The sequence below is a fragment of the Bufo gargarizans genome, unplaced genomic scaffold (assembly GCF_014858855.1).
Source record: "Bufo gargarizans isolate SCDJY-AF-19 unplaced genomic scaffold, ASM1485885v1 fragScaff_scaffold_549_pilon, whole genome shotgun sequence".
NCBI lineage: Eukaryota > Metazoa > Chordata > Amphibia > Anura > Bufonidae > Bufo > Bufo gargarizans.
The window spans coordinates 240644-312732 of NW_025334136.1; the positions used below are offsets into that span (position 1 = coordinate 240644).

The window sequence follows — 72089 nt, forward strand, 5'->3', positions numbered from 1 at the left end:
GAGGGCCGATGCATGTACTGTGGTCTCGGTGGGCATTTTCGGTTGGCATGTCCGAACCGTCCGGGAAACGCTCGCACCTGAGATCCTGTCGGGGGCAGATCTTGGGTGGAGTCTCCTCGTCCCCGGTTTCCCGTGTTGACAAACCACTGATCACTGTTGTCCTCTCCTGGGTCGGGGGCTCGGTGACGACCCAGGCATTGGTGGACTCTGGTGCTGGTGGTTTGTTCATTGATAGTGTGTTCGCTGCCGCCAATTCCATTCCTCTGCAGCCTCGAGGTTCCCCACTGGCTCTTGAGGCGATAGACGGCAGACCCCTTCTGCCGCCACACGTGACTCATGAGACCCTTCCAGTGGGGATAGCCATTGGTGCCGTTCACAGAGAGTCGGTCTGTCTCCAGGTGATTTCGTCTCCACACTACTCGGTGGTCTTGGGGTACCCCTGGCTCCAGAAGCATAATCCGACTTTCGATTGGAGATCGGCCGAGATCCTCTCGTGGTCACCGCAGTGTGGGGCTAGTTGCATCCATGGGCCTGTCAAGTTGCTGTGTACTTCCTCGGACTCTCTGTTGCCTCCTGAATACGAAGAGTACCGGGATGTATTCGATAAGGTGCGCGCGGTTGCCCTACCTCCGCACCGCCCATACGATTGTGCCATAGAGTTACAATCTGGTGCCGTTCCTCCTCGTGGCAAAGTCTATCCACTGTCGGTAGCGGAGAATGAGGCCATGGAGGAGTACGTGAGGGAGGCGCTTTCACGCGGACACATTCGCAAATCCTCGTCCCCGGCAGGGGCTGGATTTTTCTTTGTGAAAAAGAAGGGCGGTGAGTTGAGGCCTTGCATCGATTACAGGGGTCTCAATCGCATCACGATCAAGAACGCTTACCCGATACCCTTGATTTCCGAGCTGTTCGATCGCCTCAAAGGGTCCACGGTCTTTACCAAACTCGACCTGAGGGCGGCATATAACCTGGTAAGGATCAAGGCGGGCGATGAGTGGAAGACCGCGTTTAACACCAGGACCGGTCATTATGAATCCTTGGTTATGCCCTTTGGGTTGTGCAATGCGCCCGCAGTCTTCCAGGAATTCATCAACGATGTTTTCCGTGACCTGTTGCAGCAGTGTGTGGTGGTCTATTTGGATGACATCTTGGTATATTCTGAATCCATGGAGGCCCACATTATGGATGTCAGACGAGTGTTGCAACGGTTACGAGAGAACAGGCTGTTCGGTAAGCTTGAGAAATGCGAATTTCACCGATCCCAGGTAACCTTCTTAGGTTACATCATTTCCGCTGAGGGGTTCTCCATGGATCCTGAGAAGGTTTCGGCTGTCTTACAGTGGCCCCAGCCCAGTGGTCTCCGTGCCCTGCAGCGCTTTTTGGGCTTCGCCAATTATTATCGGAAGTTCATCAGGGACTTTTCTATGCTAGCCAAGCCTCTCACGGATCTGACCAGGAAGGGCAGTAATTTCCAGGTCTGGCCGCTCGAGGCCATCCGAGCTTTTGAGGCTCTAAAGTCCGCCTTTGTGTCGGCTCCGATTCTGTCGCATCCCAACCCTGGGTTGCCCTTTGTCTTCGAGGTGGACGCGTCTGAGACGGGAGTAGGCGCCCTTCTGTCTCAGCGTAGAACACCAGAGGGTCCTCTGCTTCCTTGTGGGTTTTACTCCCGGAAACTGTCTTCCGCGGAGTGCAACTATCAGATTGGTGACAGGGAGTTATTGGCCATCGTGCAGGCCCTTAAAGAATGGAGGCACTTGCTCGAGGGTTCGGTGGTTCCGGTTCTCATCCTGACGGACCACAAGAATCTGACCTACCTTTCTGAGGCCAAGAGATTGACACCACGTCAGGCCAGATGGGCTCTGTTCTTGTCACGTTTTAATTACGTGGTCTCCTACCTACCCGGTTCCAAGAACATCAGAGCGGATGCCTTATCACGGCAGTACTCCGAGCTGTCCGGGGAGGAGTCGATTCCGACTTCGGTCATACCTCCGAATCAGATCCTGGCCGCCATTCGCACCAGCCTGACCTCTCCCCTGGGTGAGCAGATTTTGGCAGCTCAATCTGGTGCTCCCTCTGGGAGACCCAACGGCAGGTGTTTTGTGCCTGAGGAGTTGCGCACTCGGTTGTTGCGAACCTACCATAACTCCAAGGCCGCGGGGCATCCTGGAAAGAATCAGCTGTCCTGGGCTGTTTCACGTCTGTTCTGGTGGCCTTCTCTACGTTCCGACATCGCCGCATATGTAGCGGCATGCTCCGTTTGTGCCCAGAGTAAGTCCCCTCGGCACCTTCCGTTGGGCCTTTTGCAACCCATAGCCACCGGGGAGCGCCCATGGTCACACCTGGGGATGGATTTCATTGTGGACCTCCCTGCATCCCGAGGCCATACGGTCATTCTCATGATTGTGGATCGGTTTTCCAAAATGTGCCACTGTGTTCCTCTCAAGAAGTTACCCTCTGCACAAGAGTTGGCCACGATTTTCGCCAGGGAGGTCTTCCGGTTGCACGGTTTGCCCAAGGAGATTGTGTCGGATCGGGGGAGTCAGTTTGTGTCCAGGTTCTGGCGCGCCTTTTGCTCCCAGTTGGGGATTCATCTCTCTTTCTCCTCGGCCTACCACCCTCAGTCCAATGGGGCTGCAGAACGATCCAATCAGGCCTTGGAGCAATTCCTTCGTTGCTATGTCTCCGATCACCAAGACAATTGGGTTGACCTCCTGCCTTGGGCTGAGTTTGCCAGGAACACGGCGGTGAACTCTTCCTCTGGGACGTCTCCCTTCATGGCCAATTATGGGTTCCAACCTGCCGTGTTACCGGAGGTATTCTCTCCCCAGGATATTCCGGCTGTGGAGGATCACCTTTCCGTCCTACGTGCTTCTTGGGTACAGATCCAGAGGTCCCTTGAGGTCTCTGCGCAGCGCCAGAGACTCCAGGCTGATCGCAGACGAGCGCCCGCTCCTTCCTACCAGGTCGGAGACCGTGTATGGTTGTCCACCCGCAACCTCAACCTTCGAGTGCCCACTCCCAAGCTGGCGCCTCGCTTTGTTGGTCCCTTCCGAGTGCTTCGCAGGGTAAACCCGGTAGCCTATGCCCTTGCGCTTCCTCCTGGCATGCGGATCTCCAACGTGTTTCATGTCTCCCTGTTGAAGCCATTGGTGTGTAATCGTTTCACTTCCTCGGTTCCTCGGCCCCGTCCGGTCCAAGTGGGCAATCGTGAGGAATATGAGGTGAGCAATATCCTGGACTCACGCCTGGTCCGCGGTCGGTTGCAGTTTTTGGTCCATTGGCGTGGTTATGGTCCAGAGGAGCGTTCCTGGGTTCCCTCCGCAGATGTCCATGCTCCTGCTTTGCTCCGAGCCTTCCACGCACGCTTCCCTCAGAAACCGTTCCTTACTCCGCGGAGGAGGGGCCCTTGAGGGGGAGGTACTGTCATGGTCTTACCTTCTTACTGTTCTCCTTCGTTTGACATGTGCTGGCGGCCATCTTGGTTTCTGGGTTTCTTGTAGCCTCCCACCCTGCGGCTTCTCCTTCCCACTGGGAGGAGCTGGATGCCTAGCTCATATATATAGGAGGTCTGTGGCTTCAGTTCCTTGCTTGGTCCTCCTGTGTTCACATGCTTCTAAGACTGTTGCTGCTTCTGGTTCCTGATCCTGGCCTCGTCTGACTACCCCGTTGGTTCCTGATCCTGGCTTCATCTGACTACCCTGCTGGTTCCTGATCCAGGCTTCGTCTGACTACCCTTCTGGTTCCTGACCTCTGTCTACGCAAGACCCTGCTTCGGTTTAGCCATCCGTTTGGACTTTTGCTTACAAAAGACAATTTTGGAATAATGGTCACCTTTAATATTTAACTTTTATTATTAAAAATAAAATAAATGCCCTAAAGTGAGGTGCAGAATTGGAAGGAGCAGGGTGGAACCACCCTACTCTTGGTGAGTATACTGTGACTCTAGGGAGGGAGGGAGGAAGGGAGGGAGGGATGCTGGGTCTCAGCCCCTAGTAGCGCCCTATTAAAGGAGCCCTGTTCCCGTTCACCACCACCTCCTAACCAAAACCCTCAGTTCTCCCTAAGCAGTGCTCTGACTGCCCAGCTTCGTCCTGACAGGGAGCAAGTGAGGGGGGAGGTAGTCCCTAGAAGTCGTTATGGTACACCACCTGCGATACGCCACCAGGTCCCTGGAGGCGATCGCTAGTCGTACACTAGACCTGTGAGGATAGTGTCCTGAAAAACAATATATGTGTGGGTGTCAGGGTAGAACACCCCACATATGTATTCGTTGATGATGCTGAGAAGCTCAATAACCATGGGTGGCCCGACGCGTTTCCCTGTTGTGTTACAGTTCGTCAGGGGCCCCAAGAATGGATATAAGCAACAATAGGGGTGACTTGTCCACCAGTTGGGACAGTTCACCAAATCACACTTAAATTGTAAACAGCACGGTTATTAACAGCTGATATGTATCATTACTATTTCAAGCAACCCCCATAGTGTGGCATTATAACGAGCCGCAGTCACAGATGGGGGTGAAGAGAGGTACTTAGCTCGTCAGAAGTCACCGGTCAGTGGACCTGTCCCTGCGATGCAGACTGGTTCCTGTTCTTGCACAGTCTGTGTGCTGGGTCCTGCGTGTGGCAGTGCAGCAAGAGACGCCGGCTCAGCTGCACCATTTGAACCATCGGCGTCATCTAAGCTCCGCCCATTATGCCGTCATGTGACCCATCATGTGACCACAGCGTCATGGTCACATGGGGCGTCACATGATCGCAGGTCCTGCGACCATAGTGAAATGAAGCAACATAACCAACAGGTCATTTAGATATGCAAGTGTGCTTATTGTATATAAAGCACAATCACTGACCCACTGTATATGGACCTCATGGGGTAACCAGGATTCGGTCCCCATGAGTATAAGACGGAGAAGTTCGGTCTGGATGCCCTAGAGGGATAGGGAAGTCCCTACCATTTAATGAATGAAATTCCATATTCATTCAGATGATTAGTGCGCCGCTGTGAACCACAAGTCAATTGGCGCAGCGTCACTTTTAAGAGTATTTTGGCCGGAAGAGAAGTAATAAACAAATGTCCATATACTGTAATTACCCAAAAGTGGATCAGAGTAACGTCCCTGCAGTATGTGACAAATTTTCCAGAGTGTCCATTAGTGATAGTGTATGCCCCTAATGATGAGCAGAACCATTCAGATTAGGAATGGGTCTGCGCTGGAGATAGTCAAAGTTGGGAATGGGTCTGCGCAGGAGATAGGAGATACACTCAGATGAAACAGCTGAATGACAGCTGCTCATTCAGACCCTGTGGGTGAACAGTTTTTAATTGAAAGATCCACCAGGTCTCTCTTTGTAGGATCTTTTGGTCCCAATTGCCTCCCCTGTTAGGGGGTGGGACAGCCTCAATACCCATAAAACGGACTTCTGAGTAATCCCCGCCATGGACCGAGGTCACATGGCGTGCCAAGGGGGTATCCTTGTGATGACGTAGGTCCCCCAGGTGTTCTCCTATCCTCCTGCGCAGCTCCCGCTTGGTTTTCCCAATATATTCAAGGCCGCATATACATTGTGCACGATATATCACACCTCTACTCCGACAGTTAATGAACTGCTTAATGGTGTGGGTGTGATTGGTCACATGACCAGTAAAACTGTGTCCCTTTTGCTTACAGCTTGATTTTCAATAAAGCCTTCTTATTTCCACTTATCTCTTGTTGTACGTCTGGTTCATGGTTCCATGACACTGGCACATGATTGAGGGCTCTTATTACTGGCACATGATTGGGGGGCATCTATGGGGGCACATTATACTGGCACATTATTGGCGGCAATTCTTAATGGCACATTATTGGTGCATCTAAGGGGCATCTACTGAGGGTACAAAGAAGGGGTATATTATATGGGGGGCTCTGTACAGTAGCTTTTTATACTGGGACACATTATGGTGGGTACTATGGGGAAGGGGGAGATGAGTACTATAGGGTCATCTACGGGGGCACTGAGAAGGGGTATTGTATACTTGCAAATTTTGGGGGACACTTAGGGCATCTACAAAGGCATTTTATACTGGTACATTATGGGGGCACTATGGGGACATTAGCTCAACTGGCGGCATTAGAAGGTGGTATGTTTTGCACATTGCAAGGACAATTATTTCTACTTGGGGGCATTATGGTGGGCTTTATTACTCCTCCATGGTATGACCCCCTAGTAGCAGAACCAGCCTCTCCCTGCTCTGCTATCCCTCTGCCCCTTCTCCATATCTTTATTATGAAATCTTACTCATTAGTATAAAACACATCATCAGCCCTGCTGAGCCCCGGCCAAAGTGTTGAAGTGGTGTCCGAGATCCCCAAGGGCCAAGTAACTGTAAGTTTTCATGTAGAATATGTTTGTTATACAGATATACCTCTACACTGTGCCACACAATATACAGTATACCTCTACACTGTGCCACACAATGTACAGTATACTGCTACACTGTGCCACACAATATACAGTTTACTGCTACACTTTGCCACACAATATACAGTATACCTCTACACTGTGCCCCACAATATACAGTATACCGCTACACTGTGCCACACAATATACAGTATACCTCTACACTGTGCCACACAATATACAGTATACCGCTACACTGTGCCCCACAATATACAGTATACCTCTACACTGTGCCCCACAATATACAGTATACCTCTACACTGTGCCCCACAATATACAGTATACACTACACTGTGCCCCACAATATACAGTATACCTCTACACTGTGCCACACAATATACAGTATACCTCTACACTGTGCCCCACAATATACAGTATACCTCTACACTGTGCCCCACAATATACAGTATACCGCTACACTTTGCCACACAATATACAGTATACCTCTACACTGTTTCCCACAATATACAGTATACCGCTACACTGTGCCACACAATATACAGTATACCTCTACACTGTGCCACACAATATACAGTATACACTACACTGTGCCCCACAATATACAGTATACCTCTACACTGTGCCACACAATATACAGTATACCTCTACACTGTGCCCCACAATATACAGTATACCTCTACACTGTGCCCCACAATATATAGTATACCTCTACACTGTGCCCCACAATATATAGTATACCTCTACACTATGCCCCACAATATACAGTATACCTCTACACTGTGCCCCACAATATACAGTATACCTCTACACTGTGCCACACAATATACAGTATACCTCTACACTGTGCCCCACAATATACAGTATACCTCTACACTGTGCCCCACAATATACAGTATACCTCTACACTGTGCCCCACAATATACAGTATACCGCTACACTGTGCCCCACAATATACAGTATACCGCTACACTGTGCCCCACAATATACAGTACACCTCTACACTGTGTAGTCTGTTCTAGAAGCACCATTGTTTTGTGGCGGCAGACAGAAAATAATCTGGAAGTGCCCCTCCCGAGACCAGGCTCTGGATCCGCCACTGAGATATCCGCAATCAGTGTAAGGATCCATTCAGACGTCCGTTGAATGGTCTGGATACGTTCCGCAATTATCCTGAACATGTGCGGACCCATTGACTTTCAATAGGGCCGCACTTTCATTCTGCGGCTCTGCAAAAAAATTGAACATGTCCTATTCTTGTCCACAATAGCAGATAAGAATAGGCATTTTCTATTATAGTGCCGGCCATGTGCACATGATCGGTGTCAGTGTTTTGCGAATCCGCAAGACACTTACGAACGCGTGAATATGCAGTATGTTGCCCTGCAGGGTATTGCGATGTGAGGTCACGGATAATGGGCAAACGAGGGTTACTCACAGTTTTTTAGGGAGACCCTGGGCAGGCGTAGAGCAGTGATGGAGAGGCTGGCACAGAGGTCCTCTGGGGCACACTCTATCTTTAGGGACCAGGCCTGATGGTGGATGAGGTGCCCTGGATGTTGCAGGTGTTTAATGTGCCTAGGGCAAGGTCCCTTTAAGATTTGTGACGCAAGTTCCTGAGACGGTGTCACACCGATTTATAGTAATAAGAAGTGAGGAACACAGTGTTGTGGTGAACCAAACTTTCTTTACTGGAAACAGTCCAACTTTATACAGTCCTTTTGTAAATTCAGATCTATATAGAAGGTTCACTTTACAAGCATGCTTTCACATCAATGGCAGGTATAATGTTCCTTGCAAGATACTCAGAGGGTAACCACAACACTCACAGATCAGGCTGTACCTTCACCTCAGAAATACTGTACACTGTTCCTAAGAACTCCTGTCTGTTCTTATCCCAAGGCCCGGATGCCCTAATGCTGGCTATTATCCTTGGTAACAATCTTCCTCCGGTATATATCCCTTGCTTTAGGTTAATAGTACCTCTGCCCTTCAGCTTACCTCAGTAGCCGGTATAATAACATAGAAGCCAAGGATACGCTAGAAACCTTCATTATGTCAGAACCAGAGGATTTAAAAGCTCATTCCCGTCCCTTTCAAACATATTCTGCCCATATCCCCTGAGGACGCAAGGTTAGCTGCAAAACATGTCTGGGGCAGTGATTGAAGTTATTTTAGACAGTCGGGTCACCTCTTACTAGTAATGCACTTGAATGGATCTTATATAGCACAGGGAGAAAGCAACAGTGAGTTGCAGCATGGATCTGACGCCGCTCACCACGACCCTGACACTACTTTATTAGGGCTCATGCACACGACTGTATCTACAGTACAGACCAAAAGTTTGGACACGCCTTCTCATTCAAAGAGTTTTCTTTATTTTCATGACTATGAAAATTGTAGATTCACACTGAAGGCATCAAAACTATGAATTAACACATGTGGAATTATATACTTATCAAAAAAGTATAAAACAACTGAAAATATGTCATATTCTAGGTTCTTCAAAGTAGCCACCTTTTGCTTTGATTACTGCTTTGCACACTCTTGGCATTCTCTTAATGAGCTTCAAGAGGTAGTCACCTGAAATGGTCTTCCAACAGTCTTGAAGGAGTTCCCAGAGATGCTTAGCACTTGTTGGCCCTTTTGCCTTCACTCTGTGGTCCAGCTCACCCCAAACCATCTCGATTGGGTTCAGGTCTGGTGACTGTGGAGGCCAGGTCATCTGGCGCAGCACCCCATCACTCTCCTTCATGGTCAAATAGCCCTTACACAGCCTGGAGGTGTGTTTGGGGTCATTGTCCTGTTGAAAAATAAATGATGGTCCAACTAAACGCAAACCGGATGGAATAGCATGCCTCTGCAAGATGCTGTGGTAGCCATGCTGGTTCAGTATGCCTTCAATTTTAAATGAATAGCCAACAGTGTTACCAGCAAAGCACCCCACACCATCACACCTCCTCCTCCATGCTTCACGGTGGGAACCAGGCATGTAGAGTCCATCCGTTCACCTTTTCTGCGTCACACAAAGACACAGTGGTTGGAACCAAAGATCTCAAATTTGGACTCATCAGACCAAAGGTCCACTACTGTCCATTCCTTGTGTTCTTTAGCCCAAACAAGTCTCTTCTGCTTGTTGCCTGTCCTTAGCAGTGGTTTCCTAGCAGATATTCTACCATGAAGGCCTGATTCACACAGTCTCCTCTTAGCAGTTGTTCTAGAGATGTGTCTGCTGCTAGAACTCTGGGTGGCATTGACCTGGTCTCTAATCTGAGCTGCTGTTAACCTGCGATTTCTGAGGCTGGTGACTCGGATGAACTTATCCTCCGCAGCAGAGGTGACTCTTGGTCTTCCTTTCCTGGGGCGGTCCGCATGTGAGCCAGTTTCTTTGTAGCGCTTGATGGTTTTTGTGACTGCACTTGGGGACACTTTCATAGTTTTCCAAATTTTTCGGACTGACTGACCTTCATTTCTTAAAGTAATGATGGCCACTCATTTTTCTTTACTTAGCTGCTTTTTTCTTGCCATAATACAAATTCTAACAGTCTATTCAGTAGGACTATCAGCTGTGTATCCACCTGACTTCTCCACAACGCAACTGATGGTCCCAATCCCATTTATAAGGCAAGAAATCCCACTTATTAAACCTGACAGGACACACCTGTGAAGTGAAGACCATTTCAGGTGACTACCTCTTGAAGCTCATCAAGAGAATGCCAAGAGTGTGCAAAGCAGTAATCAAAGCAAAAGGTGGCTACTTTGAAGAACCTAGAATATGACATATTTTCAGTTGTTTCACACTTTTTTGTTATGTATATAATTCCACATGTGTTAATTCATAGTTCTGATGCCTTCAGTGTGAATCTACAATTTTCATAGTCATGAAAATAAAGAAAACTCTTTGATTGAGAAGTTGTGTCCAAACTTTTGGTCTGTACTGTATTTTGCAGTCCGCAGAAAAAACGAATCCGCAAAAAAATACAGATGACATCCGTGTGCATTTCGTATTTTGTGAAACGGAACAGCTGGCCCTTCATAGAACTGTACTATCCTTGTCCATAATGCGGACAATAATAGGACATGTTCTATTTTTTTGCGGAACACAAATACAGACTTACGGAAGCGGAATCCTCACGGAGTAACTTCCTTTTTTTTTGTGGACTCATTGAAGTGAATGGTTCCGCATACAGTCCGCAAAAAAAACCTGAACGGACATGGAAAGAAAATACGTTTGTGTGCATGAGGCCTTACACTGTGAGGTTAACAGTGTTATCAATATACAACAGAAACAAAGTAACAAAGTGAAACAGCTGATGATTTTAAATGCTTTTATTTAGTCAGTAGAAGCATAAAATACAGACAAACAATAAAAGTTAAGTTTTAAAGCACAGCTAATAGCACGTGTAATAATAGGGCTTCTTTGGTCTTATGGACCATCTGTAAATAATAAAACATCCTGTATTATACTCCAGAGCTGCACTCACTATTCTGCTGGTGCAGTCACTGTGTACATACATTACTTATCCTGTACTGATCCTGAGTTACATCCTGTATTATACTCCAGAGCTGCACTCACTATTCTGCTGGTGCAGTCACTGTGTACATACATTACTTATCCTGTACTGATCCTGAGTTACATCCTGTATTATACTCCAGAGCTGCACTCACTATTCTGCTGGTGCAGTCACTGTGTACATACATTACTTATCCTGTACTGATCCCGAGTTACATCCTGTATTATACTCCAGAGCTGCACTCACTATTCTGCTGGTGCAGTCACTGTGTACATACATTACTTATCCTGTACTGATCCTGAGTTACAGCCGGTATTATACTCCAGAGCTGCACTCACTATTCTGCTGGTGCAGTCACTGTGTACATACATTACTTATCCTGTACTGATCCTGAGATACATCCTGTATTATACCCCAGAGCTGCACTCACTATTCTGCTGGTGCAGTCACTGTGTACATACATTACTTATCCTGTACTGATCCTGAGTTACATCCTGTATTATACTCCAGAGCTGCACTCACTATTCTGCTGGTGCAGTCACTGTGTACATACATTACTTATCCTGTACTGATCCTGAGTTACATCCTGTATTATACTCCAGAGCTGCACTCACTATTCTGCTGGTGCAGTCACTGTGTACATACATTACTTATCCTGTACTGATCCTGAGTTACATCCTGTATTATACTCCAGAGCTGCACTCACTATTCTGCTGGTGCAGTCACTGTGTACATACATTACTTATCCTGTACTGATCCTGAGTTACATCCTGTATTATACTCCAGAGCTGCACTCACTATTCTGCTGGTGCAGTCACTGTGTACATACATTACTTATCCTGTACTGATCCTGAGTTACAGCCTGTATTATACTCCAGAGCTGCACTCACTATTCTGCTGGTGCAGTCGCTGTGTACATACATTACTTATCCTGTACTGATCCTGAGTTACATCCTGTATTATACTCCAGAGCTGCACTCACTATTCTGCTGGTGCAGTCACTGTGCACATACATTACTTATCCTGTACTGATCCTGAGTTACATCCTGTATTATACCCCAGAGCTGCACTCACTATTCTGCTGGTGCAGTCGCTGTGTACATACATTACTTATCCTGTACTGATCCTGAGTTACATCCTGTATTATACTCCAGAGCTGCACTCACTATTCTGCTGGTGCAGTCGCTGCGTACATACATTACTTATCCTGTACTGATCCTGAGTTACATCCTGTATTATACCCCAGAGCTGCACTCACTATTCTGCTGGTGCAGTCACTGTGTACATACATTACTTATCCTGTACTGATCCTGAGTTACATGCTGTATTATACTCCAGAGCTGCACTCACTATTCTGCTGGTGCAGTCACTGTGTACATACATTACTTATATAATTCTCTGCTCTCAGTCCTCTTCCCGCTCTTCGGCTCAGTATTTTGCTGCTCACTTTGCTGTTAATCTGTCAATTGATTTTAGTAATCTCTTTGTTTACGCTGCAGGTATGTTTGGTTATGGAGGATTGCTCTGTGTGTTATATACACTGTGTATATGATGTTTATGTTCTGGGCTGTGTACAAGAGACGGGAGACTTATTATATAACCCATTGATGTTTATTTTACTGTGTGTAATAAGAAGGTCTCATATCCTTTCTGCCATCCCTGTCTTAGAGGGGTTGTGCCGGGAAAAATATTCTATATTTTTCAAACCATCAGCCGGATACTATACTTTTGTAATTACAATGATTTAACCAGTTACTATAGCCTGTGAGCTATTCTATAAAATGTACCTGTATAGACCCACCTGCTGTTTGTTCTTTTCCTTATTCCTTGTCCACCTCATGGAGGTGGTCGCACACGCCCAGTTCAGATCTTCAAATGCTACCAGCAATATATTCTGTTACAAACTGTGTCAGTTACAGCTGCAGCAGAAAGGACACACCCATTGATGTACCAGCCTGAAGAAAATCTAGCAGAACAATTGGAGCAATGAAATTGTCGATGACGCCTTAGGAGAGCATATTACATGCAATACCGTGCTGTGATTTTACGCCGTCACATTAGTGCATTAATAGTATCGTGGAGCACATGCAGCACATTCACACTTTGTTATCGTTTTGCAAAACTGTAGCATAAAAGTAATCCTGGGACTGATAGTACGGTAAGTCACACTGCAGTAGTGAAAGCAGGAGATGGTCAGGACTATTTTGCAGCTTCAGATTCCATTCAGTTACAGCATGCAGAGATCTAGCATACAATGAAGACACAATGTATGTTTATAGACAGTAACAGTTGCAGAACTTTTGCATTTTGCAATGGTTATTGTTTGAAATAAAAATGGAAAGCCCCTTTAAGAAGACCCATCAGCAGAATCCAAAATGTAAATGGCCTATAAATTGTTAATCTATTAACCTAGCAGAGCAAATGAAGGAACCGCTCTTATGTCTTGTGTTTTGTCGTATGATTTAGTTTTCTCCTTGAGATGATGAGAACCGTTATAGGAGGCCATTGTTGTTCAGTATGTGTCACCTTTGAGCAGCTTTGACATGGCTTCTCTCAATTTTCTTCAGTAACATAAAGGCAATGCTTCTGTTGTGCTGTGAGTTTCTGCTGTGATAGGGGAAGGAAGGGCTGCCTATTTTGCCTGATGATATTTCTATAAATGTACCATTATTTGAATTGTTGCTTCTTTTTGTGTGATATTTTGTGTTATCTGTGGTTTCCTCGCTTCCCTGATGTCATAAAATGGGACATCTCATGAAATGAAGGGGCGTTACCCTATCCAACCTTAGCATAGTGTATCAAAATCATATCGACCGGGCTAAACTTTTGGCATCGCAATCTGCTATTTGCATTGGTTTTGATGCTCATATGAGCACTGCACCCTCTCCGGTCTTCACTTCGGTCTGCTTTGGGTACTTTCACACTTGCGTTGTTTTATTCCGGCAGGCAGTTCCATTGCCTGCCTGATCAGGCAAACTGTATGCAAACGCATGTCATTTTTTCTGACTGATCAGGCATTTTTCAGACTGATCAGTCAGAAAAATGCATTGCAATACCGGATCCGTTTTTCCGGTGTAATCAGGTAAAACGGATCCGGTATTTATTTTGTTCTAATTTTTAAAGGTCTGCGCATGCTCAGACCAGAAGGACGGATCCGTCATTCCGGTATTTTGAATGCCGGATCCGGCACTAATACTTTCCTATGGAAAAAAATGCCGGATCCGGCATTCAGGCAAGTCTTCAGTTTTTTTCGCCGGAGATAAAACCGTAGCATGCTGTGGTTTTCTCTTTTGCTTGATCAGTCAAAATGACTGAACTGAAGACATCCTGATGCATCCTGAACGGATCGCTCTCCATTCAGAATGCATTGGGATATGCCTGATCAGTTCTTTTCCACTATAGAGCCCTAGGACGGAACTCTATGCCGGAAGAAAAAAAAAAAAACGCTAATGTGAAAGTAGCCTTTACCGGTGCTCTGACCATTTAGTAGTGGCAGCTCAGGATACTGTAGCTTCACTCGATAGTCAAAGCCTCTTCCTACTGCTTGCTTTTGGGTGGGGATGCTGAGAGTTGGGCTCCTACTCATCTAATAATGATTGCAAGTTCCAGATTAAGGCCATCCATCGGCTGATTCCGTAAAACCCCTTTGACACAAAAAAAACTGTTAAAAAAATGGAAATTGATACTAAATGCAGAATCCAAAAACATCAGAATCCCCTTCGATTGCACTCCTGGGAGCATCACAGAAATAAGATAATAATGCACTTAGTAAAGTAAATGCAAGCATTATATATGGACAAAGTCCTCACTCTGAGGAGCAGAAGCAGAACAAATAGGAGTTGTGGGTTTTGGGTGGAGTTTGCCCTCAAACATTTGCTTTTCTGGCCACAAAACTGCACTACGAGGTGTTATACTATCAGATTTGCATTATGTAGCTGCAACATCTAATAGAAGAGCTATTCAATTAAAGGGGTCCTCTCATGAAGACTACTACTGTCCACATGTCCTATTAGGGTCTATGGATCTCTTCATGGGGGTTCCCTCACTGGGAATCCTCTCTTTGGGCCAAAATGGAGATAACTGGTATAAGAGTGTCTCCCTGTAGGAGTGTAGCTATAGGTACTGCAGAGATTGGGCAAGAGCGCTTGTGCTTGAGGGGGTCCATAGACCCTTCTACCATATAAGTTGACGATACATGGTAGGTGGTAGTAAAAGTCCTCCTGTCAGTCCTCCTCTGCTCCTACTCTATGGTAATGCTACGTGTAATGTAATGTTGTCCTGCAGGGTTAACGTCATCTCCTGAGGATAACAGTTTGGCGTTGAGGGTTAACCTCATAAATCATCCCTTTAATTCATTAACTGACTTCACTGAGCCTCCTCCAGCCCTTTACGGCGGGAAAATGCTCATATCTGCCATTATAGAGGACAGTGGGGCCAAATCTACGTATTTTGAAATATTTTGAAATAATGTCTATATTGTGATAGAAAAGAACACCAGGAGGACAGCTGATGGTTAATTATTTCATTTATTGTCCATCAGGGTAGATCTGTCAACATTAGATGAAATCTTCCTGGATATTGAATGGTTTGGCAGAGCTACTTGAATATTGGATGGTTTGGCAGAGCTTCTTGGATATTGGATGGTTTTGTGGAGCTTCTTGGATATTGGATTATTTGGTGGAGCTACTTGAATATTGGATGGTTTGGTGGAGCTTCTTGAATATTGGATGGTTTGCTGGAGCTTCTTGGATATTGGATTATTTGGTGGAGATTCATAGATATTGGATTGTTTAAATTGAACTTTATGGATATTGAATGCTTTGGTAGAGCATTTTGGAGTTTGAATGCTCTGGTGGAGAATCTTGGATACTGGATGGTTTAGAGGGGTTTCTTGAATATTGGATGGTTTGGTGGAGCTTCTTGAATATTTCAAGGTTTGGTGATGCTTCATAGATATTGGATTGTTTGGTGGAGCTTCTTGGATATTGCATGGTTTGGTGGAGTTTCTTGATACTGGATACTTTGGTGGAGCTTCATGGATATTGGTTGTTTTGTTGGAGCTTCTTGATATGGGATGGCTTGATGGAGCTTTAACATTGTGCAGAGTAGCATTGGCTGCTCACTATTTGGGGAGCAGAGTGAACAGACAAGGTAGACACAAGACGGTGTCATGGTCTTTAATCTTACTTTTCGGGAATAGTAGATCTTCAGCTGTTTTTTCCAAGTTAGAAGCTTCTTCTCTCTGTGAAAAAAATAAAATAAAAAATTATATATGTATATATCAAAACATCAGTTTACAACAAGATATTAAACATAACACGTCTAGAGAAGATCTTCTGTTAGGTGACAACCTCTCAAGACTTTTATCATTCCATGTACTATATGGTAATGGGGCTAGAATTAGAGTTGGGACCATCCCTGGGACCAGTGTCAAGTAGAATACAGTGGTCCCTCAAAATACCATGGCTTCAGGATGCAATATTTTCAGCTTACAATGATCTTTCACTCCACATACAATACCTGTCACAACTATGTGTTTGGTCGTGACTCTTTGTGTCGCATGGAGTTGTCAGCGGTCTGCTTGTTGTCTACCGCAGGTGAGGGCAGTTAGTATGTTGCCTCACGTGTGGTTGCCGCTGGCAACATGATGTTGTTGGCAGTGTAGCAGCCTGAGCTGGTTGCCAGGCTGCTCGCTGTCAAGGCATGCGGTTGCATCTGGCAGCGTGTGTTTGAATGTGTTCACTTGCTATGTTTGGTTTGCACGGGATTTAGTTGTGTGCATATTCCCCTTTAAGTGACACTTACCTTGTCTGGTGTTGGAAGGGTTAACTCATTCCTAGTATGTGTGTGTGGGTGTGGCTACTTTGGCTATTTAACTTCTGCTGGATGCCTGTAGCTGAGGGGTACTCCAGCCATGCTTTATGCTGGAGTCATCCTCCTGGTCTTATATGCCATCTATCCAGTGAGGGCCACCCTTGTGGTCATAAAATATATGTGCTGATGTTAAGAAGATGTTTTTTTGCTCTCTATGTTGTTTGTTGCAGCTATGGGTGTCCTGGATACCTGTGTGATTTGTGTGTGTGCTGTGTCCTTAATGTTTGTGTGGCCATCAGTACTTGTGCATGGGTTTCAGTCAGCGTGTCTGTGGGAGGTAGGTGTGGTACTGGTTTAACTCACCTGCCATATCCATATGCTGTATATGTTTCCCCTCTCCTTGCTCCTTGGCCAGTGAGACTCCTGTTCGTCCGTGTCTAGGAGGAACAGGTCGTCTTACCCTACTCCTAGTCCAGGGATTTCCTGAGGGCTAATAGGGACCCTAGGTTCCGGAGTATAAGCCCTCCTACCATCTGGGTTGGCTCATACGGTTAGGAGTCAGGGTCAGAATTAGGGACGCGCTAGGTGACCTGCTCCCTGATCCTGTCGTCCTGGCCTAGCAGCTACCCTTATCCTATTGACATCGCACGGTTGAAGGTTTCCCCTACTCTCATCCGTGACAATACCACAGTCTCAGACCCAAGCAATCACCATGGCCACTTCTCTGGTAAAACAACTGTATTAGGTGTCTAGTAGCTCCTCTTTACAGTACATTGCGGTATTACGTGTCCTGTCCTCTGTCTGCACCAGGATGAGCGGCTCCTTTGGCACCAGGTGAGGACGGCTCCATGTTATGTTTCGGGTACACTGTGTACTAGAAGAGGCTCCTGTCCTCATCATAGATGGTGATTCACAGGTTCAGCATCTACAGTCGTGGCCAAAAGTTTTGAGAATGACACAAATATTAGTTTGCTGCTAAACTGCTTTTAGATCTTTGTTTCCGTTGTTTCTGTGATGTAGTGAAATATAATTACACGCACTTCATACATTTCAAAGGCTTTTATCGACAATTACATGACATTTATGCAAAGAGTCAGTATTTGCAGTGTTGGCCCTTCTTTTTCAGGACCTCTGCAATCCGACTGCGCATGCTCTCAATCAACTTCTGGGCCAATTCCTGACTGATAGCAACCCATTCTTTCATAATCACTTCTTGGAGTGTGTTAGAATTAGTGGGTTTTTGTTTGTCCACCTGCCTCTTGAGGTTTGACCACAAGTTCTCAATGGGATTAAGATCTGGGGAGTTTCCAGGCCATGGACCAAAAATGTCAACGTTTTGGTCCCCGAGCCACTTAGTTATCATTTTTGCCTTATGGCGCGGTGCTCCATCGTGCTGGAAAATGCCTTGTTCTTCACCAAGCTGTTGTTGGATTGTTGGAAGAAGTTGCTGTTGGAGGGTGTTTTGGTTCCATTCTTTATTCATGGCCGTGTTTTGGGGCAAAATTGTGAGTGAGCCCACTCCCTTGGATGAGAAGCAACCCCACACATGAATGGTCTCAGGATGCTTTACTGTTGGCATGACACAGGACTGAAGGTAGCGCTCACCTTTTCTTCTCCGGACAAGCCTTTTTCCTGATGCCCCAAACAATCGGAAAGAGGCTTCATCGGAGAATATGACTTTGCCCCAGTCCTCAGCAGTCCATTCACCATATTTTCTGCAGAAGATCAATCTGTCCCTGATGTCTTTTTTGGAGAGAAGTGGCTTCTTTGCTGCCCTTCTTGACACCAGGCCATCTTCCAAAAGTCTTCGCCTCACTGTGCGTGCAGATGCGCTCACACCTGCCTGCTGCCATTCCTGAGCAAGCTCTGCACTGGTGGCACTACGATCCCGCAGCTAATTCCTCTTTAGGAGATGATCCTGGCGCTTGCTGGACTTTCTTGGACACCCTGAAGCCTTCTTAACAAGAATTTAACCTCTTTCCTTGAAGTTCTTGATGATCCTATAAATTGTTGATTGAGGTGCAATCTTAGTAGCCACAATATCCTTCCCTGTGAAGCCATTTTTATGCAACGCAATGATGGCTGCACGCGTTTCTTTGATATAATGATATAATGATCTCCAGCCTTGTGCTCGTCAACATTCTCACCTGAGTTAACAAGACGATTACTGAAATGATCTCAGCAGGTCCTTTAATGACAGCAATGAAATGCAGTGGAAAGTTTTTTTTGGGATTAAGTTAATTTTCATGGCAAAGAAGGACTATGCAATTCATCTGATCAATCTTCATAACATTCTGGAGTATATGCAAATTGCTATTATAAAAACTTAAGCAGCAACTTTTCCAATTTCCAATATTTATGTAATTCTCAAAACTGACTGTTATATATGAGGACTTATATGTCTTAGTTATCTGCTTATTTTTCTTAAATCTTAATCCCTTCCCGACACATGACGTACTATTGCTATTGCGTTCCCGCAATTTGACATAATAGTACATCATGGTGATCGGGCGGGCAACGGAGCGTTGCGCGCCCGATCACTGCAGGGGCCCGGCAGTCCCTGGTAGCCAGGGCCCTGCTGTATCCGCCAGCATTGCTGTACAAGCCAATTCCGGCGGATTAACCGCTTCTATGCCGTGGTCCGCACTGACCACAACATAGAAGGGGTTTGTGTCGGGTGAGGGAATGCATCAAGTCCCCGTGCTGCTGTGGCAGGGACTCGATGTGCCAGAAGGTAGCCCGATGCCATGCACAGGCTGCCAAATGCCTTGCACGGCATCGGGACCTGCCTTCTTTGGGTGCCCAGGAGATCCAGCCTCAGGCCTGTCTCCTAGGCAACCTGTCCAGCCTCAGGCCCATCTCCTAGGCAACTTGTTAGTGTATGATTCACTGTAGTACACTAACAGGCAATGCATTACAATACAGATTGTAATGCTTTGCAGAGGGGATCAGACCCCCAAAAGTGAATGTCATAAATAAAGTAAAGAAAAAAAGTAAAAAAAAAGTGTTTTTAATAAAATGTATAAAGTTTTTAAGTAAAAAAAGAAAAAAAAGCTCCTTTCCACTTATTTTATAATAAAAAAACTGAAAAAAAAGAAAACCCCCCCACACATATTAGGTATCACCGCATCCGTAATGACGGCTCTATAAATATATCACATGATCCACCTTGTCTGATAAACACCATAAGAAAAAATAAAAATGGTGTAAAAAAATGCAATTTTTGTCAACTTACATCACAAAAAGTGCAACACCAAGTGCTCATAAAGGCGTATGTCCCACAAAATGGTATCAATGAAACCGTCTCCTCATCCCACAAAAAATGAGCTCCTACCTAAGACAATCGCCCCACCCAAAAAAAAACTATAGCTCTCAGAACATGAAGACACTAAAACATAATTGTTTTGTTTCAAAACTGCTATTATTGTGCTAAAGTGAAATACATTAATAAAATATATACATATTAGGTATCACCACACCCGTAACAACCAGCTCCATAAATATATCACATGTCCTAACCCCTCAGGTGAACACCGTAAAAAAAAAACATGTAAAAAAAGAAGTTATTTTTGTCACCTTACATCACAAAACTTGCAACAGTAAAGGATCAAAAAGGCATATGCCCCCCAAAATACTACTAATCAAATCATAACCTCATCCCGCAAAAAATGAGACCCTAGCTAAGACAATCGGTCAAAAAATAAAAAAGTTATCACTCTTAGACATTGGAGACACTAAAATATGATTTTTTTTGCTTCAAAACTGCTATTATTGTGTTAAAGTGAAATAAATAAAAAAAGTTGACATATTAGGTATCGCCGCGTCTGTAACAACCTGCTCTATAAAAATATCACATGACCTAACCCCTCAGGTGAACACCGTAAAAAATAAAAATAAAAACTGTAAAAAATAAAAAAAATTGTCATCTTACATCACAAAAATTGCCACACCAAGCGATCAAAAATGCATATACCCCCCAAATAGTACTAACCAAACCGTCACCTCATCCCGCAAAAATGAGACCTTACCTAAGACAATCGGTCAACAAATAAAAAAGCTATGGCTCTTAGACTATGAATACACTAAAACATCATTATTTCGGTTTCAAAAATGCTATTATTGTGTAAAACTTAAATAAATGAGAAAAAGTAGACATATTAGGTATTGCCATGTCTGTAATGATCTCCTCTATAAAAAAAAAGTCGCATGAACTAATCCCTCAGGCAAACGCTGTAAAAATAAATAAGAACTGCGCCAAAACAACCAATGTTTTAATTATAAAGTGCAATAATGAATGATCAAAAAACCATATGTACCCAAAAATGGTACCAATAAAAATGTCAACTCTTCCTGCAAAAAAAGAGCCCCTGCACAAGACGATCAGCAGAAAAAAAAATAAAGAATAGGGCGTTCAGAAAATGTAGATACAAAAACATAATTTTTGTTTTCAAAAATGCTTTATTATGTAAAACTGAAACAAACAAACATAGAAAGTAGACATATTTGATATCATTGCTTTCGTAACAACCTGCTCTATAACAATAGCGCATGATCTAACCTGTCAGATGAATGTTGTTAAAAAAAAAAAAGTCTGCCAAAACATCCATTTTTTGGTTACCTTGCCTCACAAAAAACGTAATATAGAGCAATTAAAAATCATATGTACCCCAAAATAGTACCAATAAAAGTGGCTCCTTATCCCGTAGTTTCCAAAATGTTGTCACTTTTTTGAGTTTCTACTTTAAGGATGCATCAGGGGGGCTTCAAATGGGACATGGCATCTAAAAACTACTTCAGCTAAATCTGTGTCATGACAGGTAGGTAAACAGGGTAACAACCAAACACGGGAAAACAAACTGAACAAACGACTATGCCCAAAAGCTAGGGAGAAAGGGTCACCTCCTAGTGAGCCCTAAAAGCTTTCCCTAAGCTGCTGTGCCCATGTGCATACCCTTAGGCTGGATATGCACATGCCCTCGTGCCTAAACCTGAACTCCCTGGGCAAACCCTAAGTAGCAGGGAAAAGGGAAGAGGCAACCTGCTTCTTCAAACCAGGAAGAAGCATGCATCTCCTTAGAGGCCTAGTTAAAACACACAAAGGGAAATGAAGGAGAGGACTTATCTTGAGCAGAGCTGGAGCAGACGATCCATCACAAATCAAGAGCTCCCAGGAAAAGAACTATAACCCGCACGGGCCACTGGGGGAAGGAGGGATAAATAGCCTCACTAACAATGAAACCCAGTACACCTGAGGGAAGGTAGATCCAGCTCAAAGCCAAATCAAAACAAACCAAGAAGTCAGACATGTGCAGCCAGTCTGACAGATCTCCGCACATTCACAGGGCAAGGCGTGACAATCTGCCTTCCAAAAACCATATGGCGTTTCTTTCCTTCTGCGCCCTGCCGTGTGGCCATACAGCAGTTTACAATAACATATGAGGTGTTTCTGTAAACTGCAGAATCAGGGTAATAAAGATTAAGTTTTGTTTGGCAATTTTTTTTTTTTTGAACAATAATTTTTATTGAAGGATTTTATAACAAATAGGTTACATAATGAATGAATAGCAATCACATGTACATATTAAAAAGAAGTAGAATTAAAGCAAATATGTAGTTGTTAAGGAGTTACAAGTTTTTTTCACAGCATTCGGAAGCACTTATTAAACTTTGTAAAGGTAGAACGGTTGGACGGGTACATATAAAAGGAGAGAAATTAAGTACTTGTATAGGCTGCAAATAATAAAAAAATAAAATAAATGAGGCAAGCATTACAATCTAATGGAAGCACTCGGAGGTAGATTACATTTTTTGTGGTTCAACCAAACCTCCCATCTCTTTAGAAATGATGTCTTCATATTCTTAGAAGATGCCCATAAACCTTCATAAAAGCAGCTATTATCTAGAGATCTGCAAATCCTATTGATATTAGGGAGATTCCCAGATTTCCAACAAGCAGCAATTTTTAAGCGAGTTATGAATATTAGGTGGCTAGCTATAGACCTAAAGTGACAAGGGAAGTCTATCAAACCGACAGACAACAGAGCCATCTTAGATGAAGGTTCAATAGGATAGCAAGCTAACGATGAAATGGATTTAAATATTGAATCCCATAAAACTTTAACACTCGGGCAATCCCACCACAAATGCAGAAAACTACCCGGAACTTGACCACATCTCCAACACTCCGGAGAGATTTCGGGAAAGATTTTATTTAAATATGTAGGGGTTCTATACCATCTATAAAGTATTTTCCTTGCCCCTTCTAAATGGTCAGAACATTTAGACAACTTGGATACAGAGGTGAAGGCTTCAGTCCATTCTGAGTCCGAGAGGACAGAACCCAGGTCAGAGTTCCAGAGGTCCAAGGTATGTTGTAAGGGGTTAATGCATGACTCTTTCAATAGAAGGTAACCCTTAGTAATGCCTTTGTCCAAGTTTTGGGACATGTGAATCCATTGTAGAAATGTTTGGGTATTGGTATTATGTGTAAAAATTCTTGGAGATTTTAGTAAGTGTCTTAACCTTAGATATTTATAAAAATCTGAATTGGGAATATCAAAATCCTTATGCAGTTGGGCAAACTCTGCAAACACATCGTCCTTCCATAGTTGTTTGACTTCAGTAATGCCTAACTCCGGCCAATTATTTAGTCGGATGTCTGGAATAGCTAGTTCACAAACCTTCAGAGGCATTGAAGAAAGGGAGGTAGTAATTAATTTATCTATTCTAGCAACGGAGTACCAGGTGTTTAGTATTGCAGTCAAAGTTGATAATGGAGAGTTATTTTTGATACCAAAAGCCGCTGAAGCGGAAAGGCGCATGTTTATGTTGTAGGAGCCCATAATATTTTTTTCTAATGATACCCATTTTTTTGTGGTGTCATCTTTGATCAAATATCTCAATTGATCAAGTATAGGTGAGGCATGGTAGTGTTTAATAGAAGGTACATTAAGGCCTCCTGTTTTAAGTGGTTTGTTAAGGATGAGTGTTTTCACTCTGGGTTTAAATTTACCCCAGATGTGGCGGTTAATTAATGATTGGAGCTTAGTTATATATCCAGAGGGAATGGAAATAGGGATATTACGAAACATGTAGATAATTTTGGGGAGAATAACCATTTTCAGTGCAGCAATTCCTCCTAGCCATGAAAGGGAATCCATCCTTAGGTTATTTAAGGAATCATTAATTTTATCATATAAGGGCCAAAAATTAAAGGGGTTGTCCAGGTTCAGAGCTGAACCTGGACAACCCTCCATTTTCACCCCGGCAGCCCCCCTCACATGAGCATCGGAGCAGTTCATGCTCCGATGCTCTCCTTTGCCCTGCGCTAAATTGCACAGGGCAAAGGCATTTTTCTGAGTTCCGGTGACGTACCGGGCTCTCCATGGGGCTGACAGGAACCCTGGTGACGTCACCGGCACTGATAGGCGGGATTTGGCTCTGCCCTAGCCAGTAAAACGGCTAGGGCAGAGCTAAAGCCCGCCCCTCAGAGCCGGTGACGTCACCGAACACACTGCTGGGCGGAAGTTACCGCCCGGCAGTGTGTTATTGAAAACACAAGAGCCCGTGCCCTGCGCGATCTGTCAAGGACTCGTTTGCCCAGGGAAATTTAAATGAGCTGGAAATTAGACGCTTGGTAGCCGGGGATAAGCCTAAGTCCAATATTTGAGATTTATTTATATTTACTTTATAGAAGGAAGCTCTACCAAACATGGAAATAATATCATTAATAGCAGATAATGCCGTAGTTGGATTAGATGTAATAATTAAGACATCGTCTGCGAAGAGACCTATGCGATGATCTACATCCCCTACTGTTATCCCTTTAATAAGCGGAGAGGATCTAATGTGCTCTGCGAAAGGTTCCATTGCGAGAGCAAATATCAAGGGTGACATAGGGCAACCTTGTCTGGTTCCATTGTTAATATTAAATGAAGCAGAAAGAAAACTGGACGAATATATAGAGGCACTGGGATTAGAATATAAAGACATAACTGCAGATAGGTAGAAATCCCCAAACCCAAACTTTTTCAAGGTTGCGTAAATATAATCCCAGTGTATTCTATCAAATGCCTTCTCTGCATCCAATGATAGAAGCAGAGAAGGTGTTCGGGTAGAATATGCCACATCCAATAGATCTATAAACCTTCTAGTACCATCTGACGATTGCCTATTAGAAACAAAACCTATCTGATCATTAAAAATTAAAGAAGGTAGAATGTTGGATAGCCTTTTTGCCAATATTTTTGCAAAAATCTTTATATCAGAATTTAAAAGTGATATGGGTCTGAAATTAGCTGGGATGTCTGCCGGCTTACCAGGTTTTGGGAGGGTTATGATTAGTGCATTTAACATGTCTTTTGGGATTGACTTTTGTGCTGCTATTGAATTAAAGGTTCTATTTAGGAAGGGGTTTAAAATGTGCGAAAGGGTCTTATAATACTCATTTGTGAGACCGTCTGGGCCAGGAGATTTGTTATTCTTGAGAGAGTGGATTGCTTCAGAGATTTCTGAATGTGTGATTTCAGCATTTAGAGTTTGTTTTTGATTTGGTGTTAGTGATGGAAGGGAAATACCACTAAGGAAGTCATTGATATATTCAGGAGTAGGTTGAAGAGTATCCGCTGAGCTTTGTAAGTTATCTAGGTTTGCGTAGTAGTTTGCGAATTCCTCTGCTATGTGTTTGGGGTTAAACAATTTTTTGCCTTGAGTGTCATACAAAAAGGGGATTCTTGTTTTAATTTCTCTTTTTTTTTACTCTGTTTGCCAGAATTTTTGAAGCTTTGTTACCTTGTGAGTAATGGTCTGATTTGATTTTACGAAGATGGAATTCATGCTTTTCATGAAGGTGAAGATATAGGTGGTGTCTGGCTGTTTTTAATTTGCTAAGAATTTTCGGATTATAGAGAAGATTTAGAAGATTCCTCTAGGGATTTAATGTCAGCTAATAGTTTATCCAGGGTTTTCCTACTGTTTTTTTTTTGGATGGCCGCATGTTTTAACAGTATCCCTCTAATGAACGCTTTGTGTGCACTCCATAATGTGGTGTCTGATATCAAATTATTATCATTAGTCATAAAATATTCTTTAAGCGAATTTTCCACATCCATACGAATAATAGAATTTTGGAGTAATGAGTTATTAAGTCTCCAAGGGGAGTATACTCTGTTGTTGTACATGTCATCTAGTATGAGAGTTATAAATGCATGGTCTGACCATGTGATATTAGAAATGGATACGTCTAACACTTTTTGAAGAAGCCATTTATCTGAAATAAAAAGATCAATTCTAGAATATGTACTATGCGGATGTGAAAAAAAAGTTAAATCTTTTTCATTTGCATGATGTACTCTCCAAATATCAAGAAGTCCTTCCTGAAATAAAAAGTCTTGTAGGTGTGAGGATTTATGGGAAGGGGGATGGGCTGGGAGCCTATCAATTGAAGAATCAGGGCACATATGAAAGTCCCCGCATATCAGTAGAGAACCTTGTTTGGATTCTTGAGCCAGTTTGATGGTGCGCTTGATAAAATTTATCTGATCAGAATTTGGAGCATAAAGATTCACTATTGTATATCTGGAGTTATTTATGTCACAAATGATTATAATATATCTACCCTCCTTATCTGATATTATATTGTGACACTGAAAGGCGACAATATTTTTAAAACCTATAATCACACCTCTTTTTTTTTTTGTAGCTGGAGACATAAAGATGTGTGGAAAAGAGGGGTGACAGAATCTGTGGGAATCTTCCTCATTAAGGTGAGACTCTTGAATGCAGATGATGTCAGCTCTCTGTCTTCTCACCTCATTCCAGTAAGTGGAGCGTTTAAAAGGGCTATTCAAACCCTTAACATTTGCTGAAAGGATCTTTATACCGTTACTAGCCATTTTAAAGCTTCAAATGGAGAAATCTTGCTAGATTTAGTACCCTGAGATTGTGCAAAAAAAACAAGTATTACAGAGCAAAGTACCCCAATGTTACCGTTTGATGATTGAGGGGACCATGGAATTATACCTTTGTTTTCAGATATTTGATGAGGTAGGAGTGGGTCCCTTATACGTAACCTTGTAAAATAATAAGTTAAAATATAAAAAATAACGTAGATAATAAATAACAATAACATGGTAAGGGTCCAACAGTGACCACAAAAACTGTGATGTCTATCCAGTCCATAGCTTTATCTTTGTCTTTGTCTTTGGCGCCCTCTTGTGACAGAATAATGTTCCATTTAGAAAAAGCTTCTGATGCTTCCTGAGGAGAAACTAGAACATGTGATGAGTTTTGATATCTCACAATTAGCTTAACGGGGAAACCCCATTTGTAGGGGATATTGTTATCCCTTAGCGCTTTGGTGTAGATTTGAAATTCACGTCTCCTGCTTAGTGTAGCTGAAGAGAGGTCTGTAAATAGGAGAACGTTACTGAATCTGTCAGGAATATCTTTCTTCTTTTTTTGAGCTTCTCTCATCAGGGAGTCTTTTAGGTGATAAAAATGGATCCTAGCAAGGACATCCCTGGGAACAGAGGCTGGGAGAGCTTTGGGCTTAGGAACCCGGTGTACTCGGTCAATGATTAACTCTGACCCTGGGGTATCTGGGAGGTATGACACAATAAGATCCGAAATAAATTCTTGCAGCTGAGAGTCCATAACTAGAGATGAGCGAACTTCTGTTTTAAGTTCGGCGTCTAAAGTTCGGGTTTGGATTAGCGGAGAATCCCAATCTGGAACCGGATATGGATTCCGACTTCCTTTGTGGTCCGTGGTAGCGGAATCAATAATCGGCCATTATTGATTCCGCTACCACGGACCACAACGGAAGTCGGAATCCATATCCGGTTCCAGATCGGGATTCTCCGCTAATCCAAACCCGAACTTTAGACGCCGAACTTAAAACAGAGGTTCGCTCATCTCTATCCATAACGCTTTCAGGAATATTTCTGAATCTGATGTTGTTTCTTCTGGAGCGATCCTCCAGATCAGCAATTTTAAGTTTAATGGTTGCTATGTCATCTTCAACCACGTTGTGATTATCCACTAGTGAGTTATGTGCCGTAACAAATTCCTCCATTTTTTCTTCTAAATGTGCTGTTCTTTCTCCTATGGCTACTATATCTGCATGGATAATCGAGATTGTCTCTTTAAAATCTCCATGAATAGATCTTTTTAGATCTGTCAGCATGTCCTGCATTGTAGTGACAGTAAGTCCAGGATCAATGCCTGGTGGAGCAGGGTAAGTATCAAGGGGAGTATTATATGCATGTTGTTCACTCACCCTTTTTTGTTTTTTAGGCTCCTGTGGAGCTGAAGGACTGGAGCCTGCTGAAGAAGGAGTCCCTGAGGATCGCTGGTCGGATATCGCTGCAAGAGAGGCACGGAGCTCACCCTCTGTGTGGCGGCAATCGGCGCCATTTTGAGACGACCCAGGGGCTGGATGGAAGAACGCCATCATTTTCTGAGGCTGCGCTCCCTTCTTCTTCCCTCTCGTCATCATCAGCAGAGCTGCAGGAACAAGGTCCGTCCTGGGACAGGTGAGTATGGAAGAAATCGCTTGGTTCTAATCGCTTTTAGCCGCTGTGTGGAGTTCCACAGACGGAGCTCAGGCTCTAAGCGTCCTCTGCTCCCGGCACCCGGCCACGCCCCCCCTGTTTGGCTGTTAACCCTTGCTTTGCTACTGGAAAAAATTGATTAAAATGTAAAATCAGCCAAAAAAGTGAAATTTTGAAATTTCATCTCCATTTTCCATGAATTCTTGTGGAACACCTAAAGGGTTAACAAAGTTTGTAAAATCAGTTTTGAATACCTTAAGGAGTGTAGTTTCTAAAATTGGGTCATTTTTGGGTGGTTTCTATTATGTAAGCCTCACAAAGTGACTTCAGACCTGAACTGGTCCTTAAAAAGTGGATTTTGGAAATTCTCTGAAAAATTTGCTTCTAAACTTCTAAGCCTTCTAACGTCCCCAAAAAATAAAATGGCATTCACAATTTGATGCAAACATGAAGTAGACATATGGGAAATGTAAAGTAATAACTATGATATGAGGTATCACTATCTATTATAAAAGTAAAGAAATTGAAATTACAAAATATGGGAATTTTTAAAAAGTTTTGGTAAATTTAGGATTTTTTTTTTACAAATAAAGGTGAAATATATTGACTCAAATTTATGACTATCATGAAGTACAATGTGTCACGAGAAAACAATCTCAGAATGGCTTGGATTAGTAAAAGTGTTCCAAAACAATTACTACATAAAGTGACACATGTCAGATTAGCAAAAAATGGCCTGGGCAGAAGAGCGAAAAAACTGGCCCGGGGTAGAAGGGGTTAATTTTCTCTTATCTTGGGATGATATTTTGGGGCTTTAAAACCATTTATCAGTTTTCTGTGGAGTTATGGACAAAAGTTACAATGATCATCCTGGAATCAATTAATATTAAGGGACCACTGTATTCAGTCCTTATTTCCAAAATATATTCTCTTCTCTATATCTAATAATTATTTAATAATAACCATGTCTTTTCTATAGGGCAGTAGGATGTATCTTGTTAAGAACTGTCTACATACTGTGATTTTACAATAAACTACAGAACTGCATACTAATTGCCTATCTATCTATCTATCTATCTATCAAATCAGCTTTATTGGCAGGACTAAATATATTTTAGCATTGCCAAAGCAAGTGGGAGATAATTGGGTAGGGTTTGGGGATAGGGAGACAATCAGGGTGAGGGTATAGAGTAGGTTTGGGGGATGGAGATGGGGACACATCCAGGGTGGGGGTATAGGAGTCCATGGTATATCAGGTTCCTCTCAGTCTATGGCAGGCAGTAATATATTGTGCTGCTGTGTTCTCCTCTTCCCCCAGCAGTATGGAAAGTCTCTCCTCCTCCTCCATGGAGGTGAAGTCTGGGCAGAGATCAGACAGTCTCCTGAAGTGAGAATCCCTCACTGCTGAGTATTTGGGGCACCGCAGCAGGAGATGAACCTCATCCTCCACAGCCTCCTGGTCGCACTGCTGGCACAGTCTGCTCCCCCTGGGCTTGTACCTCTGTCGTTGACGCCCGGATTTGATGAGCAGGCTGTGGGCACTCCGTCTGTACCGACTCAGGATCTGTTGATCTCTTGGATTGGGGACTTTCTCCAGATAAGGGGCCAATTTGTACTCCCTCTGCAGGCTCTGGTATACTGTCAGCTTCTGTGATGTTCGTATGTCGTTCCTCCAGACTCTGATATTCTCCTCTTTGCCCTTGTGTATCGTCCTCTGGATTTCCCCCTTTGCCAGGCTGTATTGGTTGGTGGCTTGGGTAGGCTGGGTTTGGGTGACTTGTTGCTGGGTGCTTTGTCTTTCTGGGGCTTCTTGGTGTAGCAAGGCTTTGTGATGGTAGGAGCTGGGACTGCTGGGCTCTGAATGATAGCGCTATCTTCTGGACAGCAAAGTAAAGTGGGAATCTGCCCAGTTCTGCTCGACAGGCGCTGTTTGAGGTGCTCCTATGGACCTGGAGAAGGTGTTTGCAGAATTCTAGGTGAAAAAGTTCTGTTGGTCCAGAGTCCTACTTTGCCCGGTCTGGGTATATGTCTGGGCCCCAGACTTCGCTGCCATACAGGAGGATTGGGGCGATGATGGTGTCAAGGATTTTAAGCCAGACAGTCACTGGTGCCCTAAAGAGATACAAACGCCTTCTAATGGCATAGAAGGTTTTGCTCGCCTTGTCTTTCAGTGTTTCCATGACTTTCTTAAAACTCCCTGATTGGCTGATTTCTAGGCCTGAAAGTGGACAGTTGTTTAGCAAGAAGGGAGGACGCCCGGCTGCTTTCAGGTTTCTTTTCTGGAAAACCATGATGTTGGTTTTCTTTGGATTGATTGGCAGTGCCCATGTGTTACTGAACTTCTCCAGGATTTTCAAGTTATCTTGAAGACCTTTCTCAGTTGGCGATAGTAGCATGTATGCAGTATCTGCATAAAGGAGAAATTTCACCTTGGTGTCATGGAGGGTGAGACCAGGTGCTGAGGAGGACTCCAGAGCCACCACCAGATCATTGATGTAGATGTTAAACAGGGTTGGACTGAGGCTGCAGCCCTGGCTGACTCCTCGGCCCTGCCGGAAATAAGCCGTTCTCCACCCATTTACCTTCACGCTGCATCTGTTCTCAGTGTAGGAACTTCTGATGATATCATATGTTTTTCCTCCTATTCCGCTTTCAAGAAGTTTAAGGAATAGGCCCGGATGCCACACTGAGTCAAAGGCCTTCTTAAAGTCCACAAAGCAGGCACAGATCTTTCCATGCTTTGTATTGTGGACATGGCTCTTGATGAGGCTCTGCAGGGTGTAGATGTGGTCTGTGGTGCGGTGGTTTGGTATGAAGTCTTCTTGGCTTCTGCTGAGGATGTTGTGCTGGGCGACGCAGCTGAGGATCCTCTTATTCAGGATACTGCTGAGGAGTTTCCCTAGGTTGCTGCTGACACATATCCCTCTATAGTTAGCTGGGTCGTACCTGTCTCCGGCCTTGTGTATGGGGGTGATGATGCCCTAGTTCCAGCTCTAGGGGAAGTAGCCGGCACTCAGCACAACATTATAGAGTTTTACTTTATTGTCATATAGGTGATGATGGTTTATGGAGGGGTGTTGTGCCAGGGTGAAGTTTGGCATGGTGCTGATTTTAGCTGTCAGCTCTGTGTTGATGCTCTGGATGATGTGTTCAGGGATGTCCTTTCTTGGGAGCAGAGATGACAGGATGATATTACAGCTGGGGAACTTCTGCTGTGCCGTCCCTGCTAGCAGGCTCAGTTGTCCTGCTATCTGCTGGTGCTGGTCCTGGAGGTTATTAGTGCCTGTATGTATGATAATGTGGTTGGGTTTGATGAAATATGGATTACTGATGATGGCTACTGCTTGTTTGATAGTAGAACAGCGGATTTTTACCAACTCTTTTTCCTGGGAAAAGTCGCTTTGTGTTCAAGTATTTACCATTGGAGTCTATAATCAGAGCAGTATCAGGGCATCGTGGCTTACTGCTCATGTCCGTGTCCAGCCTGCTGCTCGGGCTTCTTGTAGGAAGCTGCTGTGTTAGGATTCTGGTAATGGTCGGGTCTGTTGTTGGGGTCTGCTGTGGTTGTGTTTTGGGGGTTGTCAGCTCTGGACCCTCTTTTATTACTCTGCTGTTCTTTGCTTTGCTCTCATCTTCTGTTAATTCCATTTGGCAGTTCATTGATGTATTGGTGTCATGGCTGCTGGCCTTCATTTGGTTCTCACACCCTTCTTTCCCTGGGTTTCTCGCCTTGATTAGGGGATAAGTCTGGGATTTCAGTTTTTCTATCTCTCGTCTCAGTTCTGTGTTTTCTTGCTGCAGTTCTTGTAATTTACCTCTTATTTCCTGCAGGGCTGAGGCCTGTTCACACTTCAGTCTGGTTATCTCTTCAGCTACTTGGTCATTTGCATTTTTGTCACCAGAATGTCTTTGAAGCTTCTTTTTAAACTGTATAAAGTCTCTTTCTAGCTGAGATAAGCAATTTCTGAGGATCTCTAGGGAGAGGTGTGAGGAATTAGGATATGGGGCTGAAGGGGGGTCTCTGGTGGTTTTCGCTGTAGATTTAGGATCATCACTGCTCTTAGTCAGTTCTTTGTAGGTTTGGGCCTGGACTTTAATATGAGGGAAGATATCTTCAAACTGGCCAAGGTTGTCCTCGGTGCCCTGGGAGACTATGGTGCCATTATTGTACACGTTGATGGTGAGTGTGACGTCATTTTGTGGGTTTTTTACCCTGATCTGTCGGCCCTTGTTGATCCCACACCTGGTGATATTCTTATAATGCCTGCACATGGCTGTTTGCCAGGCGGTGGGCTGTTCTCTATAGAAAAGCACATTAGCTTTGTTTTTTTAAATTATCATTTTCAAAATTGTAGTTTTCCATTTTCTGGAAGTTCTCTATATTCTTTACTTCTATGGGGTGTGCTGTCTAGAAGGACTATTAGACAGGTGATGGAGCCGGTGCTTTTACCTTTAGATGCCTTCAGATGCTCAGCTCTGTCTGATGCTCCCAGTTGCTTGTAGTCTGTGTTATAGGTAGAGTTCTTGTCTGAACAATAAAATCCTGTTTTTATCCTTCTTTGTCTTTATTTTTAAAGATATGGAGTCCTCCTTGTTTCTGTCATCCATGGAGTCAGTATTTTCCAGGTTTTGTCTTACAGGATGGTCATTACAAGGTATAAATTGATGTAAACTCAGGAGCTCATGTTTAGTGCTGCTTACTCCTGGGACTCATGGGCGGGTATATCTATCTCTTATCAATCTTATCTATCTACAGTGGATATAAAAAGTCTACATGCCCCTGTTAAAATGTCAGGTTTCTGTGCTGTAAAAAAATAAAACAAAGATAAATCATTTCAGAACTTTTTCCACCTTTAATGTGACCTATTAACTGTACAGCTCAATTGAAAAACAAACTGAAATCTTTTAGGTGGAGGGAAGAAAAAATCAAAAAATAAAATAATATGGTTGCATAAGTGTGCACACCCTTAAACTAATACTTTGTTGAAGCACCTTTTGATTTTATTCCAGCACTCAGTCTTTTTGGGTATAAGTCTATCAGCATGGCACATTTTGACTCTTCTTTGCAAAACCCCTCCAAATCTTTCAGATTGCGTGGGCATCTCCTGGGCACGGCCCTCTTCAGATCACCCCAATAGATTGTCAATCGGATTCAGGTCTGGGCTCTGGCTGGGCCATCCCAAAAATGGCTCTGGTGAAGCCATTTCTTTGTTGAGTTGGATGTATGCTTTGGGTCGTTGTCATGCTGGAAGATGAAGTTCCTCTTCATGTTCAGCTTTCTAGCAGAAGCCTGAAGGTTTTGTGCCAATATTGACTGGTATCTGCAACCGTTCAGAATTCCCTCTAGCTTCCCTCTAGCTTAACTAAGGCCCCAGTTCCAGCTGAAGAAGAACAGTCCCTTGGCATGATGCTGCCACCACCATACTTCACTGTGGGGATGGGGTTCTTTTGATGATGTGCAGTGTTATTTTTGCGCCAAACATAGCTTTTGGAATTATGACCAAAAAGTTCCACCTTGGTTTAATGAGAACAGAACATCTTTTTCCACATGCTTTTGGGAGACTTCAGATGTGTTTTTGCAGAATGTAGCCTGGCTTGGATGTTTTTCTTGGTAAGAAAAGGCTTTCGTCTTGCCGCTCTACCCCATAGCCCATACATATGAAGAATACGGGAGATTGTTGTCACATGGACCACACAGCCAGGACTGGCCAGATATTCCTGCAGCTCCTGTAATGTTGCTGGAGGCCTCTTGGTCGCCTCCCAGACCAGTTTTCTTCTCATCTTTTCATCAGTTTTGGAGGGACGTCCAGTTCTTGGTAATGTCACTGTTGTGCCATATTTTCTCCACTTGATGATGACGGTCTCCACTGTGTTCCATGGTATATCTAATGCCTTGGAGATTCTTTTGTCCCCTTCTCCTGACTAATACCTTCTAACAATGAGATCCCTCTGATGCTTTGGAAGCTCTCTGTGGACCGTGGCTTCTGCTGTGGGATGCGACTAAGAACATTTCAGGAAAGACCAACTAGAGCAGCTGAACTTTATTTGGGGTTAATCAGAGGCCCTTTACATGATGGCCGGTGTCTGCTGACTGCTATGTAACAGGATTGTGAATGTGATTGCGTAATTTTGAACACAGCGACATCCCCAGTAATAAGAGGGTGTGCACACTTATGCAACCACATTATTTTATTTTATTTTGTTTTCCTATTTCCACCTAAAAGATTTCAGTTTGTTTTTCAATTGAGTTGTACAGTTTATAGGTCACATTAAAGGTGGAAAAAGTTCTGAAATGATTTATCTTTGTCTATTTTTTTTTACATCACAGAAACCTGACATCTTAACAGGGGTGTGTAGACTTGTTATATCCACTGTATATCTTATCTATATCTTTGTATGGGTTCCCATAATAGACTCAATCTGCTTTATTTACCTGCAGACTTTCCTGTCCAGTAATAGAAATAGTAATTTTGGGAACTGGAGAGTTTATAGAGCTGTGGGTATGACTCTTCTCCTCCGCTCATCAGATCCCCTGAGACACATCCCTGCACTAGTTATTACTGTTACATTGTTACATAACGGTTACATTATGGTTACACTGTTACATTGTTACATTAAGGTCAGTGGCGTAGCATGGGGGGGCCAGAGGGGCCGTTGCCAAATTGTAGGGGGCACCAGGCAGCAGGCAGTATAATGAGGGTGATGGAAGCCTATGGCAGACGGGGAAGGGTAAGGACGGGGTTCTGGGGGGGCTGTCTGGGGGCTCTCTCCTTCTCCCATCGGGGGGCTGCAAAGGCACAGCAGCCCCCCGATCGGAGAGGGAGGGAGCTCCCTCTTACTGTTAACCTTTTCCATACAGCGGTCCGTACGGACCGCTGTATGGAAAGGGTTAAACGGCTGACATCGCATCAACGATGTCAGCCGTTTATACCAGGGTGCCAGCAATGTGCTGGCACCCTGGTATACCCACTGTACACCAACGATTATGCAATGGGAGGCGGGCGGGGGATCGCGATCCCGCCTGCCGCACCGCCCGCCTCCCGCAACGCCCCCACTGCATGCGACACCCCCCCTGCACCACCCGCCGCCATCAAATCGTGCAGGGGTGCAGGGGGGGGTTAACAATATTGATTTCGGGCACTCTGAAGTTTCTGATCCCCGCGGTCAGGGACCGCGGGGATCAGAAACGGCAAAAAGCGCAGCAAACCGCAGGTCTGAATTGACCTGCGGTTTTCTGCGATCGCCGATACGGGGGGGTCAAATGACCCCCCCCTGCGTTGTTACGGGATGCCGGCTGAATGATTTCAGCCGAAATCCCGTTCCGATTAACCCCAGCGGCGCCGGAATTAAGATTTTAAGTTAGGACGTACCGGTACGCCCTTGGTCCTTAAGGACTCGGGAAATAGGGCGTACCGGTACGCCCTATGTCCTTAAGGGGTTAAGCTTCAGGCCAGGCCTGAAGCCTATGAGTCAGTAGAGCGGCACAAGAGACCGTGATTACATCACCGTGACCTCCTGCGCTGGGTCTCCCAAGATGACGTGATGACGCGGCGCAGAAGGGCACGGTGATGTGTTCCTGACCGCCTACGCCGGGATGCCCGAGCAAAGGCTCCAAGAGGCGATGAAGACAGGTGAGTATATTTTTTTAAATGTAATGACTAGGGGCCATACTGGGGGCACTATGGAGGCGGAGGAAAGAATGGGGGCCATTACATATTATACAGAGGGGCCAATATATATTATACAGAGGGGCCAATATATTTTATACATTCTACATTTATCTACTGAGGAAGGAACGTGGTTCCGAAACGCGTCTAGTGTGTATTAAGACCTGGCTATTGGTGCGGTTTTTATAAATGTGCAAGAAGAGAACTTTTTCCAATTCTTTTTAAATCTTTTGGGAGATGTCTTATACCACTTCAGAAGATTCCATCTGCTAACTATCGACAAGGTGGACTAAATCCATGTTGATATATTCAACTCTGCTGAATATTACCAAGCAAACTCTGCTGCATCTACTTCCGCTGATCTAACAGGCTCAAGCAACCACGAACTCAGCTGTACTAACTTCCGCTAACCCGACGGCTCCAAGCGCCTACGTCATTCAACCAGCAAACCAACATCTAGCTGGTCACGTGGGACGCTGCGAGAACGGGTTGGAAGTCTGCTCCGCAGGAAAAGTAAGTGGAGCATCAGTGATTGGAAGCGGTGCAATTACTATTGCCAAACAACATCTGAGCATAGAGTTTCTTTGTAGGAGACGGCGGCAAGGACACTGTCTGACAAACTGGTAAATCAGCAAACAATCTTACGGACATTCGAGTGGTTTCATTGAATAACTCTTGCAGCCACACTTTAGCCACAAGGTCTTATCTATTTTGGAGTACTCCAGTCAGTTAGGTGTGCGCGCGAGCTCCGCACTGTATATACCTATCTTACACATTTATGTATTTTTGCTGATATGTTGACATCAAGTTATCTTTGTTTTATTTAGTGAACTAATAAATTTTACATGCAAAAATACTGTGAGCCAGCCTATACTATTATCAATATATTTTATACACAGGGGCCAATATATATTATAATTATACATAGGACTGCAGGTGACATCTACTACATTATCTGTACTCAGAGAGTTATCACTGTGTTATCTGTGGTGTTACATAGGACTGCAGGTGACATCTACTACATTATCTGTACTCAGAGAGTTATCACTGTGTTATCTGTGGTGTTACATAGGACTGCAGGTGACATCTACCACGTTATCTGTACTCAGATAGTTATCACTATGTTATCTGTGGTGTTACATAGGACTGCAGGTGACATCTACTACATTATCTGTACTCAGAGAGTTATCACTGTGTTATCTGTGGTGTTACATAGGACTGCAGGTGACATCTACTACATTATCTGTGCTCAGAGAGTTATCACTGTGTTATCTGTGGTCTTACATAGGACTGCAGGTGACATCTACTACATTATCTGTACTCAGAGAGTTATCACTGTGTTATCTGTGCTGTTACATAGGACTGCAGGTGACATCTACTACATCATCTGTACTCATAGTGTTATCACTGTGTTATCTGTGGTGTTACATAGGACTGCAGGTGACATCTACTACATTGTCTGTACTCAGAGAGTTATCACTGTGTTATCTGTAGTGTTACATAGGACTGCAGGTGACATCTACTACATTATCTGTACTCAGAGAGTTATCACTGTGTTATCTGTGGTATTACATAGGACTGCATGTGACATCTACTACATCATCTGTACACAGAGAGTTATCACTGTGTTATCTGTGGTGTTACATAGGACTGCAAGTGACATCTACTACATTATCTGTGCTCAGAGAGTTATCACTGTGTTATCTGTGGTGTTACATAGGACTGCAGGTGACATCTACTACATTATCTGTACTCAGAGAGTTATCACTGTGTTATCTGTGGTGTTACATAGGACTGCAGGTGACATCTACTACATTATCTGTACTCAGAGAGTTATCACTGTGTTATCTGTGCTGTTACATAGGACTGCAGGTGACATCTACTACATCATCTGTACTCATAGTGTTATCACTGTGTTATCTGTGGTGTTACATAGGACTGCAGGTGACATCTACTACATCGTCTGTACTCAGAGAGTTATCACTGTGTTATCTGTGGTGTTACATAGGACTGCAGGTGACATCTACTACATCGTCTGTACTCAGAGAGTTATCACTGTGTTATCTGTGGTGTTACATAGGACTGCAGGTGACATCTACTACATTATCTGTGCTCAGAGAGTTATCACTGTGTTATTTGTGGTGTTACATAGGACTGCTACATTATCTGTAAAAAGGGGTGTGGCCACATGTTGGGGGGGGGCACAATACATGGCTTGCCCCAGGCGCTGGCAACCCACGCTACGCCACTGATGATTACGTTTGCACTGTTACACTACAGTTATATTACTGTTACATTGTATATGATGCAGTTCAGTAACTCACTGTGACCATTGCTGGAGGTGGAGTGATGATCTGGGGGTCCGGCAGGAGGGGGGCAGTGTAGGCAGCAGTCAGGAGGCTGAAGAGCACAGAATACAGCAGCCATTTCCCCATCTTCAGCTGCAGTCCCATGCTGTCTCCCGCCCTGTGTACACTTATATACCGAGGCCGCACACGCCCCATCACCCAATCCCCTGGTATTAGGGACTTTTGCTTCCTCCAGATTGATTTCAGCTGAACAGCGAGGGGCGTTGCTGGGATTTGCGCAATGTTGGCTCAGGCTCTCATGTCACACAATGAGGACTTGTCGCCAGTGAGTGCTGAAGGATGGAGATAACACGGAGACAATACAAAAAACAAAGAATTGAGCAACTTTACAAATAATCCTGATTGCAACCCTCCTCCCACCTTTTGTATCCAGCTTCTGTGCGGCCCGGGTGTCTCCCACCGTGCAGTCTGATTCACATCACCGTGAGAAGAACAGCAATATAATGATAAAAACGGATCCTGTATTTTAAGCATCCGTGTTGCTCATTTATGCACATTTGGCACCTGTTTTTATGTTATTATCCATGCATGGATCTCAGACGGAAATGGCTAAAACAGATTCAAATGCATCTGTGCTAAAACACGGACCTACAGACTGTGCTAAAACACTGATGTGTGAATACACACATTAATATGAATGGGGACGTGTGCTGTCCGTAGAACACTGACGTGTGAATGCGGCTTTACAGATAGCGGAAGAGGGGCGCTCTTACCACTCTCTTTTTTGGCCCTTGTGCAAAGATTTAGGGCCCATCCTCTTTTTTCATTGAGTCTGTCCTGGTGACTCATTTAGACAGATCAGTGATGGGGCAGGACACAATCATCTCTGACCATGGAAAGAGGTCCGCCTTCACAAGGAATGGGATGTTCCTATATTATAGGGCTTCTCCCATAATGAGACAACCCCTGTCAGGTCTGAGCTGCCACAGGACTAAGTTGATTTCCATGACTCTAGGCTCCCAGCAGCTCTCTGTTCTAGTTCATAGAGGACATGAAACACCCTGCAGCAGCTCTCTGGACTCATAGAGGACATGAATAGACCTGTAGCAGCTCTCTGAGCTCATAGAGGACATAAAACACCCTGCAGTAGCTCTCTGGGCTCATAGAGGACATGAATAGACCTGCAGCAGGTCTCTGAGCTCATAGAGGACATGAAACACCCTGCAGTAGCTCTCTGGGCTCATAGAGGACATGAAACACCCTGCAGTAGCTCTATGGGCTCATATAGGACATGAATAGACCCGCAGCAGCTCTCTGAGCTCATAGAGGACATGAAACAGCCTGCAGTAGCTCTCTGGGCTCATAGAGGACATGAATAGACCTGCAGCAGCTCTCTGTGCTCATAGAGGACATGAATAGACCTGCAGCAGCTCTCTGGGCTCATAGAGGACATGAATAGACCTGCAGCAGCTCTCTGGGCTCATAGAGGACATGAATAGACCTGCAGCAGGTATCTGAGCTCATAGAGGGCATGAAACACCCTGCAGTAGCTCTCTGGGCTCATAGAGGACATGAATAGACCTGCAGCAGCTCTCTGAGCTCATAGAGGACATGAAACACCCTGAAGCAGCTCTCTGGACTCATAGAGGACATGAATAGACCTGTAGCAGCTCTCTGGGCTCATAGAGGACATGAAACACCCTGCAGCAGCTCTCTGGACTCATAGAGGACATGAATAGACCTGCAGCAGCTCTCTGAGCTCATAGAGGACATAAAACACCCTGCAGTAGCTCTCTGGGCTCATAGAAGACATGAATAGACCTTCAGCAGCTCTCTGGGCTCATAGAGGACATGAATAGACCTGCAGCAGGTCTCTGAGCTCATAGAGGACATAAAACACCCTGCAGTAGCTCTCTGGGCTCATAGAGGACATGAATAGACCTTCAGCAGCTCTCTGGGCTCATAGAGGACATGAATAGACCTGCAGCAGCTCTCTGAGCTCATAGAGGACATGAAACAGCCTGCAGTAGCTCTCTGGGCTCATAGAGGACATGAATAGACCTGCAGCAGCTCTCTGGGCTCATAGAGGACATGAATAGACCTGCAGCAGCTCTCTGGGCTCATAGAGGACATGAATAGAACTGCAGCAGCTCTCTGAGCTCATAGAGGACATGAAACACCCTGCAGCAGCTCTCTGGGCTCATAGAGGACATGAATAGACCTGCAGCAGTTCTCTGGGCTCATAGAGGACACGAATAGACCTGCAGCAGCTCTCGGACCGTGTGATAGAGACCTTATGGATGTTCCAAAGACAGGATCCATTGTGTTTTTATTTTTCGGTTCTTCTGACAGATCAGAAGAAGGATAAAATAAATGGTCATGTCAACAAGGCAAAACAGGCAAAGTATTGGCCCCGTCATAGAGTGGTAAGTGTGGCAACCGCATGAGGAGTCAACATAGTGGCACCATCATAGAGTGGTGAGGGTGGCAACCACATAAGGTGTAAACACAGTGGCCAAGTAACAATGTGGGGAGGTGGGGGTCAACAGCAGCGGCAGCAACAGCACAAGATGGTGGCAGTAGGAAAGGATGGCAGCAGAGGCAGCAGGTGTGTGGCATCAGCAAGGTGGCAGCATCAGAATTGTGGCTGAAGCAGGTGGTGTATGGAAATCCTGGCTGATCTATGCCCTATTTCATTTTCATAAAGGTCAGTCTCTCCACATTTTGGGTTGAAAGACGAGTTCTCCTTGAGGTAACTATGCTCCCTGCCGCACTAAACTCTTGCTCTGATGCCACACTACTGGCCTGGGAAGAAAAGCTTGCCCAGGACAAACTCGGCCAGTTGCGGCCACAAATCAAGTTTGGCTGCCGAGTAGTCCAGGGAATCATGGATCTGGCATAGCAGTGTGAATTCCAAGTTTGCCTCCACCTGCTGGTTCAGGTTATGCTCCATGTCCTGCTTCTGCTTGTTGGTGTGTGGTTTCTTCAGTAGGCGGGTGAAGTAAAGTGCTCATTATATACCAATCTAGACTTAAGTTGCTGCTGATGGAGCTGGTGCTGCTCTTGCCCCCCCCCCCCTTCCTTTTCCAGCAGTCATGGCAGTTCAATGTGAGCGCAGAGGTCACCCCTAGTCAGACCTTCGTCAGCATGGGCAATGGCTCACATAGGCAGCGGCCAACTGGCTAAATCGAACGTCTCGATAGTTGAGTTTATCCTCCCTCTCAGCGGGTGAAAAGTCCCCTATTTTGGACTAGTAGCAAGGGTCTAACATAGTGGATTGCCAGCAACTCAGCATGCATCTGGAAATTTGCACAAGGGACTCGGAGGGACTCCCTGCCTCCATCTCCACTGCATATAGCTAAGGTGTGTCAGGGTCATCTGACTGGTCCTCCTCATGATCCCCTAGCTCTTCCTGCTCCTCCTCCCCTGTCACCTGTGCAGAAAAAACACCCATTTCTGTACACATTGCTTGTGAACGAAAGTCCTCCTTCAGTTCAGCCCCCACAGGGCTCAGGTGGCCGTGAGATGTAGGCGCCACGTCTCCTGTCCCCTGGCCAGCCATATTTATTAGCATCTGCTCCCGGACATAAAGGAGTGGAATTACGTTGTTCATCCTGTAGTCCTGGTGACTGACAAGTAACGTGGCCTCCTCAAAGGGCCTGAACAAACAGCAGGTGTCACGCATGAGCTGCCACTGCCTAACGTTAAAGTTACACAGGGGAGTGCTCCTGTCCGCCTATATCATCAAGAAACCTCACAGAGGTCAGACATCAATGCCCACTCCTCGCTTGTGAAGAGCGGAAGCTGACTGGAAAGATGATGACCATGTTGCAGCTGGTATTCAACTACTGCCCTCTGCTGCTCACAAAGCCTGGCCAACATGCCAGACCAGCGGCAGCTGTAGATGACTTTCGGAAATGGGCACACACGCGGCGCACCTTCACCAGTAGCTCAGGCAAGTTGGGGTAGGTTTTGAGAAACCGCTGAACCACTTAGTTTAACACATGGGCTCGGCATGGGATGTGTGTGAGCTTGCAGAGCTCCAAAGCCATCACCAAGTTACGGTCATTATCACACACAACCATACCTGGTTGTAGGTTGAGTGGCGAGAGCCACAGCTCAGTCTGGTCCCTTATACCCTGCAACAGCTCTGCGGCGGTGTGCTGTTTGTCATCTAATCAAATAAGTTTCAGCACGGCCTGTTGCCGCTTCCTCACTGCAGTGCTACACTGCTTCCAGCTACTGGCTGATGGCTGACTGGTGCTGCAAGATGACAATTCAGAGGTGGAAGTGGAGGAGGAGGTAGACGAGAAGAAGGGGGGGGGGGTTGCAGCCACTAATGTAGGTGGTTTTATAGTGGTGGAGCTCCACACACTGGGTTGGCTTGGTAGTCGTAATTATAGAAGAGAAAATTGCGGCACACAGGAACTTCTTTGCAATTACATATCATTTATTAATTTAACATTATAATCTTTGTCATGATCCAAAAACATTATGCATTATAGCCACTTTTGATAATCGTGCCGACCTGACGTTTCGATCCTAGATGGACCTTCTTCAGCGGTCTAGTTATCTACGGTACAACAGTGGCGGATCCAGAGCCTGGTCTCGGGAGGGGCACTTTCAGATTATTTTCTGTCCGCCACAACAATGGTGCTTATAGAACAGACTACACAGTGTAGCGGTATACTGTACATTGTGGGGCACAGTGTAGGCTATATGTGTATAACGAACATATTTCACATGAAAACTTACAATTACTTTGCTTGACCCTTGGGGATCTCGGACCCCACTTCCACACTTTGGCCGGGGGCTCGGCGGAGCTGATGTTGTGTTTTATCCTAATGAGAAAGATTTCATAATAAGGATTTGTAGAAGGGGCAGAGGGAGAGCAGAGCAGGGAGAGGATGGTGCTGCTGCTAGGGGGTCATACCATGGGGGAGTAATAAAGCCCACCATAATGTCCCCCCCAGTGGAAATAATTCTCCTTATAATGTGACCAGTATAATGTACTAGTATAAAATGCTCCAATAGATGCCCTCAGTGTCCCCCATTATTTGCAAGTATAAAATACCCCTTCTTAGTGCCCCCCGTAGATGACCCCATAGTACTCCTCTCCCCCCTTCCCCATAGTACCCACCATAATGTGTCCCAGTATAAAATTGTACTGTACAGAGAGCCCATAAAAAAATACCCCTTCTTTGTGGCCTCAGTAGATGCCCCTATAGTGCCCCCAATCATGTGCCAGTATTAACAGCCCCCCCTGTGCCAGTAATAATAGCCCCCCTGTGCCAGGATTAGCAGCCCCCCTGTGCCAGTAATAGCAGCCCCCAGTAATAACAGCCCCCCTGTGCCAGTAATAACAGCCCCCAGTAATAACAGCCCCCAGTAATAAGAGCCCCTAGTAATAAGAGCCCCTCTGTGCCAGTAATAACAGCCCCCAGTAATAAGAGCCCCTCTGTGCCAGTAATAACAGCCCCCAGTAATAGGAGCCCCTCTGTGCCAGTAATAACAGCCCCCAGTAATAAGAGCCCCTCTGTGCCAGTAATACCAGCCCCCAGTAATAGGAGCCCCTCTGTGCCAGTAATAACAGCCCCCAGTAATAAGAGCCCATCTGTGCCAGTAATAACAGCCCCCCTTTGCCAGTAATAACAGCCCCCAGTAATAACAGCCCCTCTGGACCAGTAATAACAGCCCCCAGTAATAACAGCCCCTCTGTGCCAGTAATAACAGCCCCGAGGAATAAGAGCCCCTCTGTGTCAGTAATAACAGCCCCCAGTAATAAGAGCCCCCCTTTGCCAGTAATAACAGCCCCTCTGGACCAGTAATAAGAGCCCCCAGTAATAACAGCCTCCAGTAATAAGAGCCCCTCTGTGCCAGTAATAACAGCCCCCAGTAATAACAGCCCCCAGTAATAACAGCCCCCAGTAATAACAGCCCCTCTGTGCCAGTAATAACAGCCCCCAGTAATAACAGCCCCAAAAATATTCAGGGATTAATATCACACACGTTGATGACATTCACAAGCCAAGGGGTAATCGACTCCAAAACAGTCACATTTCTCACAAAACAGGACCCCATCACACCGTTTTTTTAAACATTACCTAAAATTCCTTAACAATCCCCCGGGACGCCCCATAGTGGCCTCCACAGACTCCATCTTCTCTCCTCTTGCAATCAAATCCTTACACCACTGATCAGATCGTCCAAATCCTTTTTGCTTGATACCACCGACTTTCTTACCAAATTACACAAAATTGACTTGACACCCAACTGTACACTACTGATGTTGGATGTAAACAGCTTATATACCTCAATCGAACACGACAAGAGTCTTCAAGCAACAGCCAGGTTACTCCCCACTAATTCCAACTTGCAGAACAGACTACAAGACTTTTGCCTCAAAATGTTATACTCATCAAAAATGTATTTTTGTTTGGTGATACACATTATGACCAGAGGAGGGGGACTGCTATGGGGTCTAACGTGGCCCCTCCCTATGAAAATGCATATATGATGGTATTTGAAGAAGATTATGAACGCAAGTGGCGGTCCGAAACAACAATAGTCGATAGGGGTCCAAAGAGTATAGAGAGACATTAAGATACAAATCAGCTGATCAGTTGACAGGTCTTGTCGGCGCTATTTCAGTGCAGTACAGCCAGTCCTGACAGCGATTGTCTCACTTATTCTTTGAACTATAAGTACTAACATGGGAGGACAAGGGTCTAAAATGAAATTCCCTAAACCAGAACCAGGAGAAACTTGCAAAATCTATGTAGCTCGTGTTAGTCCAACAAACTATTACCTGATCAACCTGTGGGTAGATAATCTAGCAGGCTGGACTGAGGTAATGGATGCTGCGGATCCATTCTCCAGGGACGGTGATAATAGTATTTATCATATGGATATGGTCAAAGGACTATGTCTAGGTGATAAAACAGCCTGGCCGCATTTCGATGCGGATCCTTCCTGGGACATGGAGTACATCTCCAGGGGAGGAGAACAGTGGCTGGAAATAGCCCCCCACTGGTATGATGCAGGTAATAGCAAGAAGAATAAGAATCTAAAAAGTCCCAAAAATGATAGGACTCTACATGAAATAGAACAGGAGGTAGGCACAAAGAAGAAAAGTCAGAAATCCCCTCCACCTTATAATAAATCCACCCCCACGGCACCTCTGTACCCAGTTCTGACTCAGATTGAGGAAGATGCTGTAACAGCGGTTATACCATTGAAACTAGAAGAAAAATACCGACCCCCCATGCCAACATTTGGAAACATAATGGAGCGCGGTTTAATTACTGGCACACCGCATACTAGTTATAATACACGCAGTACAAGTAGACTGAAAGATGAAACAGAACAGGAATAATTAAAAGAGGGAGTCCAAGTAATCGCTCCCTTTCTGACAGTAGGACAACACTTAGTAAAAAAGCCCATAGAAATAGACGATCTCAACAAAATTATTAAATATTGTCCCAAACCTTCCATAGCCCCACTGGGGACTATTACATACCTAAAAAAAAAGGCCTGTAGAGGGCGCAACTATACACAGGAAGATTTAAAGGGTTTCTACCACTTCGGTTTCACATATTTAGCTGTCAGACACTAGCGATCCGCTAGTGTCTGCTCTGCCCAACCATCCTAATATAATTGCTTTTGGGGCAGCCGTTTTGCTAAAAAAAGAACTTTTATTAATATGCTAATGAGCCTCTAGGTGCTATGGGGGCGTCATTAGCACCTAGAGGCTCCGTCTACCTTCAGAAACTGCCGCCGCCCAGCGCGTCCCTCCAGCCCGCCCATCTCCTCCTGAATGCGATCCTCCTTGTGAGCGTATGTATTCTGCGCATGCGCAGTGTATGTCTGACCGCTTCCTTGCTCAGACATCTCCACTGCGCCTGCGCGATGACGCCATAGTGCTCCGAGGAACAGGCGCAGTGGAGATGTCTGAGCAGGGAAGCTGTCAGACATTCACTGCGCATGCGCAGAATACATACGCTCACAAGGAGGATCGCATTCAGGAGGAGATGGGCGGGCTGGAGGGACGCGCTGGGCGGCGGCAGTTTCTGAAGGTAGACGGAGCCTCTAGGTGCTAATGACGCCCCCATAGCACCTAGAGGCTCATTAGCATATTAATAAAAGTTCTTTTTTTTTGCAAAACGGCTGCCCCAAAAGCAATTATATTAGGATGGTTGGGCAGAGCAGACACTAGCGGATCGCTAGTGTCTGACAGCTAAATATGTGAAACCGAAGTGGTAGAAACCCTTTAAGGCTTATCCTGGATGGTATTATAGGAACACACACAACATGGTATTGGGAGAAGGTCAAATCTATATCAATGATTGCACAACGTGGTGATGCTCCAGATTGTATATGCAATACAGAAGAGGGGCAGAAAAGAATATGGGAGGAGATTGAGGTCCATATGAATGAGGTATTCAAACAAAAATCTTCATTGCCTGTAGCAGTAGCCTGCAAACAGAAATCTGCTGAAACAGTCACTGAATTCTGGAAAAGATTCATTGATTGCTGGAAGACTGAGGCCGGGCTATCTGTGCGTGACAATGATAGTTTGATTATTTCCACATTTATAAACAATTTGTCAGATAAGTTGATTTTAACTGTGAAGCAAAATGTGTCCTCATGGACTTCAGATACAACTGACGATTTTGAGAAACATCTCTTTGAAAAAGAAGCAGCTGGATGCTTTGAGATAAGGAAAGCAATATCCCCCACACACGCATATACTAGCAGAGGCAGGGGGAGGAGGGGTGGGAATAACAGCAGAACCTACAATGAAAAACATGAATCATTGCCAAATAATTGTTGTTATAACTGTGGAAAGGAAGGACATTGGGCACGTCAATGCTGCGCATCAAGGAGGGGTTGGGGGAGAGGTCAGGACTACAACACACAGAGACCTGACACTCAGTCACAAAATAATCAACCAAGTCAGATAAACCACAGACAAGGTTCACAGAGCCAGCCCAGATTCCCATTAGATTGGTATCAGCAAAACTCATACTGAGGATGCCCGGAGGGACACGCCCCAACTTTCACACAGGTCACAACGCATTGGAAGGACACACCAGTAATTCTACTTAGAATAGGAGGACGAAAAGTGGGGTTTCTAATAGATAGTGGAGCTACTTCTAGTGTGTTAAACAGCTCAATGTACAAAGGGCCTTTAAGGAAGAGTGCGCCCTCTATGGGAATAAATGGGGTACTGACAAGGACATACAGAACAGATTCCTTACCAGTAGAAACCATTGATAGGGAATACATTACAGATCATGCTTTTAGCATCATACCGGAATGTCCTGTGAGTCTTCTGGGAAGAGACTTATTCATTAAGTTAGAATTGCAAATCACTGTTGAGAACAATGGCATTAGTGTATACTCTGATGCTTTGCCTATAATAACCCCCACACCTCTGATCTTTACAAACTTACAAGATCACTCAGAATTAGAGGAAATAGACCCATCATTATGGGCAAAGGGGGACTATGATACAGGATTCATTGACTGCACACCATACAAAGCAACCATCAAAGAGGGCAGTACACCTGTATATCAGAAACAATACCCACTGTCAAAAGAGAAACTTGATGGACTTAGGCCAATGATAGAAGAATTCCTACAAAAGGGAATCCTGGAAGAGGTGATTTCACCCTACAGCACGCCCGTGAATCCAGTGACAAAGGCAGATGGTACTACCCGCTTTGTACAGGATTTAAGGGCAATAAATAATATCATTGTGCCTATTGCTCCTATTGTCCCAGATGTCACCTCACTTCTTTCTGCAATTCCTGCAGACGCTGTCTATTTCAGTGTGATAGATCTGAAGAATGCTTTCTTTTCTATCCCAGTTGATAAGGCAACCAGACTACTTTTTGCTTTTTCCTTTGACGGACGACAACTGACCTGGTGCAGAATGCCTCAGGGATATGCTGATTCACCTGTAGTGTACAGCATAGTCCTCCAAGCCACGTTAAAACCATGGTACCCCCCCCCCCCCAAGGTTCTGTGCTGCTGCAATATGTCGATGATTTGTTACTGTGTAGCATGTCAGCGGAGGCCAGCATTCAGGATGGTTTATCACTGTTACAATGGTTGTCAGGATGTGGTCACAAAGTGACACTTAAGAAAATGCAATGGTGTAAAATGCAGGTTGAATACTTGGGCTTTGTCCTCACAAAAGGTGAAAGGAGAATCAGTGCAGAAAGAGTCCAGTCTATTGCGGGTCTGGTCACCCCGCACACCAAGAAAGAAATGTTGTCTTTCCTTGGTATGATAAACTACTGTAGACAATGGATTCCTGATTGCTCCTACTATGGCAATGTTTTGAGGCAAGCCACTCTGGATGAAAATCCAGATTTGATTAAATGGTCTTCTGAAATGTACAATGCATTTGATTATTTGAAATGTTCACTCATGTCGAGTCCAGGGCTGGGCCTCCCTGACTATAATATGCCCTTCCACATGTTTGCACGCCAAAATTGTAAAACCATGGCGGGGGTACTGACACAAGAACACGAAGGCAAGTTGCGTCCTTGTGCGTTTTTCTCAAAGGTTATGCCCACCTCTATTCAGGGGATGCCGGCATGTCTGCGTTCCCTTGCAGCGTGTGCAATGATGGTAGAATTAGCAACTACTTTCACCCTGGGACATTTAACCTTCTTGCACACTACACATGATGTTGTAGGCTTACTCAGAGGTGTACATACACAACACATGTCAGCACAAAGATTATCTGGATATGAGATCCTGTTGCTCAGTAATCCTTCACTCCAGATTAAATATGCATCCAACATTACAGGACCAGCACCTATTTTAAATGCATTACTAGGGCTGAAAGGAACAGAAAACGTCCTTCCTGACACACATGATTGCCTACAGGTGCTCAATCATGAGACATCACCCAGGGCTGACTTATCAACTGTTCCCATACCTGACGCACAAGAAGTTTTTGTTGATGGATCATGCTCGCGCCCCACTGACACTATATTCTGTGCAGCATATGCTATTGTCATGCTGCCAGATATAGTCTTGGAAGCAAGCCCAATTTCCATCCAGTCTGCCAGATATAGTCTTGGAAGCAAGCCCAATTTCCATCCAGTCTGCACAGGCAGCTGAACTCATTGCACTCACAAGTGCTTGCATACTAGACACTAACAAACCAGTCACTATTTACACAGACAGCAGATATGCTCATGGTGTAGTATGGGATCATGGAATGATTTGGCAGAGGAGAGGATTCACTGCAGCAGACTGTAAGAGAATCTCACATGCGCAGCTAGTCACGGACCTCTTGGCCGCAATCAGATTGCCTTCAGATCTAGCTATAGTACATTGCAGGGAACACACAAATGGAAAAGACAGAATTTCAAGAGGAAATGCACTTGCAGATAGTGTAGCTAAAGACACAGCCAAGAGAAATCCAAATAGAATGAATCATGACAATTGGGAAATGGCAGTCTTACACCCACCCTCACCTGATTTGACACACATGCTAACAGACCTACAAAGGTATGCCACTGAAACAGAGGAGAAGGATTGATGCTATCCAATCTTGCAGAAAAATCCAAAGTCTGGATTGGTCTGCAAGGAGGGGAGGCCCTGCATACCTCAGCATAGTGCATCCATCTTCATTGCACACTTTCACTGGGTAGGACACAACAGCATACAAACTACCCACATGTTGTTGAGCCAAAGTTTTTACATCACTGATAGCAAACAGCTAGTCACAGATTACATACACATATGTATTACGTGCTTGAGAAACAACCCTAACAACCCACTGAAAATACCTCACCAACACCTTGACTACCCCACTACACCATTTACCCACTTGCAGGTGGATTACACGCATATACCTAAAACAAAAGGGAAACAAGAGTATGCATTAGTGATAGTGGACATGTTCCCAAGATGGCCAGAAGTTTTTCCTACAAAGGCAGAAGATGCTAAAACTACAGCCAAAATCCTCACAGCAAATAATCCCAAGATGGGGCTGTCCTCTGGTTATTGAATCAGACCAGGGGCCGGCCTTCACCTCAAAACTTAACAAGGAGGTAGCTAGACTGTTACAGGTGGAATGGAAATTTCATATTCCGTACCACCCGCAAAGCTCAGGCATTGTGGAAAGAATGAACAGGACGGTTAAAGACAAACTCAGGAAAGCCACTGCTGGTACATTTGAAAAATGGAAACAAATCCTACCCATAATACTTGCAGAAATCAGAATGACGCCAAATAAGAAGTTAGGGATGTCACCATTTGAAATTCAGATGGGTAGGCCTTTCCCCACACCATGGGCAAGACGCCCCCTGGTGGTGCAAGAAGGGGACTTGGACCTGATCAGAGAGGAGTATGTTACTAATCTGATCAAGGTCCTCAGTAAAACTGAAGAAAAAGTTGCTTGTAAGTCTCCTTCTCTTTCACAGGAACCAACCCATCCATTCCGGGTAGGCGACCAGGTCATGATCAGGATCTTAAAGAAGGGAAAGGAACCAGGAAGCTTCACCTACGGACCACCCACCGAGGTAGTCGCGATCACCAGAACAGCAGTCCTCACTGAACAGTCGCCCACGTGGATCCACGCCACAAGGATTAAGTTGGTGAAGAAAAGAGAGGTACTAACGGGGGCAGACAGCCCTGACCTCCAACAAGGCCCAGGGGTACTAACGGAGGCAGACAGCCTTGACCTCGAAGAAGATACAGAAGGGGTGCTAACGGAGGCAGACAGCCTTGACCCCCAACGGGATGACGCAGTCAGGAAATTCCTCGAGATGGCTGAGATACAGTGCCTTAATAATTGCACTTTTGTGTCTTCTACTTACTGTCCCACGGCTGTGGAACAGACAGACATACCTGAAAATGGAATGTAGAGGGGAAGACAATCTGTGGAAGACAAAGGAGAACTTATGGCTGTACCTGGCCAAAACTCTGAACTTAACTGACTTTTGTCTCCGAACCACTTTATCTGCATCTAACATTTTGGAGACATGTCTGGTAGCAGTCCCCACCCCAGTAGCTGTATGAACGGGGCTCCTACGTTCCCAATGGAATGACACGGATTTGGAGGATCATGATGTTAAATATAGATATGTAAATCCTGCTCGTTATGACTGTCCTACATATGAGACTCTGCAAAGTAATATGATAGAAATAATCACAGGTCTTGTTACAGCAGCAGAAATATGTTATAATTTCACCTGTGATGAGACACTATTGCCTCCCTGCATACAAGCAAAAATACAGAACAAGACTAAGCCAAATATTTGTGATAGAGATATGGATAGTTGCAAAAAGATAGTATCAGGAAAGAATATGCAATGTAATATTACTAAAACAGTACCATCCCTAGACAAACATGTGCCTCTACCAACAGGATGGGTATTGGCCTGTGGAAATTCTAGTTACACGTACATACCAGCCAATATTACAGAGGGACTCTGTACAATAGCTAGGTTGACATTAGCAATGATACCACTATTCCCAGCAATGCAGACACGACACACGAGAGACACTTCCCTACAGTTACCAGAAAATTGTGATTATAATGTGAATCTCCTCTCTAGAGCAGAATACATGAGTTTAGGGGTGTCTTTAATAGGGGTACCAGGGTTGGCCATATATAACCACAGGACAATATCAAAACTTGCCTGTTTTATGGTAAAACAGATAAATGTCACTAGTGCAATTCTACAAGATATGCTGCTGAATATACAATCATATAAAAAAGCTATCTTGCAGAATAGGGCAACTATTGACTATTTATTGCTTCAACATGGTGTAGGATGCTCAGCGTTCGCAGGGATGTGTTGTTTCAATTTATCAGATCACTCCCGTGGAATAAAAGATAAAATAGGCCAACTAGAAGAGATGATGAAACATATAAAACAAGATGTTGACCAAGGTTGGTGGGACTGGCTTTTTGGCTGGATACCTGACTTTGGTCAAATAAGGTATGTCTTAGGAGTGGCATCCGCCGTGATCGCTGCAATGGTGTTTCTCTGCTGTTGTCTACAGTGTGTGCCCTCCCTTCTTACCATATGTAAAAATGTGGCCGAAAGAGGGGTACACTCAACATTCCTCTATACTCCGGTAGAGGTGGATGAGGTAAACACAACCCCAACAAAGCCTGAGGATTATACTCCTGAAGGGTATATGAAATATCTAAAGGCTTACAAGCAAACCAAGGGAGAACCGAGAAAGAACCATATAGTATAAGGTATATATATATAAGTTTCTAAAGAGAGGATTGATGGCGTATAAGTAACTCCATTTTGTTTTATTCAGCAACGTGTATTAGGATTGCATCATGCCAGTGCACTATTCTAAGATTTCCATTCTGCCTTCCCCCCTCTGTAATATTGGAGATTAGTGTAAGGCCCATACATACATTTATTTATACAGCCTTACTTCACAAGGTCATTCTCATGTTTATACCTGAATGCTTAACTGCTGTTACTATGTACCATCTATTTCTGTAAATGCAGAGCTCATGTGTATTTAGGCCATACGATAAGGCAAATGCTAACATATGATTGGATGTAATAGGGGGTCAATCCTACCCTATATTAAGTGTTTGCAAGCAATGAATAAACAGAATGGATCAGAACAAGACACCTTTTTAGTCTCCACTCTTATTCATTCTCCTGGTACCGGATAAGACTTAATTCAAGCTGATCACCGAAATCTTGTGTCAGGGACACGTTTAGGCAAAGTTCCATATTGCCTTACACTGGGGGCAAACCCAATAAAACAAAAGGCAGCAAGTAAAAAATCGTAACCATGAGTAAGCAGGCACTCTGGAGAGCACCCAACAGTTTAAGGAGGGTGATGAGGGACTGATGGTGCCCCCTTCATCCCTTCCCAGGTTATAAGCAGGCCCCTGCCTCTTCCTTATGGCCTGTTGGGGCAATGTATGGTTAATGGGGTTGGTAATGGGGTGGGAAGGGTTAAAGGAATGGTGGTGTGGCTAAGGAGCAGGAAGGGGAGGTGGCGATGGCAAGTGATATATACGCCCCCTCCTGCCCCTGCCTCTTCCTCTGTTCGGCGAAGGCAAGCTGGTCCCCTGTTATGGTTTTTGTTTGTCTTGTGTTTGAATGCTCATGTTGTCTTTCCTTTTTCGAGGTTCCTGAGTTGGTGCGGAATCCGGAAGTCACAGCTGGCGGCAATGTAGAGAACAGGAGCAGATTTGGCGCACGTGCCCTCTGGTGTTCAGGGGTTGGCACACCGCACCGAAGGAGTGGTTGGAGGAGGAGTTTAAATGTGCCTTTATAATGTGAGCTGTGGCCGACAATCACCCAGTAAAAGAGAGTTGAGACAGTTGGGCGGTGTCCGTGTCCTTTTGTTTTAGGATAAGTAAATTATGGGGGCCTGAAGGTATGTCTTATCCTAACCCCCTTTTTTCCTGAATACCAACAGTCAGAGAAATCACTGAGCCACAGCAACCATGCAATAAAAGCAAAATATAATGTACAGATGTTACTTATCTTGGTGAAAGCAGCAAAGAAAGAGGAAGACACTGAAGAGGACACTGCTTATTATAGGATCTGTCAGGGGAGGGGCCTTTAATGTTATGATTATGTGATTTCTCCTTTGCTGCTATTGGTGGAAAGTAAAGGAAGAGATAGCAATAGGAGACTCCGTGTCTGGCTGTAAAACCAGGACTCTTCTCGGGTAGATTTGACTCTTTTCAAGGCCTGGGCTGCAATAATTCTCACCCTGGTTCTCAGAACCAACTTACTTTTAGGTCATAAGGGGCAGGCCACTGGAATCAGCACTTGTGTCACTAATGTAGGCTGCCCTCAGGGAGGTTGGCATAAGGTTGATGGCAGGTTCCCTTTAAAAATACTCAATTTATTTCGGGCCATACAATAATTATTATTTAGGATTTATAGTAAGCATATAGGATTACATATGTACTTATGGCCGCACGTCCATTATGTCTCGGAGGAACATGAGCTGCTCTTTATAAATGTAGGGCCTTTTCTTCAGTGGCCCTGAAGCACTGCGGCCGCGATGGGCCATTTCCTTTCTAAATTGGTCCCGGCAACTCCGCCATCTATTCTTTATTTCATCAACTACAAAAAACAAAACAAAAAAAGGAATTAATACATGACTTACTGTATGACTACCATGTGGTATTGTAGGGATGTCCTCTATAGCATAGCAAATGGCAAACTATCTCCTCGGATAACGTGTGCTATGTAATGGAGGACAACGTTACACGTGTGCTATGTAATGGAGGACAATGTTACACGTGTGCTATGTAATGGAGGACAACGTTACACGTGTGCTATGTAATGGAGGACAACGTTACACATGTGCTATGTAATGGAGGACAGCGTTACACATGTGCTATGTAATGGAGGACAATGTTACACGTGTGCTATGTAATGGAGGACAACGTTACACGTGTGCTATGTAATGGAGGACAGCGTTACACATGTGCTATGTAATGGAGGACAGCGTTACACATGTGCTATGTAATGGAGGACAATGTTACACATGTGCTATGTAATGGAGGACAATGTTACACATGTGCTATGTAATGGAGGACAACGTTACACATGTGCTATGTAATGGAGGACAACGTTACACGTGTGCTATGTAATGGAGGACAACGTTACACATGTGCTATGTAATGGAGGACAATGTTACACATGTGCTATGTAATGGAGGACAATGTTACACATGTGCTATGTAATGGAGGACAATGTTACACATGTGCTATGTAATGGAGGACAACGTTACACATGTGCTATGTAATGGAGGACAACGTTACACATGTGCTATGTAATGGAGGACAAAGTTACACGTGTGCTATGTAATGGATGACAACGTTACACATGTGCTATGTAATGGAGGACAACGTTACACGTGTGCTATGTAATGGAGGACAATGTTACACGTGTGCTATGTAATGGAGGACAATGTTACACGTGTGCTATGTAATGGAGGGCAATGTTACACGTGTGCTATGTAATGGAGGACAATGTTACACGTGTGCTATGTAATGGAGGACAACGTTACACGTGTGCTATGTAATGGAGGACAGCGTTACACGTGTGCTATGTAATGGAGGACAATGTTACACGTGTGCTATGTAATGGAGGACAATGTTACACATGTGCTATGTAATGGAGGACAATGTTACACATGTGCTATGTAATGGAGGACAACGTTACACGTGTGCTATGTAATGGAGGACAATGTTACACATGTGCTATGTAATGGAGGACAGCGTTACACGTGTGCTATGTAATGGAGGACAACGTTACACATGTGCTATGTAATGGAGGACAATGTTACACGTGTGCTATGTAATGGAGGACAATGTTACATATGTGTTATATAATGGAGGACATCGTTACACATGTGCTATGTAATGGAGGACAACGTTACACGTGTGCTATGTAATGGAGGACAACGTTACACGTGTGCTATGTAATGGAGGACAATGTTACACGTGTGCTATGTAATAGAGGACAATGTTACACGTGTGCTATGTAATGGAGGACATCGTTACATGTGTGCTATGTAATGGAGGACAATGTTACACGTGTGCTATGTAATGGAGGACAGCGTTACACGTGTGCTATGTAATGGAGGACAATGTTACACATGTGCTATGTAATGGAGGACATCGTTACATGTGTGCTATGTAATGGAGGACAATGTTACACATGTGCTATGTAATGGAGGACAATGTTACACGTGTGCTATGTAATAGAGGACAATGTTACACGTGTGCTATGTAATAGAGGACAATGTTACACGTGTGCTATGTAATGGAGGACAATGTTACACATGTGCTATGTAATGGAGGACAGCGTTACACATGTGCTATGTAATGGAGGACAATGTTACACATGTGCTATGTAATGGAGGACAATGTTACACGTGTGCTATGTAATGGAGGACAATGTTACACGTGTGCTATGTAATGGAGGACAATGTTACACATGTGCTATGTAATGGAGGACAACGTTACACATGTGCTATGTAATGGAGGACAACGTTACACGTGTGCTATGTAATGGAGGACAACGTTACACGTGTGCTATGTAATGGAGGACAACGTTACACGTGTGCTATGTAATGGAGGACAACGTTACACGTGTGCTATGTAATGGAGGACAATGTTACACGTGTGCTATGTAATGGAGGACAATGTTACACGTGTGCTATGTAATGGAGGACAACGCTACACATGTGCTATGTAATGGAGGACAGCGTTACACATGTGCTATGTAATGGAGGACAACGTTACACGTGTGCTATGTAATGGAGGACAACGTTACATGTGTGCTATGTAATGGAGGACAATGTTACACATGTGCTATGTAATGGAGGACAATGTTACACGTGTGCTATGTAATGGAGGACAATGTTACACATGTGCTATGTAATGGAGGACAATGTTACACGTGTGCTATGTAATGGAGGACAACGTTACACATGTGCTATGTAATGGAGGACAACGTTACACGTGTGCTATGTAATGGAGGACAATGTTACACATGTGCTATGTAATGGAGGACAACGTTACACATGTGCTATGTAATGGAGGACAGCGTTACACATGTGCTATGTAATGGAGGACAACGTTACACGTGTGCTATATAATGGAGGACAACGTTACACGTGTGCTATGTAATGGAGGACAATGTTACACGTGTGCTATGTAATGGAGGACAATGTTACACGTGTGCTATGTAATGGAGGACAATGTTACACGTGTGCTATGTAATGGAGGACAATGTTACACATGTGCTATGTAATGGAGGACAATGTTACACGTGTGCTATGTAATGGAGGACAATGTTACACGTGTGCTATGTAATGGAGGACAGCGTTACACGTGTGCTATGTAATGGAGGACAATGTTACACATGTGCTATGTAATGGAGGACAATGTTACACGTGTGCTATGTAATGGAGGACAATGTTACACGTGTGCTATGTAATGGAGGACAGCGTTACACGTGTGCCATGTAATGGAGGACAATGTTACACATGTGCTATGCTACTCATATATGGACAGTGCACTTCCTTACAGTACTGCGCTTGAGTTCAGGTGTTTTGGCCCAAGCGTTTGAAACACCTCCTTGGCTACTTGCTCCCAGGCAGCATCTTTCTTATATCGGTCATGGTAGTCACCAGACCGACTGTCCCACAGACAGGGCCCGTCCTGGACCTCCACAACCAGCTTCTCCACGTCCATGGGCTTGCTGGCTTGTCTTGGCATATTTGCAGGTCCGCGCTGAAAAAACTCACTTCCTGTCTAATCTCCCGTTTCAAGTGTTTCTACGAAACCTGCATTTAAAACGGAACGCAACGCATCCCCATTCATTTTATGGGGCCTGTCCTGTGTGAAAAACGCAGAATATAGAACATGCTGCCATTTTCACGCAGCACAGAAGTGATGCGTGAAAAACACCGCTCATGTGCACAGCCCCATAGAAATGACTGGTGCCGGATTCAGTGCGGGTGCAATGCGTTCACCTCCCGCATTGCACCCGCGAGGAAATCTCGCCCGTGTGAAAGGGGCCTAATAATACACTGAGTAGTGCTGTCTTATCTACAATTTTTTAAGTAAACACAGTGATAGCTCTCTGAGTACAGATGATGTAGTAGATGTCACCTGCAGTCCTATGTAACACCACATATAACAGTGATAGCTCTCTAAGTACAGATAATGTAGTAGATGTCACCTGCAGTCCTATGTAACACCACAGATAACACAGTGATAACTCTCTGGGTACAGATAATATAGTAGATGTTACCTGCAGTCCTATGTAACACCACAGATAGCACAGTGATAGTTCTCTGAGTACGGATAATGTAGTAGTTGTCACCTGCAGTCCTATGTAACACCATAGATAACACAGTAATAGCTCTCTGAGTACAGATATTGTAGTAGATGTCACCTGCAGTCCTATGTAACACCACAGTTAACACAATGATAGCTCTCTGAGTACAGATAATGTAGTAGATGTCACCTGCAGTCCTATGTAACACCACAGATAACACAGTGATTACTCTCTGAGTACAGATAATGTAGTAGATGTCACCTGCAGTCCTATGTAACACCACAGATAACACAGTGATAACTCTCTGAGTACAGATAATGTAGTAGATGTCACCTGCAGTCCTATGTAACACCACAGATAACACAGTGATAACTCTCTGAGTACAGATAATGTAGTTGATGTAATCTGCAGTCCTATGTAACATCAAAGATAATACAGTGATAACTCTCTGAGTACAGATAATGTAGTAGATGTCACTTGCAGTCCTATGTAACACCACAGATAACACAGTGATAACTCTCTGAGTACAGATAATGAAGTAGATGTCACTTGCAGTCCTATGTAACACCACAGATAACACAGTGATAACTCTCTGAGTACAGATAATGTAGTAGATGTCCCCTACAGTCCTATGTAACACCACAGATAACACAGTAATAACTCTCTGAGTACAGATAATGTAGTAGATGTCACCTGCAGTCCTATGTAACACCACAAATAACACAGTGATAACTCTCTGAGTACAGATAATGTAGTAGATGTCACCTGCAGTCCTATGTAACACCACAGATAATACAGTGATAACTCTCTGAGTACAGATAATGTAGTAGATGTCACCTGCAGTCCTATGTAACACCACAGATAATACAGTGATAACTCTCTGAGTACAGATAATGTAGTAGATGTCACCTGCAGTCCTATGTAACACCACAGATAACACAGTAATAGTTCTCTGAGTACAGATAATGTAGTAGATGTCATCTGCAGTCCTATGTAACGCCACAGATAACACAGTGATAACTCTCTGAGTACAGATAATGTAGTAGATGTCACCTGCAGTCCTATGTAACACCACAGATAATACAGTAATAACTCTCTGAGTACAGATAATGTAGTAGATGTCACCTGCAGTCCTATGTAACACCACAAATAATACAGTGATAACTCTCTGAGTACAGATAATGTAGTAGATGTCACCTGCAGTCCTATGTAACACCACAGATAACACAGTAATAGTTCTCTGAGTACAGATAATGTAGTAGATGTCATCTGCAGTCCTATGTAACGCCACAGATAACACAGTGATAACTCTCTGAGTACAGATAATGTAGTAGATGTCACCTGCAGTCCTATGTAACGCCACAGATAACACAGTGATAACTCTCTGAGTACAGATAATGTAGTAGATGTCACCTGCAGTCCTATGTAACACCACAGATAATACAGTGATAACTCTCTGAGTACAGATAATGTAGTAGATGTCACTTGCAGTCCTATGTAACACCACAGATAACACAGTGATAACTCTCTGAGTACAGATAATGTAGTAGATGTCACCTGCAGTCCTATGTAACGCCACAGATAACACAGTGATACCTCTCTGAGTACAGATAATGTAGTAGATGTCACCTGCAGTCCTATGTAACACCACAGATAACACAGTGATAACTCTCTGAGTACAGATAATGTAGTAGATGTCACCTGCAGTCCTATGTAACGCCACAGATAACACAGTGATAACTCTCTGAGTACAGATAATGTAGTAGATGTCACCTGCAGTCCTATGTAACACCACAGATAATACAGTGATAACTCTCTGAGTACAGATAATGTAGTAGATGTCACTTGCAGTCCTATGTAACGCCACAGATAACAGTGATAACTCTCTGAGTACAGATAATGTAGTAGATGTCACTTGCAGTACTATGTGTAACACTCAGAGTGGCATTACCACCTTTGCACCTCGCTACTATCTCTGATGGGCTAGAGTCATGTCATCTGTGTATTTATTTCATTGTCCTGCACAATGTGTATTCATAATCTTATGTAACTGTACATGTGTAATATGCCTGGTTCACCAGTAGGTGGCAGCATAAATGGCAGAGCTACAGAAGCAGAGAATGGAGCTTTCTATTCCATTCTAGCACCCTTCCTCCGTGGTGTGTTGGGCTTGTCCCACTTGCTGCAGGGGGGGTGGAGACCAGTTTAGACTCAGTTTAGCTTACCCCCTTCTAGGGGAAGGTTTTGAGTATTTCCTGCTAGGAGAACCTTCTAGGGGAAGGTTTCGAGTACTTTCTGCTAGGGGAAGGAAACAGTAGCACCTTCTAGGACAGCTGAAGCACCTTCAGCTCCGCTGGACGAGGAGGCCACAGCCTGAAGCCTCAGAGACCAGGCGTAAAGTGTTCCCTGGACAAAGCTAGAGACAGACCAGATTACAAAGGTACAGCATAAAGAAGAAGCTAATTTCTATAGCTAACCTGTTAGAACAGCAGAGCCAGAAAGCAAAAGACGTAGCATAGAGGAGTTTGCCTGCCACATTTAATGCTAACGTCTGCTTGGAACCAAGACAAAGCCTGAAACTGTTGGAGAAACGTTTATTCAAGTAAAGCTGTTATTGAACATCATCACAAGGTCTGGACTTGTTTAATTTCTTCAAATCCCTTGATTATTCTACTGATTTTTCGGCTTTTGGAGGGCACCGCCTGGGGTTCCAGCGTATCTAGGTAGGAGCACAGTGAAATGTGCACAACATCTTAAGGGACATTCTAGGCCACCCTGCACCATTCTGGCATTCCTACACCTGGGTACCATCTACAATATCACTAAAAGGGGCCCTATGCCCTTGTTGCTTTGCTGCAATTGGCGTCATGACAAACATGTACTTTAAGGGACCCCTTGCGCGCGCCCGACGACTGCATTTGGCGTCATGAACAGGATACGGACAAGATAACTCTGTGTGCCCTTGGATTATACTGCCTATAGGATTTACAAAAAAAATAATTTCAAATTACTTTAATACATTTGCTGCAGAGCGAAAGGATCAGGAATGTGCACACCGGCATCCGAAGGGTTAATCCGCCATTTTTATCAGTCATGGCGCATCATCTTCTTGCACAATTAGAGCGGGGAAGGAAAGGAACACCCCAAGCTAGAGCGCGAAAGTCTAGCCCTACCCACAGGGAGCGGTATTACAGTGTGAGGAGAGGAAGTGGGAGCTCCTCCCCTGAAGACCCTCCTTCATCACCAGTCGACATGGCCAGTGAGAGAAAGACCAAGATGGAGCGTCCTCCATCGCCCAACTGGAACGGTATGTGCTGGGGAGGTGAATTACCTGAGATGCAGGAAGCCATAGAGGAGGTACGCATCTCATAAGTCAAGCGACCCCCCCACAAGAGAAACCGAGAGCTTTCCCTGTGCCGGCTGGCGTGGCAGAGGCAGCATTTGCTACCACTCCCCCTCCCAAGAAGAGCGGGACTAGCGGGACTTATGACTTAATCCCATTGTGCCCCTCGCAGTTACGGCCCATGTGACAAATACTTGGGACTCTCATAGGGTTATTGAAAACTGGGTGATTTGGTTGCTGGACCGACCTCTGCCTCATGACCCAGTACTGGAGATAAGAACTGGGACCGTCGTCTGGTTCAATGTGGAACGAGGCACGGCGTTCATACAGGATGATGAGTCCGGGACTGAGTGGTTTGTAAACCAGCGCTCTGTTAAACGGTCTTACCTGCCGCAGGCCAGACACAGCTTGTACAAAGGGGAGCAAGTGGAATATACCCCTATGCGGTACTCTAATGGCCCCTTTGCTGCAGGGGGGAGTCTTCTGGAGATTTTAATTTACTAGTTGGTGGTCACTCAGGACCTGTTTACGTTTTTGGATCATGTGCTGTCTGTACTAAAATTAAAACTTCACTTTTATTTGTTATTTTTAACATATATATATAATATTATTACACTTAGAACATAACTACTAAACTATAGACTTTAAAACTCTCAGTGATGCGGGGGGGAGGGGAACCGGAGGGGGTGAAGGATAGTGAATATAAGTGAGGTCCTTTATAAATACGTTTATAGGTGGTGTTGCTTTCACTGTCGTTTGTGATTATTACAGCACCTGCCGCTCTTATTTTTCCTCCTCCTGCTCAGCTGCTGCTCCTATTTTTCCTCTTCCCTCTCTACTGTTATATCACTTGTCCTATATTTTCTATTATTGCCGCCTGCTATATAACTCTGTCGATACGCCCATGTATTTCAGCGTGCTGCCGCTATGTCACTGCCTAACACCTCCTACACTCTGCTTCCCGACATGTTTCGCTGTGTAACCAGCGTCTTCAGGGGATAAAGCATGTGTGAGTGTTGGGGGCGTGAACCATCATTTAATCACTCCTATTTGGTCACATGTTTCCATGCTCCAATGATCTACCAGATCATCATTTCCCTCCCCTTTTGCTACCGCGCCTCCTTTTCCCTGATAGGCCACAGAGGATCGTTATCATATGATGCATTCTGACGCGGCATAGTGATGGAGATTTGCGCATGCGCCCGAACTTTTACTTCTTTCTACTCGCAATCTTATTCCTGCGAGTTTACTTCGTGATTGGCCCATGCGTACAGACTTTGTTCATTATTTCCTCCAGGACTCTACGCATGCACTTATACTTAGTGTGTCTGCAGATCCTGGTTTGCCTATTCGATGGATTATGGGCTATGCAGGCGTGGGGACTTATTGAATTGTTTCTTTCTTCTCTCATATACACTTACATTAGTATCCCTTTCTCTTTTTTATATAGATTTACTTTTGTACTCTGTTTACCTGCACCATTATTTTACTATATTATATATAGCATAATACAATATAGTGCGCCACTATTCTACTACACCATATATCGTGGCTGTATATTTATACATATTCAGGTTATCTGTTACTATAATGGTGCATTTACAGATTTCTTTTTTGTCATCATGTATACTTCCTCTTATGGTCTTGTATTGATAAGTGAATGAGGATTACATTATTTTCAATAATTTTCACCATCTACCTTGTGGATCTTTAAGAATATATACCAATTGACATTTAACTGGATCTTTATTATTCTGAATTTTATTTAAATAGTTTTCTTCATTGTTTTATCTAGTGAAGTGTGTCCAATATTTTTCACCTTTTTCAACTTTATTTTCGTCAGATGGCATATTTCTATCTACTACATTCCCCCCACCTGGTGAACTCCTCGCCTTCCAGTTTGGAATTTTCTTATAATCAATGGTAAGTATCACTTTTTCTATTTATATACGGGTAATATTCTTTTTTCTATTTTCTCATTTTTTGATGGTCACTCCCTCATTTTACTTGTCTATTGTCTCCTGTTAGTTACTTCTATTATAGTCATTCTTTTTGTCCATTTGTTTATCTTTTTTCCTTTTTTCTTTTTTTCTATTTAACTGTAACATTGTTCTATAAAAAGGGTGAGAAGGTAAATCCTTCATTAATTCCTATTGGTGACAGCGATTTGAGTCGATATATCCACCTGGATTCCTCCTGTTGTAGTTTATTGTCTACATTTCCCTGTCTTGGGCCTACTTTGATCTTCTGTATTCCCCATATTTGGAGATCTTTTGGATTCCCATTGTGGTATTTATTGATGTGTCGTACAAGGGGTGTATCATCATCAGTGTTTAAATTGCTTAGATGTCTCGAAATTCTCCTCCTCAGTTCCTGTATGATTTTACCTACATAGATCTTAGGGCATTTACATTGTATTGCATAAATTACACCGGTCGTCTTGCAATTTATGTATTCTCTAATGGTATATTTTTTTCCATCGTATGGATTTATAAATTCTTTTTATGGGGCCATATATTTGCAAAATGCACACCCACCACATGGGTAAGATCCCTGTGTGGACAGCCAGTTCCTTTTTGTGAAAGTCTTTTTTTGAAAATGGCTGTGTACCATTAGATCTTTTAAATTTTTACCTCTTCTATAGGTTACTGAGGGGCTACTAGGTGTACTTCTTTTAGGTCTTTATCTGATCTTAGTATATGCCAATATTTATTCAGGATCGTATTATTTTTTCATTTTTATTTTCCTTCCTTTTGAACAGACTCTCCCTTTCCATCTTTTTGACTTTGTTGTACGCTCTATATAATACCTTTCTTGGATATCCCCTATCCAAAAATCTCTGATACAGTACTTTGCATTCTTCTTCAAATGCTATCTCACTGGTACTGTTCCTTTTGGCTCTCAGATATTGAGCTACAGGTATCCCTTTTTTTTTGAGGTTTTGGATGGCAACTCTGCCAATGGAGAAGGCTGTTACTTGCTGTTTCTTTCCTATATATTTCAGTGGTCACTTCTCCATTATTTTCTATATTTATTTTCAGATCAAGAAAGTTTATACCGTATTTTTCGCCCTATAAGACGCACCTAGGTTTTTAGGGAGGAAAATAAGAAAAAAAATATTTTTAACCAAAAGGTGTGCTTTTGGTGGGTTTGGAACTAATGGTGATCTGTGGATGACGGACACTGTTATGGGGGGGATCTGTGGATGACGGACACTGTTATGGGGGATCTGTGGATGACGGACACTGTTATGGGGGATCTGTGAATGACGGACACTGTTATGGGGGGGATCTGTGGATGACGGACACTGTTATGGGGGGATCTGTGAATGACGGACACTGTTATGGGGGGGATCTGTGGATGACGGACACTGTTATGGGGGGGATCTGTGGATGACGGACACTGTTATGGGGGGGATCTGTGGATGACGGACACTGTTATGGGGGGGATCTGTGGATGACGGACACTGTTATGGGGGATCTGTGGATGACGGACACTGTTATGGGGGGATCTGTGGATGACGGACACTGTTATGGGGGGATCTGTGGATGACGGACACTGTTATGGGGGGATCTGTGGATGACGGACACTGTTATGGGGGATCTGTGGATGACGGACACTGTTATGGGGGATCTGTGAATGACGGACACTGTTATGGGGGGGATCTGTGGATGACGGACACTGTTATGGGGGGGATCTGTGGATGACGGACACTGTTATGGGGGGGATCTGTGGATGACGGACACTGTTATGGGGGGGATCTGTGGATGACGGACACTGTTATGGGGGATCTGTGGATGACGGACACTGTTATGGGGGATCTGTGAATGACGGACACTGTTATGGGGGGATCTGTGGATGACGGACACTGTTATGGGGGGGATCTGTGGATGACGGACACTGTTATGGGGGGATCTGTGAATGACGGACACTGTTATGGGGGGGGATCTGTGGATGACGGACACTGTTATGGGGGGATCTGTGGATGACGGACACTGTTATGGGGGGATCTGTGGATGACGGACACTGTTATGGGGGGATCTGTGTATTACGGACACTGTTATGGGGGGATCTGTGGATGACGGACACTGTTATGGGGGGATCTGTGGATGATGGACACTGTTATGGGGGGGATCTGTGGATGACGGACACTGTTATGGGGGGGATCTGTGGATGACGGACACTGTTATGGGGGGATCTGTGGATGACGGACACTGTTATGGGGGGATCTGTGGATGACGGACACTGTTATGGGGGGATCTGTGGATTACGGACACTGTTATGGGGGATCTGTGGATGACGGACACTGTTATGGGGGGATCTGTGGATGACGGACACTGTTATGGGGGGATCTGTGGATGACGGACACTGTTATGGGGGGATCTGTGGAATGACGGACATTGTTATGGGGGGGATCTGTGGATGACGGACACTGTTATGGGGGGATCTGTGGATGACGGACACTGTTATGGGGGGATCTGTGGATGACGGACACTGTTATGGGGGGGATCTGTGGATTACGGACACTGTTATGGGGGGGATCTGTGGATGACGGACACTGTTATGGGGGGATCTGTGGATGAGGGACACTGTTATGGGGGGATCTGTGGATGACGGACACTGTTATGGGGGGATCTGTGGATGACGGACACTGTTATGGGGGGATCTGTTGATGACGGACACTGTTATGGGGGGATCTGTGGATGACGGACACTGTTATGGGGGGATCTGTGGATGACGGACACTGTTATGGGGGGATCTGTGGATGACGGACACTGTTATGGGGGGATCTGTGGATGACGGACACTGTTATGGGGGAATCTGTGGATGACGGACACTGTTATGGGGGGATCTGTGGATGACGGACACTGTTATGGGGGGATCTGTGGATGACGGACACTGTTACAGGGGGGATCTGTGGCTGGCACTGTTACAGGGGGGATCTGTGGATGGCACTGTTACAGGGGGGGGATCTGTGGATGGCACTGTTATATATGTGCCATCCACAGATCCCCCCACCCCATAACCGTGCCATCCACAGACCCCCCACCCCATAACCGTGCCATCCACAGACCCCCCAGCCCATAACAGTGCCATCCACAGACCCCCCCCCACCCCCTAACTGTGCCATCCACGGATCAGCAAACCCCCCCCGCCGCCGCCCACCCCAGTATACAAATATAAAATGTCTTATTCAATAAAAATTTATTACATATGCCCCCTCACTCCTAAACTCCTAATAGTACCTTACATCCTATTCCTAATAGGTTCTGCACAACGCCGGTGTTCCGGCAGGCAGGCCGGGCGGCCGGCGCGTCACTCACTGACGTCACTTGCCTGCGCCGCCTGCTTCATTCATAGAGTAGGCGGCGCAGGCAAGCGAGATCAGAGAGTTACGCTGCCCCCCGCCCGGCCTGCCGGCATCGTACAGAACCTATTAGGGATAGGATGTAAGGTACTATTAGGAATTTAGGAGTGAGGGGGCATATGTAATACATTTTAATTGAATAAGATATTTTATATTGCTATACCGGAGCGGCGGGGCGGGGCTATAGTACACTGACTGCACCGCCCCGCCGCTATTCCCGGCCCCCAGCTCCTCCTACCAGTCCCTCCCCCGGCCCCCGCTCGCTCTACATCACATCCAGCGATGTTAAACCTGTCAGCATTCGCCCCATAAGACGCAGGGGCATTTCTCCCCCATTTTTTTGGGGGGGGGAAAGTGCGTCTTATGGGGCAAAAAATACGGTACTTTTTTTAAATTGATTTCTGCCGTGAATTGCAAGCCTACATTATTTATGTTGAGGCCCTTGGTGAACTCGTTGAATTGTGCCATAGTGCCGTTCCAAAATATCAGGACGTCATCTATATACCTACCCCAATACATGATGTGATCTGTGTACTGTAAATTTAAATCAATAAAAAACTTGCTTATCTTCCCACCACCCTAAAAATAAATTTGCAAAACTAGGTGCACATACCGTCCCCATTGCGGTACCGGTGATCTGTAAATAATATTGTCCATTGAATATAAAATAATTATGTGTGAGAAGAAAACGTAACAAAGTGATAACTAAATTATTGTGCTCGTGAAATTGTGTACCTTTAGTGTATAAATAAGACTCAACTGCCTTTATCCCTAACTCGTGCTGTACACTGGTATATAGGGCCTCAACGTCGAGGCTTGCAATCAGGGTATTGTCGTTAACTTGTATTTCCTTTAACTTTACAACTGTGTCACTGGTATCTTTAAGATACGAAGGGAGAGTCTGCACAAATGGTTTTATCATCGCATAAACATATGTGCTTATACCTTCACACATGTTGTTGTTCCCAGACACTATGGGTCTTCCAGGTATAGGTTCACGTTTTTTGAGAATTTTTGGCAACGCGTAAAATGTCGCTGTAGTCGGATGTGGTTTATACATTATATTGTACTCCTCTTTCGTTATTAGTTCTTTCCCCCTTGCTTCCATCAGTATCTTTTTTAATTCTTTATTGAATTTTTCTGTGGGGTTACTGTCTAACTTTTTGTATGTTGTATTATCATCCAGTAACCTCATCACCATCCCAACATACTCCTCCGTGTTCATCAGAACTCAGTTTCCCCCTTTGTCTGAGGGTTTTATGGTATGATTTTGTTACTCTGTAATTTCTCCAATTGCTCTCCTTTCCTCTGGGGAAAGATTTTCTCCCATCTCATTTCTTTTCCTCTCTATCTTCTCCAGATCGCCTGTCACCAGATTCACAAAGGTTTGAATGTTAGCGAATTTAGCAATTTGTGGAGTATATTTTGATTTTGGGCGCATATTGCTGAAGGGGGCGACAGGTCTTATAATTTCGCCAGCTCCTTCCCTATGTAGTTCTTCTAAAGCCTCGAGTGCTATTCTTTCTCCACTTTCCATCCCGTTATCAGGGTCATTTTTTTCTTTAAACTCTTTGTGTAATGCAAGTTTACGGGCGAATAGATGAATGTCTTTCACCCAAGTGAAACATTTAATTTTAGGAGTTGGAGTATATGAAAGTCCCTTTTGTATCAGGGATTTATATTCAGATTTTAGTATTACAGAGGATCTATTTATGATCTGCATTGTATTCACATTTTCTGGTTGTACCCCCATTTGTCTCGGTCCCTGAGTTGTATACCCGGCATTAAAAAAGGAATCGGGGCGTTGGATGCCAACATTGGGGGCGCGTTGGTTTGTACAAGGGATGGTGTAACTGATGCAGAAGTAGATTGTAAACAGGGCATTGACATTTGGAAATTGGTGTTTGGCTCCTGAATGTTTTGAGCACGATATTGATTCTGTTGCCATCCTTGATTAGTGTTTCTAAACTGAGGATTTTTTTCTCTGTTGATATCTTCCCCTATATCTACCTCTTCCTCTCCTATTTATTTGAGTGGTACTACCTTCCGATTCAGACGCCTCAGATTCTGAGGCGTCTGTAGGTGGTCTATACTCTGTCCTACCAAAATATGATGACTGACTATTTGATTTATTATAAATTTGTCCTGTCTCGAAATCTCTCTTGTCCCTGATATATTTTCTATGCTTTCTCTCTTTCACCTCAATTTGCAAATTTTCAACGTTCTTTTGTAATTTCACCTCTAGAAGACTGAATTCTGGCTGTGATCTAAGTTTTTGTATTTCTTGGGTTTCTTTCTCAAGTTGAGCTATCACTTTACTTAGTTGTTTTTTCTCGTATTCTAAAATATACGCCTGCATGCGCAATGAATTCTCAGTTAATAATGATTCCCAGCCTCTAATGAATTCAGTGTTTTCCTGGTGTGAATTAGGAATTATGTTCACTCTCATTCCTCTATATACAATTTTTTGTTGTAAGTATGTTTCCAGACTTGTGATTTCCCAGATTGATCTAATATATTTTTTGTAGGTATACTAAAACGTTAACTTGTACTGTGAGGTCAAAAAAGGAAAAAAATAACCTAAAAGTCTTCTGGAGAAGCCCCTTGCCGAGCACTGGCAGGATGACCCAGCTGCCCGAGGACAAGTCAGATGCTTGCAGGAAGCAGAATACGGAGTGCTGCACTTCAGAGAAAAACTCTAACCGGAGCCGATGCCTCTTATACTGGGACTGCCTGCACCCCCAACAATCGGTCAGCAGTTTGGAAGTATGTTCAACGCTTCCTTTGTGTTTAGTCCCACAGTGGTGGCATACCAGCTGCCGTGGAAGTCGCAGCCACTGTTGAGGAGAGTCAAACCAGAGCTATCTCTAAGACCACCTAGAGAGGAAACCTACCTACCAGCCCCTATGCAGCCGGAGGTACTGGACACTTTCATCATGGCAGGAGCATCCACCCCTGTGAAGCAGAAGATCATGGCGGCGATGAGGAATGTAACCACCAAGACCATACCAAGAAGCGACAGCAGGTGTCGCCAGAACATCACAGCTGCTGCTAGGATGGACTACCAAAGGCAGGATCGTCCACTAATATCCTTCAGAAGCTCTAGTAGCAAGGAGGATCTGAGGTCCTTCCTCTAAGGAGCCTTACCGTCTTCATTTAAAAGGACAAATGACTTCTGGGAGCCATTTCGTGGACTGGACCTGAAGGGTGAGGGCCTGTTGGCATTGCTTTTATGTTGTGTTGCCCTTGTTTTTAGTCCTCACCCAGATGACAATGTTAGTAAGGACTCCACCCGGTTACCAAAAATACCTCCAAGTTGCGCTCCACCGCTCCCATTCCCTTTTTTCCCCCCTTTTCAGGTTAATAGAAAGCCCCCTTTTGCCAAAAGGGTTCTCATGACTTGTGCTACTATTTTTATGCCCATGTGGATTACAAATGACTTTGCTACCTTATGAAGATTACCAATGACTTTGTTACCTCATATGAATTACAAATAATGATGTTACGTTATTTCCCGTGGATTACAAAGGACTTAGTCGCACTTAAAGTTCCAGTTCGGTGCACTTTATCTACAAGCACTGAAGAGAGGACTCAAATGTGATTTTATTACATTATTGTACTTCCTGATTGCATTGAATATGTGCCTTATTTATTTGCCTTATTTATTTGCACTAAGATTTGCACTAATCTTACTGTTTCAGCAACGTTGAAGTGTACTCCCCCCAATGTGTGTATTCTTTTGCAGGTGCCGCAATTTGATCTATGCACTTTTTGTATGGACTTTGGTAAAATAATATGATTAGCCAGATAGTCAGCACCCTACTTCTTAGCTTATTATGGACTGCCTCTGAGGGCGTCTTATACATCACAAGCAAGTCTTACATCATCATTGCTCATATGGACTGCCTCTGAGGACGTTATACACTAATGGTTCTCACTGTGACCTTGTGTTAGCTAGCTTGGTATTGTACCGTATTGTATTGCTACACAGGGGGAACCAAGTGTTAAGTCACAGGCAGATCTGTCATCGTCAGGGGTAAACCACTGCTTATATGTGTCTGGAGAGATTGGAGAGCACTGCCTCGTCCTCCTAGTTTATATACCCTTCTGTTTGCAGGCGTATCATGGCATGTGGGGGGATTACAGGATATGACACCCCCACACTCCATATACAACTATGGCCATGTCGTGGGGTATTGAGCACTTAGTGCAGTCAGTAGTTTTGGTTTATTGGTTCATTGCGAGAGGGAAAACCAGGGTTAGACACCTATTCAGGCAGGAATCCATAGGTTATGTTAGTCTATGAATGTGTATTTTCATTCAGCACTTACATTTTTCCCATGTACTCTTAGAGCATATATATATGTGGTAAGGCCGATTCATTGGCCTGTATTTTTGGGAGGGGCACGGTTACCTATATCATGGCACCCCTGCCCCTCCTTCAATGAACGACGTGTCAAACTCTGGCCGCGTTCCGTGCGTGAGGATTGCTTCTGGTCCTGGAAGTTAGTTTTTTGTGCGCAAGCTACTAGATCAGGTAAGTGACTGCCACATTTGCAGTCTCGGTTCACAAGTCCAGCCGGCAGTGCCGGCTCCCTAGGTAAGGGGGAGCCACACTGCACCGGAGCATCTGCCAGGCAGCTCCGGCTCCCACGTGGCATGAATCGTAGGGTGCAGGGGTCAGCGTGATCCCGATTCGAATTTCTCTCCCCACTTAACGTCTGGCACGGGCCGCTGTGCCACTAGTTAGGCAGGGTCCCCGGCAGCAGCTTGGTTTCTCCCCCCCTCATGCCCCCATGCCTGCGCTGGCCCATGTCATGTCGCGGCGCACTCACCCCAGCGTTCTTGCTTGCGGTCTCCTCCGCAGTCTGCCCGAGCTGCAGGCGGCCGGTTACTGTGTGGGCTCCCCCTGGTGGCCGCTGGAGTCAATACAGTCCATTGAGCAGCATTGGATGGTACAGACTCCCTCCGGTGGTGACTGCCGGCAGTGCAGTCCATGGCTCTGTGCTCTGTGTTGGCTCCATCTAGTGGCCACCAGGGCTATGACCACCATGGGGAGATTTAGTTAGGAATAAAAAATAAAAAAAAGAGGGTTTTAAAAAAAAAAAAAGAGGGAGTAATTATAAAAGAGTATAAATACATGGTTTGATTGATGGAGTTTTTAGGGAGGGGCCAATATACTTGTTCGGTGCTAGTTAGAGGATCTCCGTATTGTTGGTCGCACGCCTCTACGCCTGGCGGTATGACGTACGCGAGGATTTTACATGTGATTTTATTCCAGGATCTGTG

At 44.5% G+C, this 72089-nt stretch overlaps 1 long non-coding RNA gene across 1 annotated transcript; it reads right to left on the reverse strand.

The window, feature by feature from the left end:
* Nucleotides 1–15422: 15422 nt before the first annotated feature.
* Nucleotides 15423–38633, reverse strand: LOC122922597. The gene is made up of 2 exons (XR_006387149.1): nt 38273–38633; nt 15423–16157 (listed from the first exon to the last, which is right to left on the reverse strand). It is a non-coding gene; the product is annotated as an uncharacterized LOC122922597 (long non-coding RNA).
* Nucleotides 38634–72089: the final 33456 nt, after the last annotated feature.